The sequence below is a fragment of the Galeopterus variegatus genome, unplaced genomic scaffold (genome assembly GCF_000696425.1).
Source record: "Galeopterus variegatus unplaced genomic scaffold, G_variegatus-3.0.2 Scaffold76, whole genome shotgun sequence".
Classification (NCBI taxonomy): Eukaryota; Metazoa; Chordata; class Mammalia; order Dermoptera; family Cynocephalidae; genus Galeopterus; species Galeopterus variegatus.
Window position 1 is genome coordinate 651,396 of NW_007726187.1, and position 69,835 is coordinate 721,230.

At 57.5% G+C, this 69,835-nt stretch overlaps 2 protein-coding genes across 2 annotated transcripts in view; both read right to left on the bottom strand.

Moving 5' to 3' along the window:
* Positions 1-1,877, bottom strand: part of HTRA3 (HtrA serine peptidase 3) — a 42,588-nt gene extending 40,711 nt beyond the window's left edge. The window contains exon 1 of the mRNA XM_008578759.1: positions 1,769-1,877. Coding sequence (XP_008576981.1) covers positions 1,769-1,877 — 109 coding nt within the window. The remainder of the gene's footprint in view (positions 1-1,768) is intronic.
* Positions 1,878-19,975: 18,098 nt separating this feature from the next.
* Positions 19,976-54,839, bottom strand: SH3TC1 (SH3 domain and tetratricopeptide repeats 1). The gene is made up of 21 exons (XM_008578771.1): positions 54,770-54,839; positions 53,952-54,072; positions 52,864-53,065; positions 52,479-52,545; positions 48,690-48,896; positions 46,728-46,802; positions 44,565-44,692; positions 43,126-43,231; positions 41,887-42,033; positions 41,017-41,227; positions 39,828-39,904; positions 38,798-38,993; positions 35,927-36,060; positions 34,065-34,106; positions 31,147-32,823; positions 28,061-28,241; positions 26,674-26,824; positions 25,246-25,368; positions 24,491-24,641; positions 23,235-23,431; positions 19,976-20,386 (listed from the first exon to the last, which is right to left on the bottom strand). The coding sequence occupies exons 1-21, from the start codon at positions 54,837-54,839 to the stop codon at positions 20,129-20,131; spliced, it is 4,521 nt and encodes a 1,506-aa protein (XP_008576993.1). The 3' UTR covers positions 19,976-20,128.
* Positions 54,840-69,835: the final 14,996 nt, after the last annotated feature.

The following is a 69,835-nucleotide window of genomic DNA, read 5'->3' on the forward strand; positions in this document are numbered from 1 at the left end:
TCAGAGCCTCTCCCCCTCCCCCCGGGCTTCGCTGCTCTGTGGGGTGGGGCCAAGACCCCCGAGCTGAGGACTGAAGAGGAGCCAGGAAGGAGGTGCTTCCACACTGAGGAGCCAGAGGCCTCCTGGTGACACTCGGAGTCCCCTCAAAGCTTTCGTGCTGCTCATGGGACACAGGTGCTCCCCAGGCTGCCACTCGTGGGTGCGGAGGACGAGCCCATTCCCTGGTGCTCCATGCCCAGGCGAGGTTTGATCCTGCGGCTGTTCCCAGGTCATAGGGAAGAATGCCAGGTGAGACTCGGGGAGTTGAAGTGACTGGCCCAAGGTCACACAGCCGGAGGTGGCAGACCTGGACCCAGCCTCCAGAGCCCGGGTCTGACTCCTGGGCCACATGGCCTGAAGTCAGCCTGGTGGCCATAACCAAGGTGCCCACTTGGAGGCTGGGGTCAGACAGCCATAAAGATGAGATGCTCTGGGCCCCAAGGGACCTCAGAGCACAGTTAAGTCCATGCCCCACAAGATGAGGCCCCACAGAGCATCCTCCCAATGGCCTTGCCACCTTCAGGGATGGGAGCCCCTCCCACATGTCCATCTCTGTGTCTGTGGGAAGATTGCTCCACCCACACTGCCCTGCCAGGCTGGGGTCCCAGGACAGGCCCTCCCAGTATCCACCCTGCAGCAGTATCTAGCTCTGGAGGCAGGTCCTGGAGCCATTCCCCAGCCAACAGGACCTGGTTCAGGAAATCCTTGGCCATGAAGCCCAGGTGGGAGAGAACCCAGCTAATTCAAGGGTGGGTCCTGATTGGCCAAGCCATCAGCATATCCCGCCCTCCTTCCACAGTGATTGGTTCAGGGATAGGTCCTTTAGCTAATGAGAGCCAATCCCACATAAGGAGACATTTGCTGGTGCTGTGGGGAAAGAAGAGTTTCCTTCTCCTGCTCAGAGAGACTTTCCTTCCCTCAGTATGAGAAGCAGAAAAACTCAGGTTGACAGTCATCTGACGGCCTTGCGGGGAGAGTCTGCTTTGGAATGGAGCCTCCTGAGAAGTGGGATGGGGAGGAGAGAAAGCAGTCAGGCCTTGAGCCTGGATCGCACTGTTCCTGAAGCTGTCTTTCCTCAACTGTCAGTTGATGGAGCCCGTAAATCCCCTGTGAAGTCAGCATGAGTGGGGTTTCCTGTGGTTACCTGCAACTTAGATTGTCACACAGAGGGGCCATGCCCAGCCAGACCCTGACAATGAACATATTCACAGGGAGGACTCAGCTGTGAGTCGGGGGGGGGGGGCACCTGCCATTCGTAGGGCGCCAGCTCTCTGCTAGGCACTGTCTACTTTATGCCTGTGCAACAGGATCCCCATTATAAAAGTGAAGATACCAAGACTAAGACAAGTGAAGTGACTCACCCAAGGCCACATAGCCTGTTGATGGCAGATCTGGGATTTGAATGCGGGTCTGTCTGACTGCAGAGCCTGGGCAGCTCCCCCTGCCTGTCAGCTCCCCTGGGCACTGCAAGTGCTCTGGAGCCCAGAGCCTCACCACGTGACATCCAGACTGGGGAGGCCACAGGGCACGGCTTCGAGGGGAAGCTCCCCCAGGTGGACCCTACCCTGCTGGGAGCCACCCTCTCTGCCAGCCTGGCTAGCCCTGGCACTCTCTGGGCAGCACAAGTCAAGGAGAGTCTGGCTGGCACTGGGCATCCCCCCAGAGGCCCACCCGTGCTGACACCTGGGCTTTGGCGGGAGCACATGGTATACCGGGCCCTGCTGCTTACCAGGTCCTGGGCTGGGAGTCAGTGCTGCCAGCTCCAGGATGCAGCCAGCTCCTAACCCCGAGTACTCAGGCTCTGCCACGTCTAGCTGTGTGACCTTGCTGGTGCCCATTCTCCACTCTGACCCTCAGTTTCTTCCTCCTTAAAATGAGCACACGCAGCTCCTACCCTCTTGTGCACTGCATCTCTCTCAGCTGCAGCCAGGGGGTGAGCTGACCGAGAGATAAAGAACCAGGGGCCCACCCCACCACCTCTCAGCCCTGAATGCACCCACCCGTAAGACACCCACAGGGTGAAATGCACCCCATGGCTCGCATCCCCGTGGACGGTGGTTTCAATCTAAAACACACAGCCCTCCACCCCTCTGCCTTCTCTTTGATTTGCATCCACTCCCCTGACCTCCTCCCCCCACGCCCTGGAAGTTAGCCCCACCCCCATCTTAGGGTGGGGACACATCCGGCCTCCTTGTTCCCAGGACCCCTCACCGCAGGGACTTCCTCCTCCATACCTCCTCGGTTCCAACTCCCACGCTGCCCTTGCATAACCAGAAACTGCTCCACCTCCCGAAATCTCAGTTTCCAAAACAACCTCCCCATTTAAAAACTAAACAGCTTTATTGAGATATTATTCGCATACCACACTCATATATTCGGCCCTTTTGAAGTCTACAACTCTGTAGTTTTTAGTATAAATTTACAGATATATGCAATCATCGCTACAATTAATTTGAGAACACTTTCACCACTCCCAGAAGAAATCCCACATCCATTTGCCTGTCTGGGCATTGCATATCAATGGAGTCATACAGTATGTGACCTTTTGTGTCGGGCTTCTTTCACTTAGCCTAATGTCTTCGAGGTTCATCCAGGCTGCAGCATGAGGCAGTACCTCACTGCTTTCTCTGGTGGATGGTATTCCCTCGCATGGACAGACCACATTTGGTTTGTGCATTCATCAACCGATCGACTTTGGGGTTGTTCTCACTCGGGGGCTATTATGAATATCCCTGCTGTGAACACGCACGTGCAGGTGTTTGCGTGGATGCGTGTTTTCGGCTATCTTGAGTACGTACCTAGGAGTGGTGCTGCTGGGTCACATGGTCACGGTAGGTTTAACCATTTGAGGGACGGCCAGACTGTTACCCACAGTGGCTACTCCATTGTACATTTGACCGGCAGAACACGAGGGCCTGATCTCTCCACAACCTCCCTGAATCTTGCTATTCCCATTTTAAAAAGTTCCACTATCGCCTTCCTAGTAGGTGTGAAGAAATGTCTCATTGGGGTTTAGATTTGCATTTCCCAATGTTGAGCATCTTTTCATGTGCTTATTGGCCATTTGTATATCTGTCTTGGAGAAATGTCTGTTTAGATCCTTCACCCATTTTAAATTGGGTTATTTGTCTTTTTATCACTGAGTCGTAAGAATTCTTTATATGCCAGGGTACTTCAAAAAGTTCATGGAAATATTCATATTATGATTAATTCTATTCTTCCATGAACTTTTTGAAGGAACTTTGTATTCTAGATAAAAGCCCTGTATTAGTCCATTTCTGTTGCTTATAATAAAATACTTGGAACTCAGTAATTTGTAAGAAAACAAAATTAATTGCTCACAAGTTTCAGAGGCTGGGATGTTGAAAGTCCAGGGAATGCATCTGATGAGGGTCTTCTTTGGTGGTGGCTTTACAGCAATGCAGGGTTTCACATGGCAGACAGTGACAGAGCAGAGAGAGAGCTCCTGGTGCACTCTCCTTTTAAAGCCCTCAGAGTCATGCCCACAACTATCATTAAACCATCAACTTAATCACCTCTTCAAGACCCCACCTTTCAATTACCATAACAGGGTTTCCCACCCCCAACAGTCACAGCAGGGATTAAGCTTCCATGGGTTTGGGGGAGACATTCAATCCACTGCAAGCCCCTTATCAAATATACAAATTGCAATATTTTCTCACATTCTGTGGTGGTCTCTTTGCTTCCTCGGCTGTGTCCTTTGGAGCACAAAGGTTTACTTTTGGTGGAGTTCAGTTTATCTGTTGTTGCTTGTGCTTTTGGTGGCACATCTAAGAAGCCTTTGCCCAACCCAAGGTCACAAAGATTTAATCCCATTTTCTTCTAAGAGTTGTATAGTCTCGGCTCTCACACGTAGAGCCGTGACCCACTGTGAGTTCATGCTTGTGTGTGGCGTGAGGTAGGGGTCCAGCTTCATTCACGTGGGTGTGGAAATCCGATTGTCCCAGCAATGCTTGCTGAAAAGATGGTTCCTTCCCCCACTGCATTGTCCGGGCCACCTCCCTCCCGCTCGTCACTTCAGTGTGGAGTATTTCACCCATCCTTCTTTGTGTCCCTCTGTCACAATCCTGATTCCTTTGCTTCCTGGAGGTGCCAGGCCTGCCCTTCCACTCCCTGGTCATTGGTCCTCAGTGGGCGTCCCCTCTCCCTTCCGGGGCACCTCAGGTCCTAATGTTTACTCTTCAAGCAAGTTCTTGCAAATCTTCTTCTCCCCTCCTGCTCTCTCCTGGCACCTTTCTTCTCTGTCCCTCTTCCTCTCCCTGTTTCCCCTCTCTCTCCCTCTCCTCCCTGTCAGCTCCTCTGGTAAACTCGACCCTAAGGAGTCCTGAGCCACCCTGTTCTTCCTGTCTCATGCCAGCGACTGTGCTGCAAGAGTCACGTGGGGTTTCCGGCCTCAAGGGCCACCCTGCCCCATCTCGCCAGCATGCTGTCCTCCCCCTCTCTGCAGGGGTCATTGGGATCCCTTCCAGTCTCATAGCAGAAGCCATTTGGAGCCCCTTGGCCATCCCTACAGACCTCCCTGTCCCCTCCTATCATAAGCTTCCCACTGTGTGCTCCCGGCCCTCTGCGCCTTCTGAGGAACTCACACCAAAGGTGACCCCATGACCTTCCACCCCCCGCTCCAGCAGACCCTCGCCATCAGACCCAAACTTACTGGACACCCCATCCAGGTGCAGCCCCCTCTCCCTGACAGCTGCTGTGCACAGGACCTGCTGGCAGTGCTGCCAGCAGTGTCCCCAGAGCTGTCCCGCCCACCTCGTCCCACCCTCTTTATCACTCATTCCCTCCCGATCTTTAAGGGCGGCGTTCAGGGCTCCAGCCAAGCCCCCTCCCCCACTGCATTTCTCCTCAGTGACGCCACTATGTTCTTCCATGTGTTCTGAACTTTTTATTTCAAGATAATTACAGAGTTATAGTAAAGTTGGGAGAATAACCCCAAGAACGTCATACACCTTCCCCAGATTCCCCAAATGCCCACATTTTATTGCATGTGCCCTACCCTTCTCTGTGTCTGTCCCTCCCTCTCTTACACGCACACGCGCACTTTTTTTCTGAACTGCTTCAGGGTGGGTGGCAGGCATCGTGCCCCTCTGCCCACAAACCCTGTAGTGTGTGTCCTTACAACAGGGCATCCTCTCACCCACCCGCGCTGCAATGGTCATGGACTCAGGTCTGCTTCTGGGGCCCCTGACCTAAGCCAGGGGATGAGATGAGACGTCAGACGGGTTAGGCTGGGCGCCCAGCACAGGGAGGGACAGAGCTGATGCTCAAAACCAGGAACAATCCACAATTTCTCTGCAGTTGTGGCCACAGCAGAGGACGCTGCTTATTAGCGACTCTGCAGTCAGACCCACGGGGCTGGACAGAGCCGCTGCCCCTCACCCCAGCAGGGCCGGGAGAAGGCCTCCTCTCTGGAAGCCTCGGGTTGCTGTCTGTAGTCCGTCTGCCCCACCAGTGTGTCTGAGAAGCAGGAACCGCCCCCCGCACCTGCCTCCGTACCTGTGGTGCTTTGTCGTGCAGCCGCAAGACGCCTGACAAGTGGCCTGGTGGCCTGTGGGGGCTGTTGTAAGCACAGACCAGCAAGGGAGCCGAGGGTCAGCGAGATGGAGCCACCTGCGTAAGGTCACGGTGGGTCAGTGGAGCAGCTGCGCTACTCCCAGGACCCCGAACTCGTGCCAGAGAGCCCATGACCCTGGGCTGCACTGCCCGGACTAGACGCAGGTCTGGGTGGATTCTCTTCCAAAGCCCAGCTGAGGGCAGAGGTGATGGTGTTGACCACCCCACCCACCAGCACTTAGCCTGTACTGAACACCATACTCCTGGGAACAGGGGAGACAGGGACACACCAGGAGCCCTCCAATCTCCTGCAAATGGCTCTTTGTGTGGGCCGGGGACAGTGGTGAAAGGTGGGGCTGGACATGAGCCCAAGCGTGTCCTTAAAGGATTGCGATGGCCACTGTGTGGGTGGAGGAGCAAGGACAGACTAGGGAAGCAGCCAGAGCTGAGACCGTGGTGGCCTCCAGAGGGGCTGTGTCCCCAGAGGGACCCAGCCTTAGGCTCAGCACTTTTGTGGCACTGTGAGTTGCAGAGATGATATCCCCTGAACCTTCAACACATCCTCAGTGTGGATGTGTTTGATGACAAAGGCGTCAGGCTGCGGAGGAACGACAGGGTGCCCGCAGGAGGCTGGACGCTGCCCCTTCCTGTAGATGGCACTGGCGGCAGGGCTGCGTGGGCTCCCCTCCAGCTGCGGCGAGGCCCCTATAATCTTCCTGCATAGGAAGCCTCAGCCACCAGCTGCCCTGGCTTCCCTGCCCTGAGAGGGGCCTCCACCGCACCCCAGCCTGCCTGTGGGGCTCTGGCTGTGGTCACTGCAGCCCTCACAGTGGCTTTGTGCAGACGCAGCACTTCCACTCCAGCTACCGCCGCAGCTGGTGACTTCACCCCTGAGGCGTCTCCTTCCTTGCACCCCTTCCCGCAGGCCTGGCCCTCTAGGCATTGTGGACGGGCTCTGGAGCTCCCCAGGGGTGGGAGCTCAGGCCCGACTCTCCCTCTTCATCCCCAGTTCTCTGCGGCTTGGCCTCAGCAGGCTCCTGCAGTGGCACTGCTGTCTTTTTGGGCCACCAGGTCTTTGCTCCCTCCCTGAGGTGCCCTTTCCACTCCTCCTGGTGTGGAAAATTCTTCCTCATCTTCCAGTATTCAGTTTAGGCATCGCCTCTGGACTCATGCTGACCCACGCTTCCCTGAGCTCCCCACGGGGCACATGTCACGGGGCATGTGTCCTGGCCACCGCAGCCTGCACTCGAGCTCAGCCCACTGTCAGCAAGCCCTAGACCCACGCTTGCTGCCCCCACTTGCTAGTGCAACCCCCTCCAACCACACCTTCCCCGCTCCCGAGTGTCTCCAGAGTCTCCAGGGAACATCTCAGAGCCCAGGAAAACACTGCACGTTGTCACGTAGTCTGCCCCAGGCCGTGCACTGTCGTCGGGACTGAAGCCCAGTGTTGGGGGCTGTGTTTTGTCCACTCAGCACCCTTCCTGCAAGGCGGGCAGGGCTCGGCTCGGGAGTCGAGGGCACGCTCGCTGCCCATCTGAGCTCCCACACGCGGGGCTGCTTCCTTCCCCGCCCCACCGAGCTCTGCTGGGGAGGGGTCTTGGTTCCTGGGACAAGAGTGCTTCCCACAGGGACACAGAAACGGTTGCATCGAACTGGAAGATGACCTTCTGCCTGGCCTTTCAGGCTCTTCCTTCCACTGACCAAGTGGGTAGAAAGGGGGCTACTGTCCTGGCTCAGGTGACATGACGGCAGCTCCTGACTCCTGGGGAACATCAGGTTGCTGCCACCAGTGGGGCAGGAAGGGCTCTTTCTGAGGACCAGCAATTCCCTGTGGTGCCTCTCTGTACCTGCATGTCCAATAATAAAAGTTTAGACAATGTATAGCAACTAAAGAAGAGGTAGGACCACCGAAGACTCCGACCCTTCTGGAATAGGCGCTCAGGGCTGTGTTCCAGGAGCAGCGCCTCCAGCCATGGCATTTGGAGGAATTTTCCACGGAATCCACCGGAAGGATGCCACCCATGGGCCCCCTCCAGCTCTTTCCCCGGCAGAACAGCCCTTCACACCAGGCCCGGGGGCGAGGCAGGGTCACTCAGCGTGCACCTGCCTCATGGTCATGTCAGGGAGTTGTGGCCCCATGACAAGGAGGCGCATGGATGCGTGGGCAGTACTAAAAGCCCTGCCCCCATCCGGGCACCCTCGGACCCAGGGCTGGGCACCCATCAGAGTGAGGTGGGAGAGAGCTGGACGGAGGCAGAGAGGGTGGCAGAACCTCCAGGAACTGGGGGGCAGAACATGGCTTCCTGCCAGGCCTGCGGCTCCCAGGAATTTATCCGGAGGAAATATCCAAGGCTGCCCACAAATGTTTAGCGACAGGATGCTCCCGCAGCGCCGTGTGCAGCACTGAAGTGCTGGGAGTGGCTTAAATGCCTCTGGGGGCTGTTGGAGGAGGCTGTGTGTGACCTTTGTGCTCCGCGGGCAATTCAGAGTCTCGCTCCATGGTCCTCATGAGAAAGGACGTCACGGGGCATTGTCGGGTGAAGAAAGCAGGTTACAAACCCAGATGGGCCACATGATGCCATTTCTGTAAAAATTAAAAAGGATATATCCTTTTTGCATACTAGAAATAAAATCTGGAGGGAAATTCTCCAAAATGTGCACCATGGAGGTGGGAATCTGGGTGAATTTTTCCTTTACCAATTACCTTTTTCTACATGGACACGTATGGAGGGTAGAACTTCTCACAGTTATTTTAAAGCAGTGTGTGTGTGTGTGTGTGTGTGTGTGTGCCTGTGTGGTATGTGTGTGTAGGCATATGTGTGCTTGTGTATGAGTGCGTGAGTAGGCACATGTGTGTTGATTGCAAGTGCGTGTGCGGGCACGTGTGTGCTTGCATGTGGTGTGAGTGCATGTGTGGGCACGTGTGTGTTGGTCGTGTGTGCGTATGTGGGCCTGTGTGTGTTGGGTGCGAGTATGTATTCAGGCACATGTGTGTTGGTTGCAAGTGCGTGTGCGGGCACGTGTATTGGGTGTGAGTGTGTGTGCATGTGTGCCTATGTGACGTGTGTAATCATGTACATGTGTGGTACATGGGCATATGCCTGTGCGTATGTACATTCATGCCTCCATGGTGTGTGTATATTTGCACACATGGTGTGTGCACGGGCGTGTGTGTCGGTATTGCTCTAACTGGGAACGTGTCAGTAGCCATATGTATGTCACCGTTTCGCCCAGGCAGATGGTCCTGGTCCCTGAGGCCCATTCCCAGGACCGGGATGAGAGTTCTTCCCAGACTTGCCATCCTGGGATTCTTCCGGAGGGGAGAAGGGTGGAGAGTGGGAGGCGGGACCTGGGCTGCTGAGAGCTGGGAGCTGACCTCTGCCTCCTGGAAGGCCAGGCCACCGATGAGCCCAGGAAGGGAAAACGCTTTTCCGCTTATCACCACAGCTCAGAGGAGCAGCGCTTGGCAGGGCCTCAGAAAGTACCCTCCTCTGTTGCATGGGTGGGAAAACCAAGGCCCAGGGAGGGCACTAGCCTTGCCCCACATCACAGAGCAAGTGAGTGACGCTGTGGGGTCAGGGAGCTAGCCGTGCCCCAGGAGCACCCCCTGCCTGCCCCTTCAGTAATCACCCTGGGTCCCTTCATCTGGGGCTGGATGCTGGCAATTCAGAACAAATTAAATGTGAGCTCTGGCCTTGGGGAGACGGCGTCCAGGAATATTTACTGAGCACCACTGCATACATGCAGGACAGACAAAGGGACATGTTTCCAGTCTGTATTCTGCCAATTTGCAAAGTGCCCTGGACTTAAGCCCACATGCCCCTGTCCAAGCCACAGCCCTGCCACTCACTAGCTGGGGAGTCTTGAGAAAATGATTCAGCCGTCTAAGCTGCTGTGTCAGGTGGATTAATGATGCTGACCTCGCCAAGTGGGTCACGAGTGACTGGCGAGGTACTCTGCATGGTGCCACACAGACAGTGCTCAGTAAACAGTGTCCCCGCCTTCCACCCCCGCTGCCCTGTGTCCTGCATCACTCTGTCCCTGTCCCTGCAATCTCAGGAAATGCCTGTGTGATGAGGTCACCCAACTCAGTGTCTCTGCAATGGGTGGGGCTGTGGGGGAGGGGCGGCCCTGCCACCAGGGGGTTTGGGCCCTGGCTCACCAGCTCACTCTGTCCCCAGTCAGTGTCAACTGTCTCTCCCCTTGTGTCTGGCTCTCTCTCACTCTGGAAAAAATAACTATTACTTTTTCACAACTGGTTTATTATGAGCAGCATAATTACAGATTGCTTCTGATAATAAAAGCTATATATTCTCATTGTGGGTAATTTAGAAGATGGCAGATAGTATGCAGAAATTATTTAAAAGTCACCCCCTGTGGTAAGTCGAACGGTGGCCCTGAGAAAGATATGTTCACATCCCAGACAGCAGCCCCTGCGATGTCACCTTATTTGGAAAAGGGTCTTTTGCAGATGTGATGAAGTTGAGATCATGTGGGAGGGCCCGTATCTGTCGATGAGTGTCCTTAAGACAGACTCGCAGAGGAGAGGAGGAGGCCGTGTGAAGTCTGAGGCAGAGAGTGGGACGACACAGCCACACACCGAGAAGCTCCTGGAGTGCCAGGAGCTGGAGATGGCAGAGCCTGAGGAGGGATCTCTGACTTCTGGCCTCCAGAACTGGGAGAGAACTCATCTTTGTGGTTTTAACCCACCCAGTGTGGGGTACTTTGTTACAGAAGCCACAAGAAACTAACACTGACATATTGACCCTCATCCCAACAGTCCATGTGAGTCCTTTTGACACTGGGGTTACTTTCCCCCAGTCTAGAGTCTTGGTGTGTGCATATGAGTGTGTGCACACAAGAGTGTGTTGTACAGTTAAGATCACGCAGCAGAACTTGCAGTATCTTCATTTGTAAAAACACGATTTTGAGAATGTTCTATTTGATCAAATAATTTTCCAGAATTTTTTTCTAATTGCAAAATATATGTTGCAAAATTTAAAATTATTTCATAAAGTTTGGAAGATACATTCATATACACAAAGGAATAAAAATTACATTTAATTGGGCAAACAAAAATAGTGACGATTTATTTTCTAGGTCTGTGCCCTGGTCAGGTTTCTCTCAGGAAATGTAAAATGGTACAGCCGCTGTAGAAAATGGTTTGGTGTTTTGTTTTCTTAAAAAGTCTAAACATACACATACGATCCAGCTGTTGACTCCTGGGCTTTCATCCCAGAGAAATGAAGATTTATGTCCACACAAAAACCCATACGGAATTGTTCATAGCGGCTGTATGTGTAATAGCCAAAACCTGGCAACGACAGGTGTGCGAGGGGAACGGTAAACACACGCCGTGCACAGCAGCTGCTGCTCGGCCGCGAACGGGGCAAACTACGGACACTGCGGCAGCTCGGCAGGATGGCAAGGGCCATGCTGAATGTCTCAACATCACACACGGTATGATTGCACCAACAGCACCTTGAACTGGCAGACCCACAGAGGTGAGGCATGGCTGCCAGGGGCCAGCGATGGTGGAAGTGGGCGTGACGTCGGGGGTAGTGCACGGAGTTCTTGGTGGTGGTGAACGGTTCTGTGTCCTGACCACGGTGGTGGCCACATGACTCTGTTCATGTGATAAGAGGGCGTAGAGTTATAGACACACACCGTACCCGCGCCAGTGTTCGGGCTTCGAGATTGCACTGCTGTTAACATTAGACACGAGCCTTGGGGGAAACCAAGTGAAGGCTATGCAGGACCTTCCTGTACTATCTCTGCGGCTTCTTGTAAAGCTGTAATTACTTCAAAATAAAAAGCAAAAAAAGAGAGATGTCCTGCTTGGAAATCAGAAACCACGCTAGGCATTTCAAGCAGAGGTGATTAATTCAAGGTGTTGGCCATACAGGGGATGGGAGGACAGAAAAGCCACTCAGAGGACACTGAGGCACTGAGAAGGGAGCAGCCCTCAGTCCCAGAGCTGGAGGGCAGAAGGGGAAGGGTGGATTCCTGGAGCCCTGGAGCTGGGGTCCCCTGGCTGGAGCTGGGATCACAGCAGAGAGACGAGCAGAGAAATACCCTGGCACGTCCCCTCCCCTCACCCGCGGCTCTCTCAGGGGCTGAGCCCAGCAGGAAGCCAGTTGGAGAGGATTCTTGGAAAATGTCTTCTCTCCAAGACACAGAGCAGGCTGGGGAAGGGCAAAGAAAGGACCTGAGGACCGAGGGCAAGTGAGCGGCAGGGCGTGAATGTCAGGTGCCCCTGTGTTTCCACTGTGCTCACGTCATGGTTGAACGTGCTACTTACCTGACTTACATTGCATGGTGAACACTCCCCTCTTATTAAATGTTTGCGAAGCATACTTTGGGGCTGGCTCACTTGGGAGAGCGTGGTGCTGACAACACCAAGTCAAGGGTTAAGATACCCTTACCGGTCACCTTTAAAAAAAAAAACAAAAAACCCCCATACTTTGAACAGCTCCATACAATCTAGTGGGTGTGGATTCATGATCTATTCAATCCACCCATGTCGTTGAATGCTGTGCCGTTATTTATAACGCCGTGACAGGCATTCCCGGGCACAGACACATGGGGGTGCCTGCATGGTCGCTGCAGGGTGTGGATAAGAGCAGCTGCAGGTCCACGCATGCAAACTCTTTCACGACTCTTGACGTGGAGAGACAGCGTGCTTTCTAGAAAGGTCTTGCTGATTTACTCTTCCACCAGCAGGGGGGCCTATCTTGATGCACTTCGGCATCATTGAATATTATCTTTAAAAGGCATTAAATGCTTTAGAAGGTTTAAAACATTACCTCCCTGCATCAGGTTCATGGTGCTAGAGGAGGCTCCTGTGAATGTCACACTCAGAGGCCATGTGGAGGGGCTGAGGGCAGAAAGCCGGGGAGGGAGGGCTGGAGATGCTCTGTCCTCCCTGGGAGGACGCCTGGGGTCTGGCCAGCAGCTTGTGCTCTGACTGTGGAGTGCGTATTTCTTTGCAAGCGGCTGCTCACTCTCAGGCCAGCCTGCACTGTGTACTGAACTTTGAGTATGTGTTTCTTGCTTTTGTGTTAGACCTGATGTCTGCACTGAACGTACTTCTATGTTAGACTTGGTGTGGGCGCTGCCCAGTCTCTGGAGCTCTGCTGCACTCTCTCTGTGAAGCCTGCATCTCTTCGTTATATTAAACCTGTTCTCGTTTTCTACCATGACTCTGCTCTTGAATTCTTTCCTGTGGCAGAGTCAGGAACCTGGCATCAGGACAGGGTGGGTTGAGGCCGGCTACTGGGCCCCCTGGACTCTACCTCCGACATCAACATAATCCCCCCAGCAACCTCTGAAATCAGCACCATTATCCCCATTTTACAGATGAGGAAACCAAGACTCCAAGTGGGTGGACTTGCTCACGGCGTGTAACTTGAAGCAGGTGAGCCAGGGACACCTCCCAGCCCTGTGGCCTTGGATGTGTTCATTCATGGCTCATTGTCAAAAGTGCCCCACCAGGGGAAGCAGTGCAGGGATGGCTTTGTGGAAGGGCTGCCCCTCCGAACTGCTGCCATCTGTGTGCTCCTTGGAGTTGGCGTTTCTTAGGGGTACTAATTTCTGAACTAGAGATTAAAGTCAGTGCCCTCGGATGGGCAAGGGGGCCAGGCAGACCTGGGGGGGACACCTGCTCTGCCTGCCTCCTTCCCTGTTCCCTGCTTCTCTCTCTCTCTGTCTGTCTCTGTCTGTCTCTGTCTCTGTCTCTCTCTCTCTCGTTGGGCTGGGACATCGGAGCTCCTGGTTCCCAGCCTTCGGATTCAAACAGAATTATGCCACTGGCTGTCCCGGTTCTCCAGGTGTCTGCAGACTGTGGGATTTCTCGGCCTCCATAATCACATGAGCCAAGTCCTGTAATAAATCTCCTTATATCTGTGTCCTGTTGGCTCAGTTTCCCTGGAGAACCCTATCACACATGTTGCAAACATCTTCTTGCAAGCTCATGGCCTGTCCCTTCGCTGTGTGGTACCTTTTCACGCACAGTGGTTTACAATTTTAATGTAGCAAACTTACTGTCAGCCTAAACTAAGGCTTTTGCAGCAGAAATAATTTTATAAAGTTTATTGGGAGCCAAATGTGGGGATTGAGCTGGGAAACACCATCCGAGAGTCACAGAAATGACCTGAAGTCTGTTACAAACAGCAAAGGCTTTATAGGCAGAGAAGGTGAAGAAAGCAGAAACAAAGAACGAGACGGATTGGTCATTTCAAAGTCACTTTCGTCGTAAGGTGGGGACAGAGACAGAACAGGAAAACAGCTGGTGAGTTAGCATCGGGTGACTTCAGGCTGTCTCTTCTGCGTGAGGATTAGAGCAGAGGGAACGTTGTTATCACACCTGCAGAAGATGGAAACGGGCTTGTTCAGGAAATTGGCTGTTACCTCTTTCTGATGACTTCTCCGAAGGTCAGACCACAGCCCAAGTGACTAGGACTTAGCAGGGTGACTCCATGTTGGTTTTTAGTAGGGTCTGTTGGGGCCTAGTGCAGGAACTTGGTCCAAAACAATGGCCCGTGATCATTTTTATTTAACATCACCAGCCCTTTCCTTCTGTGTCCTGTGTGTCTTCTTTGAGAATTTCTTCCTACTCTGGCTCATGGAAATGTTCTCATCACTTTAGAAGTTAACGTCATGTTTGCTTTCCGTGTTGCGGGTTGTAATCCGACAGGAGTGGGTTCTGAGCAGGGCGTGAGGACGCCTGTTTGGCACTTTGGCAGCTACCCGTTCCCACGCTGGCACCGAGCACACAGCTCCTCACCACGACCTGCGGGCTGCATGGCCGGTGTCTGTGCATTGGGTGATCGATCCTAGGCTTCCCGTTTTCCATAGTTCTTTATTTATTTATCCCTGGGCTGCTACCACGCTGCATTAATGAACTAGTCCTCATAAATCATCGGGTGCGATAGGAGAGGGCTCCCTCCCCAGATGTTTTCTCTCCCTTAGGGGTGCTGTAGCTATTCCTGAACTTGTGGTCTTGCATATATATTTTGGAACCAGTTTGTAAAGTTTTACATAAACCCTTTTGGGATTTTTATTGGAATTTCCATGAAGCTACCTAGTAATTGGAGGAAAACTGACCTCTTTGTCGTATTGAGTTTTCCTACCCTGAACACATTAAATATCCATTTAGATTTATTCCTAGATACCTTGTATAGTTTCTTGATATTCTAAAGTACATGATTTTTTTTTTTTTAAGATAAGGGGATCTTTAAAGGTAAGGGGATCTTACCGCTTGGCTGGGTGTTGTCAGCACCAGGCTCCCCCAGTGAGCGAACCGGTCATCCCTATATAGGATCCGAACCCACGGCAGGAGCGCTGCTGCACTCCCAGCGCTGCACTCTCCCGAGTGCGCCACGGGCTCGGCCCAGAACGGAGCTGACTTCTGCTTGCTCTTGGGCAGCCTTCTGACTCCGACAGCCGTCTGAGCTTCTCCTGGGCTTTCTGTGTAAACAGCCGCATCTGTGAGTGACATCCACGTGTTTCTTCTTCAGCCATCCTTTGAATAGATCTTTCTTCCTTGTGCTGCGTTGTCTGGGACCTTCAATCTGTTGCCGAGACATGGAGGTGGAAAGCAGCCCGTCTCACCCTTGAACTTGGCGGGAATGCTCCCTGTGTCCACTGGCAGACGTGGGGACTCCCTGCTCAGGTTTAGGAGGGTCTACCCTCTTGCTGAGAGCGCATGGATGCTTTTCCTGGACTGCTGAGATGCTCTGGGGGTCTCCTTTGGTCTGCCCAGCAGAGTTGGCTGGAGTTGGCAAGGAGCTCACATGGACAGTCCCTGTTTCCTTCCAGCCAAGCTTCTTCCCGCACAGGGAGGGCTGTCCCCAGAGGAGCCAGGGCAGATGTGAGGAGGGGATGGCTGCTGCCCGTCAGTCCCACATGCCATCATCCTGGGCAGGCCCTCTGAGGTGCGTGCAGGAGACACAGCTGAGGTCAGGGCGGCCCCGCCTCGCGCTCACCCAGAATCCAGGCTGGGAACAGGCGTGTCGGCAAAGCGCTGCCGGGCGCCTGGCCGTGACTCACTGAGCGCAGTCCTCGGCCCGCTGGCCTGGAGGTGGCCGGTTCAGTGTGTGTCCCTGAGGCACCGTCACAGGCATCCTAGGAGCCGTGTCTCCCTTCCTCGGACTTCTCTGGAAAGCCAGCCTGCCCTCCCTGGCCTCACCACCTCCCAGATTGATGAGTCCCTGTGGAGTCCTCACCCTGCAGCCGGGCTCTCGAGAGCTGTCACAGACAGCAGGGAGCCCGCCCTGTTGTTCTGGGAGGGACGCTCCTGATTCCTGGAGACACCCTGGCCCTGAAATTCCCTCTTCCCGGGATGCCTTGCAAACCCAGCTCGAAGCCACAGAGGTTGTGAAATCCTGTTTTTGGCTCTGGCTGGGTGCTGAGGGCTGGCCTTATGAGGGGGACAAGGACCACGCATTTGTGCCTGGAGACCGCTGCCCTGGGGAGCAGTGCCCCCAGAGCCCCTCATGCCAGGGATCCAGGCCCGTCGGGGGGCAGGAAGTCTGTGGGCAGAATTCAGTTCCTCGCTGTTTGTAGGATTGAGGTCCTGTGTGCTCCAGGGCTGTGGGCCAGGATTGCTCAGCTCCTGGGGGGACCCTCTGCTGCTTGCCACACAGCCCCTCCACAGGAAGCTCACGGTGTGGGTTCTGGCTTCAAGGCAGCTGGAGAAGGCCTGCAAATCTAATCTCTCCCTGCAGGGAAGGCAGACCCTTTAAAAGGGCTCACCTGATTAGGCCAGGCCCACCGAGGGTAACCTCACCTTTGAATAGCTCAAAGTCAACTGGTTAGAGACCTGAATTATATCTGCAGACCTGTCACCTTTGCCACCTGATGCAACCTAATCACAGGAAAGAAATCCTGTCATGCTGACACACTCCCCTACACTCAAGGGGAGGGCACTGTATGGGGCTGTTTTAGAGTCCTGCTCGCACAGCCTTCCACCCTGCTTGTTTGCCCCGTATTTTCACATCAAGCCTGTGGGGCCTCAGGAGCCCTGGGAAACGTCCTAGTGCTCAGTGCACTGCTGTTAACCTTCTGAACAGGCCCGCGAGGCGCGTCTCAGTGCCCATTCTACAGATGAGAGCTGAGGCTCGCAGACGGCAAAACACATGGAGGGGCGCCCACTGCCGGCTCACGGAGAGGCAGAGCCTACGGTCAAACCCGCTTCCTGCCCCTGAACTCACGCCGGCCCCCACCTTCAGCCTGCGACTGACACCCCCTCCCCCAGGCCAGGCTCTGGATGCCGAGGAAGCATGAGCTGACCACTGCCAGGTTATTTCCAGGATCCGGATGGTGCAGACTAGAGTCCAAGGGCACCTCGATGCCCCCGGCAGGGTCACCTGGACTCCTTTCCATTCACGTGGGAGACTTCCTGCTGGAGCCCCTCTGCTGACAGGGAGCTCACTTCTCCCTAAGGTGACCTCACGTGTCTCCAGAGAGCGCTGTCCTGGAGAGAGTTTGGGTCACACCGAGCCACACCTTCCCGCAGCTCCTGCCCATATCCAGAGGCAGTGGGGCTGCTGCGGCTCCGTGACAAGGAGGATGACGGCAGCCCTGCTGTGCACCCTTGGGATGCTCACTAGCCCTCTCCGAGCCTTGGCTTCCTCATCCAAAGCGAAGGGTTAACCTGGGCTTGGGTCGGCATTTTCCCCTTGGATGAAGCTGGTACTGAGAGAGACATGGGCTCCAGGGAAATAGGAGGTAGCCATGCTGGGGCAGAGCTCCGTGGCCTCACCGTCAGGAGTGGGGCCGTGTGACCCTGGGCAAGTTGCTTTTCTTCTGTTCAGTCTCCAAGGACCCCCAGCAAAGAGTGTGATTTCATCCCCAGCCCCAGGAGCCCCTCTGGGAGGGTCATTCGGAAGACACCCCATGTTTCCCCACGGCTCAGCCTGCTCCTGGCCTGCAGCAGCTAACGGAACTTGCGCGTAGTAGGTGCACAGCAAGTGTGTGTGGGAGGGCGACTGAATGGACCCAGGGGGAGACACGGGTGCCCCCTTCTACAACCAGTGCAGTGGGCTTCTGGGCTGTGAGCCCACTCGCTGCGCAGTGCCTGGACGCCCGTGGGTCGCCGCTCCATCACACACCCACGCTGCTGGAAGACGCCGCAGGGGGCTGCTCCCGGGGCCCGGCCTCCACCCACCCGCTCCTCGCCTGGGCTGCACACGGGGGCAGCTGCCCGGCTCTGCGCACCCACCCCGTGGCCAGCACTCACCCTCTCGGAACCCTGAGGTACCGTTGTCTTTGGTCACAAAGAGACAGAGGGCCCCAGGGGTTAAGCGAGTTGACCAGAGTTCCCCACCTGCGGTTCGGGGCTCTGTAGCTGCGGTTGTTGGAGCTCTGCCTGTGGAAATAAGTAGCATTAATAGGAAGCAGGCGCTTAGCCCTGGGGATGGCCCCGTGCTCAGCTCTCTGCCTCTCGAAGCCTCACTGCAGTCCCCACCACGTTGGCCTCATTTTAGCGGTGACCAAATGGGGCTCAGAGAAATAAACTCTCTCTGCCCCAGACTCTCCGCCCTGGGTCTGAACCCAGGGCCTTGACGACCGAACCTCCCCTCTGGTCCTCCAGGCTCTGCTGCCCAAGAGGAACGGGGGACCTGGGGCCAGTACCCTCAGTGGGGCCCAGGCGGGCAGGACACAGACGGGCAGGGCAGGACTTGTGTGGGGACAGGGAAGGCACAGGTTCCCCAGGCCCCCCACCCTGTACTCTGAGGCAGGTGGCGGGCTGAGGATGACGGGTCTGCCGGTCCCACCCCACGTGGAGTGTCCGCAGGCAAGGGCGGGTGGCGGGCGGGCCCAGAGGGCGCTGAGGTCAGAGATTTGTGTCTCGGAGGCGCTGTGACAGGCGCTGCCTGCAGCAGCCAGTGTGGTCACCGCTCTTCATGCTCTCATCTGTGCCGCCTCCAGCCCCACGCCCCCGCTCCCCAAACCCAACCCACAGAGACAGCAGTTTGGGGTCAGGAGTAGGTTTGTCAGCAGTTCTGACAAACTGCTTCCTGCCCTGTGGGCGCGGCAGGTTCTGGAAAGCTCTCTGCTGCCCCTGGCGGGAGAGGCATGGGGCGGTCCCCACAGGCGGCCTCTGGGAGGAAGGACGGGGGCTCCATCCTGCTCCCCCAGGCCCTTCCTGCTCTGCAGCCTCTGCTGGGCGGAGAAGCAGCCCAGGCCTGCAGCAGCCCACAGTGCCCAGCTCCTGCCCCGGGCACTGCCCGCCGGCAAGTCCCTTCCCTGGCCTCGGTTCCCCTCCTGTTAAACCAGGTGCTTGGGGGAGGAGGGAATGGGGGGCAACTCTTCAGTGGGTACGGGAGGTTTCTTCCGGAGTGATGAAGTGCTTTGGAACTAGGCAGAGGCGGTGGCTGCATGACACTGGGAACCTACTAAATGCCCACTGAGCTGCTCACTTTAAGATGGTTAATTGTGCATAATGTGGATTTCACCTCACTTAAAACAATCTTTGAAAGAAGGGCCTAGAATAATGCAGTGTATGTGAGGATCAGCTGGGATACCCACAGCTCCCTGAGCCTCGGTTTCCCTGCCTGTAAACTGGTAAAGGGGCCATTTAAAACAGGTTTCCCTGGGGGTCAAAGATTACAACCGGGAATGCCTGGGATTCCTGGGGACGGGGATGAGGGCTGCTTGCAGGTAGGGAAGAGAGTAGGTGGAGAGGGCTGGGAAGGGGGCCCGGATGTGGCCTTTTAAAGACACTTGGCAGCAGACTCTGCTGTGCTTCCTGCAGGGCTAACCAGGGGCTGGAGATGGGACTGGCCAGGCTCTGTCCACGTCTGGGACCAAAGGACACTCAGTGGAGGGGCACTTGGGTCACCCTCCCTGTGGCCTGTCACTCTCCTGACAGACAGGGGTGGAGCGGCCCAGGAGCTGCCCTTGGGTCCTAGTGGGTGACACACCCCTTGCAGCAGGCTGGCAGGGTGGTGCAGTGGTTATTGCACTCAGCTCCAGGGCTCAGCCCCACCTGCTGTGTGGTGCTGGACAAGGCACCTAACCTCTCTGTGCTTCCATGGGGGCAGTAATAGTCCCAACCTCCTTGCATCTGGTTTGAGGGTTTTAGGCAAAGGGCAGTGCCAGACACATGGTGAGACAAGACAATGCCACTTCAGGACCCGCCCAGGGAATGCCGCCACCGTCTCCCCTTTGATAGGCAAGGAAAGTGAACAGGCTCAGGGTGAAGTGACTTGCCCACGGCCACACCATGAGTAGCTGGCAAGGGGGACCTGGGCTGGGCCTGTTGGACTCTCAGTCTTTCTCACCCAAGGTCAGGAGTAGCAACAGGCCAGCTCCCAGGGAAGCAGGCCAGGGAAGGATGCCCCGGAGATGTCAGTAAGTTATTGCCAAGAAACATTTATTGCTACATGACCCCTGCGTTTGTGCCTCCATTTCCCAGAAAATAAGCCACCCGGAGACACTGGGAGAGTCAGGGGACCCCCTTCCACAAGCCCGCTCCCATGGGGAACCGTCCTCAGGGAGGGTGCCCTCAGGGCGGGTAGCCGGGGGCCAGCCAGGGGGCTCGCCCGCAGAACCGCTGGGGCGCCAGGTTGATCCTGCGGACGTTGAGCTCGGTGGCAAAGGTCCTCGCCTTCTGGTAGAAGAAGAGGGACTTCTCGCGGTCCAGGAGGAAGTTGTGGTAGATGGTGGCCAGGCGCGTGTAGATCTTCAGCTGGGCCTTCTTGTTGCCCAGGTCCACGGCCGCTGCCAGAGCCAGCTGGTAGTACCCCGCCGCGTCAAATGGGTCCTGAGAGGGGAAATTCAGCATCTAAGTCAATGTATGGGAGCAGGAGGGGACCCAGAGCCTGTCTCCCCAAAGACTGCTCCTGTCCCCGGGGTCATTTCATTGTCTCCACCCAGTGTGCTCCGCCCCACAGCTCTGCCGAGGACGCCCCGTTGCACGGTGCTCAGATACCACGGGCTGAGTCCGCAGGACGCTGGATCTCAGCTGTGTCCCCGATGGGGCCAAAGTGTCTGCACTGTCATGACTGGACGTGATTCCTCAAAGCATCCCCAAGGAGGAGCTGCACAAGCTGCCCCGGGGATGGCTCAGAGCAGATTCTGGGCTCAGAGGTCCGGGTGGCCTGGACCGGCATTCTGCCAGCCTGGGTCTTTCCTGCACTTGCTGGCAGGAGAGGGGTTGCTCTGGACCCCGCTGGTGGCCGCCTGTTATTCCCGCCCTGGCTCTAGGGCCTCAAACCTTAAACCTCCACTCATAGCCCACTTCAGTGGCCCCTCCTTCAGGCTTCCTGACTGCGGATGTCCCCCACTCGCCCCCGAGCCCCCTGTCCCATGTCCACCCTCTCTGAGGACATCTGCTGCTTTTCCCTTAGGGCTGAGGTCGGGTCTGACCCAACTGCTCTGACAGCTCCATGTGGGACCTCCACCCCTCACGGGCTCAGTGGGCTCCCAGCCACGGAGGGGCAGGTGCTGTCGGGTGAGCCTGGGAGTGACCCGGCCTTCCATCCAGCCTGTGTCCACACTGAAGCCACCATTTACAGGCCCTTCCACGGGCCAGGCCCAGCACAAAGACCTCACGGGTGTCATCTCTGGAAATCTGCCCCACAACCCTGACGGGTGTGACTCCTCCGACATTCACTCCCATTTCAAAAACATCTTTGCTTCAAACCCGATGTCCCCAGGTCAGGATGCAGCCCCCTGCCCCGGCCCCTTATCTCCCACCCTAGACTCTCCCAATCCTCTCCTCCACACTGAGGTTACCCAAGGGACCTCGCTAAGACCCATACCTGGCCCGTCTCTGTCCTTAACGTCTCACAACAGCTCCCCAGGGCCACAAGGTCCAAGATTCACCAGCCCTCTTTCCTTATCCCCCCCCCCCACACACACACCGAGCAAGGACCCAAGAAGAAAATAAACGCAGGATCGTGTAGCGGTTCAGCAAACACCCCAGCTCCTCCCGAGCACTGGACTCTGTGCCGGGCTCATGGCTAATTCTGCCATGTCCCCACTCCCAGTCCTAGAGACCTGGGAGTGACCACACAGGGTGGCCAAGGCTGTGACAGAGGGAAGCGCCAGGGCCTGTGGGAGCTCCAGGTGGCACCTGATGAGCCTGCGGTGGGATGGGAGGGCTTCCGGGAGGAGGAGGAGGGGGCATCCAATTTAACAAGAAGGAGACAGCCAAACTGCGCTCATGTGAGAGCAGTTGCGTGGGGGTGTGCATGTGTGTGTAGCGGGTGCCAGACTGAGCCTGGAGTCACCCAAATCCGTCCCATTGCAAGCCTCCCTCTCTAGGCTGTGACACACCATGTGCAGACTAAAGGGGACCCCGCCTCCAGGGCAGCACCCCAGGCCCGCTTCGCCCCTCCCCCTCCTCCCCCCCTCCCTCACGCAGGGGTGACAGGTAATGCCAAGGACTCATGGTAGACAGGCCTGAGGCCACGGGCGATGAGGGCGGGATGTGCCCTGGGAAGGAAGAGGAGGGAGTTCTTTGCTCCTTGATCCCAACATGCCCGGCCCTGGTACCTTGACCTCTTGGAGGTGACAACCTGGCCGTATCCTTCCTCCCAGGTGGGTGGAGCAGGGGGTGGGTGTGACTCTGTGAGACAAAGGCCCCCTTCTCAGGGGCCCCCACGTGGAGTCTCAGGTGGGGTCCCAGGAGGGCAGGGGAGCCCTGTGGGCATTACCTGGCCAGGACTGGCATAAGGCCACAGGGATGGCTTCTGACCACCAGGTGTCACCAGTGCATGGCCGGGCCTCCCAGGCAGCCCCAGGCAGGGGTGTGGGATACTGGGTGGGGTCTTCCAGGGCCGCCCAGCTCCTCAGCACAGCCCCTGGACTGGTGCCCTTGCCCCTCAGCCAGCGTGGGGCACCAGCGCTGAGCAGATGCATGCTGCATCCCAGGGCTGGGGGTGGGGGATCCCACCTGAGCGGGGGACTCATGGAGGAGACAACTCCAGGTCCTCATCCGCAGGTGCTCAGCTCAGCAGCTACCACAGGGCTGGGAGACAGATGGAAAAGAGGTCCCAGCTCATGCTCCTGGGCACTGTCCTCACTGTGCCCCCTCCCCGAGCCTCCCTGACTGTGAAGCTGGAGGGTAATATACGCCCGTCCCCCAGCCCGGGTGATGTGAAGAAGAGTAAACGTGCCTCAGGATAAGAGGAAGGGATTGCTCAGTGCAGCCCTGGGCAGGCTTCCTGGAAGAGGTGTCGGCATTTGGGTTGGGTCTCTGAGGATAATGGTGACCCCTGCTCCCCGAATGTCCTCCTTCCTCCCTCTCACCCCCTTTTTTTGGTTACGTCTTACTTGACTGTCAAGACTTGTCCCTGGTGTCACCTCCTCTGGGAGGCCCCCCTGACTATAATCCCCCTTCTTGTCTGTCCTTTACCCAATAGCTGCCATTGTGTGTTTCCACGCCAGCCTCCCCCAGCCCACCCTGAGCTCTTGAGAGCAGGGCCGGGCCAGCCTGGGAGTCTGGATGGGCTGCTGACCTCACCAGCACCTCACAGCTGCAGGGAGACCACTGGGCCACTGCCGGGGGACGGTTTGAACCCAGGCTCTGGGTGCAGGTCCCACTCCGAGGGCGGGGTTCCCCACGCCCTGCACACGCTGAGCCCTGTCCTCGCCCCTCCGCCCACCTTCAGGTCATAGAAGATGATGTCACCAAGCACCAGGTACACCTTCACGTAGTATAGGGTCTCCTCGTCGAACTCCAGCGGCGAGTTGCAGAGCGACAGAGCCTTGAGGTAGAAGTGCTCGGCCAGCTCACCGTGGCCCAGCTGGTGGTGCAGTGTGGCCAGCCGGTGGCAGGCCACTCGCTCATTCAGCCGGTCCCCTGGGGATGGAGGCGGAGGGGGTGGGCGTGAGGACCCAGCCCCCTGGGGCAGGCAGGGCACAGGCCAATCAGGACAAGCATGCAGACCCCCGGCAGCACTGTTCCCTGTCTCCGAGCACACTTGCAGCTGTGACCTCATAGCTCCAGCCGGTCACTTTCCATCTCTGAGACTCACCTTCCCATTTGTAAGTGGGGCTAAGAATGCCTGCTTCCCGTCTGCCCCAGGGATTTGGCAAAGGCACCTAACTTTCGGATTTGGTGGCCCCAGCTCCATGCCACCTATGCATAGCGGCCTGGACAGGGTGCCATTGGCTACTGTTTTTAACCAGGAGACCCCAAGAGGCATGCAGTCTGTGCACTTCCTGCGTGTGTCATCAGCAGAGCCCCCAGCACACAACCTCGGGGAGTCAGTGCACATCTGAGGCCAGGCCCTCCTTGCAAATGCACAAGCCAGCCGGTGGTCTTCCAGGTTGTGGAGACCTGCACTAGGGACATTCAAAGGCTGCTGCACACCTGCTGTGCCACAGGCCCTGAGGCACAAGGCGCTGCCTAGCCCACTCAGGACTCCCTCTCTCTAGAAGAAGACTGACAGCCCCGGACTGCACAGTTAGGTGCCAGGACAGAGGGATGCCTGGCATTAGGGATGGGCTTCTGGAAAGGGGTCTGAGATTTCACCAGAGAACAGTGGTGGCTGGTGAGAACAGGGACAGGCACAAGGGGAAGGGACCACCATGTGCAGGCACAGGTGGCCCAGCCTGGCACCTTCAGGGACGAGTGAGAAGCCTGGAGTGCCCAGAATGTAGGGCACACTGGCCAACACGTGCAGTGTACCAGCGTTAGGCGGAGCCCAGCCAAACAGGGAGCTTTGCACCTGGTGAGAGCCCTGGCCCTCGCCCCAGTGCGGGGACTGGGCAGGACCGGACAGGGAATGAGCTGGTCAGACCTGCCACCGACCCCAGCCTGCCCAGATGGGAGGCCCGAGGGGCCCCAGCTGCCATTTCTGTCCTCCCCTCCAGACCCGGAGGCAGAGGCCCTGGAGGGGCAGGACGCGGGGCTTACCCAGGGTGATGCTGAGCGCCAGGGCTGCATGGGCGAACTCCAGACCCTCCTGGGGTGTCTCTAGCGCAGCCAGCAGCGCCACCAGCTTGTTGCAGAGCCGCAACTCCACCTCCTGGTTCCCCGTGGTCACTGCCAGGGGCAGTGCCCGGTCCTGCTCACAGGCGGGGTGGGGTCAGTCCTCCCTCAGTGCCCACCGCTGAGTCCCTGCACATGCTGGAAGCATCCCACCCCCCAACCATCCCACCGTGCAACCTCAGACCAGCTGCTCCATCCCAGGCAACAGGGGCCTGAGCCCAACACTCTGCTCTAGAAAACACCCCTCTGCTCGTTTATCTGTGCCTGGGGCACAGCCGCACCCATGAGCTGTGGGGATAGAGGATGGAAGAAGCCATCCTCCCCAGGAGGCGCACGCAGACCTGAGCCCGGGTCTCCCACTGTCATGCTGTGTGTCCTTTGACACATCCCTGTGTCTCTCTGAGGCTGTTTCGTCATCTGTAATAGGGGGACGGGACTTCCCACCCAGGGTGGCTTCAGATCCTCAGGTGAAAGGGTGAGACCAAGGCTTCACCTGGGCCACAAACATCCCACCCAGGCCAGGCGTGAGGTCAAGATTGCTCCAGGTGAAAACACCAGGAAAGTGAGCATGTGCGTGGGTGGTCCTGCCTCCAGGTGAGAGGCCTCTACCCCGCCTCACCTGTGCCTGCCCCTCCCCCACTCTGGCTGCCAACCAGCACTGACTCCCGGAGCCCACTCACCCGGTAGAAGGACACGGCTTTCTCCCGCTCCCAGGTCCCATTGAAGAAAATGTCTCCGGCCGCCTCGAACAGCTCCAGACCCAGGTTGGGGTCTCCTGTGTACAGGGCTGCATTCTGCGCCACCTGTGGGCATGTGGGAGTTTTTAGATCCACAGCTGAGTGGGGGCCACGCTCAGGCAGGTGAGACCCCATGCCAGCCCCTTCCTCCTCTCGCTCCACAGGAGCAACTGGCATGGTTCAGTCCCTGGGCATTTGGGGCTGTTGGCACCTGCTGGCATGAGGATGATAACCGTAAGCCCTGGTGTGCCACGAGGCATCTGTGCGGCCATGACCTGGAGCCCAGTGCGTCTGTTTGGTGAGGAACTCAGGGCAGAGTCAGCCCTGGCCTCCAGTCCCACCCACCATGCCCGGACCACGGCACCCTGCCTGGCATCACCTGAGGCTCCAGCCACACCCTGCCCCTCGACCCTACTACTCTGAGCCACAGCAGCACCTGACCTAGCCTTGCCCACATGTCTCTCCCACCACATAGTTCAGAACTATAAGGACAGGGACTGAGGCCATCTTCTGTATCAGTGCCTCCCACAGTGCTCGGCACATAGTAGGTGCTCAACAAAGACCAATTGAGTGAATGACTGAGCAGTCTAGCCCCTACCCACCATCCTGCTGAGCCCGACTGCTTGCAATTCCCAGAAGGTGCCACATTCCAGCACATCCTTGGGCCTTTGCACCTGCAGGTCCTGCTAGCAGGAACACCCCTGCTCCTCCAGGTGAGCCCTAGCCCCACTCACCCTGCAACTCGGACTAGCCTCCTTGACTGCAAGGTCAACGGGAGCCCACTCTCCCAGCTCCTGTCTGCATCCCATATCCCTACCACGGCCCAGGGTCCCGAATCAGGGTTTACTGACACGCCTGGCTCCCTCTGAACCATGAGCACCTGCCCCTGGATCCTGAGCCCTTGGCTCAGGGGAGCACACAGCGGGCGCTCGAGAGCAAAGGCCCCGAAAGGCTCACACTGGCCTCCCAATCTGTTCCAAGTCACATTGTGTTTGGAAAACATTTGCAGACAGAGCTTCTGCAATGAAGCCATCTCTGTAAGGAGACAGGCCGTGTGTCGCTGAAGTAGCTCTTCTGTGTGTCGGCTGCGTGGACACCTCATGTGCACATTTATTGAGCATCTGTTGTGTACCAGCATGGTGCTGGGCACTGCGAGGGGCTCACACCTCTGCCCCCAGGGGGCTCACATTGTTGTTGAAGATGCTGAGCCCTGGGGAGGACTGAGGGAACCCGGGGGAAGGGAGTACGGGCCTCCGGCACACAGTAGGTGCTCAACAGTGGCTCTGGGATGCATGGATGGATGGATGAGCAGGCACCCACACTGCCCTCCCGCAGGCACTCGCATGGTGCCTGCCTGCCCCGCATCCGCACCTGGATGTACAGGTCCACCAGCTCATTCTGTCGCAGGATGTAGTAAATCTTCCCCGCCTGCAGCCAGGCATGCGCCTCCTTCTCCTTCTTCTGGAGGTCGATGAATATCCCCAGGCTCCGCTTGGTGTAGTCCAGAGCGGATTTATAGGCCCTGGAATCAGACGCAGTCATCAGAACAAGCATTCCCAGGCCAGCAGGCAGGCGCGTGGGACCTGCCAGGCATATCCTGCTGCGTGTCTGGTGGCAGATAGACCTGGGATGTGGGTAGGGAATGGACCCTCTGATGTGTGTGGCATCCTGACCTTCCCAGGCTGCTGGGAGAGCCAGGATGAGCACATGGCACCACATGGAAAAGACGAAGGCATTCTTCAGAGGGGAGCAGGTGTTGTGCCAGCCACGTGGCTAGCAGGAATGTGTCCCCCCACCTCCCCAAACACAGCCCATGTCTCCAGACGCACCAGGAACCACTAGCATCAGGCAGAAGTCAGAGATTATCTAGGCCAGTGGTTCTCAAATGTGCATGGGCTTCAGAGTCATCCAGAGGACGGGTCGCCCGCAGACCACTGGGCCCAGCTCCCAGAGTCTCTGACTCCACAGGCCAGTGGGGAGGTCGAGAACATGCCCCTTCCAATAAGCTCCCAGGTGATGCGGACACCGCTCCACTGGTCCAGGGACCACAGTTTGAAAAGCACCTCTTTAGCACATAGGCCCATTGCTCTTGCCGTGAAACTGAGTCCCAGACTGGAGCCCATCCCCTGAGTCCTCGTGGAAATCTGGCTCCTGCTCACTCAGTGAGTCCCCACACTAGTGAGTGTTACTGCAGCACTTTCACCAGGCCCCAAATTCTGCATAGTCAGGATGCTTAGTGTGAGCCAGCTGTGGGACATGGCACCCTGAAACCTTACCCTGAAGAAGCAGGTGGGACAGCCAGCTCTGTCTTCTAGGTGAGAAGACTCCATGCACACATAACCTCTGTCATCTCATCCAAGGGGACGGGTGAGGGCTGACTGCTCTGGCCCAGAGTTGGGCCAGTGGCTGGGCCAGAGTTGGGCCAGAGCAGGCACCAGAGTTGGGCCAGTGGCTAAAGACTTGAGGCAGACAAGAGGTCAGCTAACAAAAGCCACCATGGCAAGAAGAATGGCCCTGAAATGCACACACCACCTCTGCTAGGGATGAGATGCCTGTCAGGCAGGTGTGCAAGTGGAGATAGCCACAGGGGAGGCTCGTGGGCCATGGGCAATGGTCAGGCTGACCCTGAGGCCCTCAAGCTCAGAGCTTGTCTGACACCAGGGAACCAATGGTCCCCAAGGAGAGGGGCTTCCCTGGGAACTGGGCCCAGCTCCCTTGCTGTCCCCTGCCCCCACCCCACTGCAGAGCCAGTCCTCACCGCTCGGTGCCCAGCGACAGGTAGAGTTGGCTGATGGTCTCGAGGAGCTGTCCTTCTAGCACTTTGTCAGCCACCCTTCGGGCCAGCGAGAGCTGGAACTCATGGTAGATGACGCACTGGGCCTCATTGGGCACAACGGTGCTGTAGAAATGGCACAGCTGCTGGACAGCTCGCAGCTGACCTGGGTGGGGGAGACAAGGGAGACATCACCCTCGTGGCATCGCAGTAGGTGATTGCAGTGTTCAAAGGCTCCTGCTGCATGCCTTCCTCTTCCACGCCTCCAGGAGCTAGGTCATCACAGATGGGGAAACTAAGCCCACCTAAGTGGCCCACTCACAGCCATGAGCACGCTGTGAAGAGCCCAGTGCCTGGCATGCTGTAGGTGTGCAAGAGCCAGAGCCAGACACTTTTCTAACCCTCAGAGCTGGGGGTCCTGGCCAGGTTCTCTCATCACCCTGGGCTACCCAATTCTGCTTCACACAGCTCCTCCTGGCCAAGACAGGGGCTGCCTTCACACAAGCTGATGAGGCAAGGGGCACAGGTATCCCTGCTGCAGATGGACACACCAGGAGTCCAAAGCCAAGTGTCAGGTCTTCAGCACATGGTGTGTGGTGGGAATAGGATTCAAATCCAGCTCTGGCATTCCAAAGCCTATGCTCCTTCCACAAGGCAGCCTCCAAATCCATAGGTTTACTGGCCTTTCCTAAAGCCAGGAGGCTGGAAACAGTGGAGAGCTTTTGAAAGTCAAAAAGAATCGAGAGATCAACAAGGAAATAGAAGACTTAGCACCACCATAAACCAGCTAGACCTAATAGACATCCGTACACCTCTCCACCCAGCAACAGCAGAACACAGAGGCTTCTCTATGCCCACGGAACATTCCCCCAGGTAGAGCACATCAGTCCACATGAATGTAAAAGGACTGAAATCATATGAAATATGTTCTTCAGCTGCATTGGAATGAAACTAGAAATCAATAACAGAAGAAAATTTGGGAAATTCTCAAATATGTGAAAATTCAACTGCACCTGAATGACCAGTGGGCCAAAGAGCAGGTCACAGGGAATGAGAAAGTAGTTTGAGATGAACAAAAACAAAAGCACAACATGTTGAAGCTTATAAGATGCAGCTAAAGCATCACCTAGAGGGAAATTCATAGCCATGCATGCCTACATTTAAAAAATTCAAATTAAAACCCTAAACTTCTACTTTAACAAACTAGAAAAACAAGCGTTAACCAAACCCAAAGAAGCAAAAGGAAGAAAATAATAAAGATTAGACAGAAACAATGAAATAGTAATACAGAGAAGAGAAAAACAATACAGAAAACCCGTGGTGCCAAAAGTTGGTTCTTTGAAGATTAACACAATTGACAGATCTTTCTCCAGACTGACCAAGGAAAAAAGACACAAGGTGCAAATTACTAAAACCAGAAACGAAAGAGGAAGCATTACAACTGACCTTACAGAAATAAAAGGGTTATAAGAGAACAGCAGGATCAATTGTATACCAGCACATTAGATAACTAGATAAAATGACCAAATTCCTAGAAAGACAGACTGCCAAAAGTGACAGAAAATAGGACCCAGAGTCTGCAGTGTCAGCCCAGCCCTCAGTCTCCTCCACTGTTAGCACATGATCCCCAGGACCCCTGCTCGCTTGGGGCTGTTCATAGGAGCAGGTGCCACTGGCCAGAGCTGCCAGGACCTACTTGAGGTCACAGGGGCTCTGGGGCCCTTGGTTCCTCCTGAAGACCCCGAGGGTCCCCTTTCCTCCTGAGGCTGTCCCTCTGTTAAGGCCCCTGCTGCTGGGAAAGAAGTTCTGGATTCTGACCCTCCACCCTTCCCTTCCTCAGGCAGACGTGTATGTCCAGGGCCCCTTCCCATGGTCATTTTCAAAAGCTCGGTCCCATCAAGGACTGTGAATGTGTGCCGGGCCTGTGCTAGGATCCAGGCAGGTTTGGCCACAGCCCTTGGGGCTCCGGGTGGGGTGACAGGAGGCTTCCCACTATGCCGTGATGAAGGCCATCCTGGGGGGATGGGCATAGGGGACAAACAATATTCCACATCCTGGCATCTCCCGGGACTCTCATCCCCTTCCCCTCAACCACTTCATCTGCTCCCTGTCACCCAGAATGCTGGCACCCCTGCCTGCCAACCACCCATTCACCACACCCAGTCACAGTGAGTGTTCTACAGCACTCAGGGGCTCACCAGCACTCTCAGGAAAAAGGCCAAGCCACAGCCCGAGGCCCCCAGGCCCTGCCTGGCTCCCCAACGAAGGTTTTCACCATCCACCATGCAACCCACCCCCTCCAAACTCTGTACCTCCCTGCACGGGCTCTGCTCACTCACCGCTGAACCCTTTATAGGTTAAAACCTCCTCAACCTTCTGTTCCAGAATAAAGAGACTTTCCTAACCCACAAATTAGAACCAGGACCTGGCCCACCATCACGCTAATCACCTGCTTTGGTGGTTTTTCTGACCTGTCTGTCTGTTTCCCGTGCTCTGGCCCTAGCCCCCAGTGAGGACCTCATGTGCCCTGTTTGTGGGTGGAGACTGGCATGCTCCCTGCACAGCAAGCTGCTTTTGCATGACCTTAAACTGCACTGTAGCACTGGGTAAACTCCCACTCAGTGTCCTCTGTGAAGTGGGGACATGTCAGCTATGCTGGGCTACTAAAAAGCCATGGAGATAACACGAGCTAACACACCCAGTGTTCCAGGCTTGGTGCACAGAGTGTGTGAGGCTCTTCATAACCCAGTAGGGCCCTGAACCTCCAGAGTTATGTCTGGGGTGACCCACCACCGTTTGCCCAGGACTTCAGGATTCCCAGGACACACTGGGGCTTCTGGGGCAAACCAGAATGGGCTGGTCCTGGGTTATGTCTGGCACAGCGTGGGAACAGCCTGCCTCACAGGTGCTTGCAAACATCTGCTGGTTTCCACGACTCAGCGTTCTTGATGGTAGAAAGGAAAACCACAACCAGCTTCTGAGTTGCAAACCCCAGGTGTGCTCTGAGCAGAGGGGTAAAAAGACATGCTCTCTTTCCAGGGAGCTAGCATGTCCCAGCCGGTGGCACTTACTTTCCAAGTGGTCCGTCTCCACGGCAACGAGAAAGGCCCACTCGTAGTAGCACTTGCCCTGCTGGGCAAGTGCCTGGCAGGTGTACAGGTGGCCCAGCTGCAGCAGCACCCGGCTGAAGTCCTGGCCGCACTCCCTGCTGGGCAGCTGCAAGAAGAGCTTGACCGCCTCCAGGAAGTAGTGCTGGGCCAGCCTGCTGGCACCTGCCTGCAGGCACAGGGCCCCAAAGTTGGCCAGGACCACCGCCTGGTTGTGTGGCTGGCCCAGGCCCCGGGCCACGCGCAGGGCACAATAGTAGCGCTCAGCTGCCTGCCGGGTCCTGCCCACTCTCTTCAGGGCCACGGCCTCCATGTTGGCGATCACGCCCTCCTGGGCCATGCTGGCCACAGCCGCATCCACGATGGCCTCCAGGATGTCCAGGGCCACCGGGCTCTGCCCATGGAGCACATGCAGCCAGGCAAGGGCCACCAGGTGGTCCACAACAGAGTGGACGCCAGTCACAGCATCGGCTTCTGCCGCCTGCATCATGAAGGCAATGGCTGGCCGGTGCTGCCCGTGGTGACTGTGCAGCTGGGCCAGACTGGCGTAGAGGGGCCCGTGTGGCACTCCTGAAGCGGGGGCAGCCAGAGCCTGCCTGAGGTAGGGGGCGATCTGGGAGGGGAGGCCGTGGGCCACACCACTCAGGCCATGCAGCTGCAGCACGTTCTGGAGGACCAGGTCCACACTCCTCAGCATGCTGGCCATTGAGCCCTGGGTCCGCAGTGAGGCTACCCGGGCACAGCTCAGTGCCAGGCGGGGCAGGCACTTCCGGCTGTAGATGTCCGCCAGGAGCAGGCAGCAGTCCATGGGCCATGAGGCATCCGGGGCCCCCGAGTCCCTGTGCAAGAGCAGCAGCCTCTCCAGGAAGGGCAGGGCCTCCTCCGGCTGCTTGAGGTGGGCATGGTGCCTGGCCAGCAGGAAGCAGGCCCGCGCCTCGGCCCGTGGGCTCCGGCCGCCGATGGCCCGCCGCAGAGCGTACCTGAGCAGCTCCGACTCTGCCTCGGTGCTGCACACGTGGCCGGGTGTCCCCAGCAGCAGGGCTGCGGCTTTGGGCACCACCTGCACGCACTTCTCCCTGTTCTTCTGTTTCAGGTAGATGGTGGCCAGGTTGGCATACACAGCCACCACCAGAAGGAGGTCCCCGAAGCTGCCCTCCAGTGCCCCCAGGGCTTCCTCAAAGTACACCCGGGCCTGGGACAGCTTGAGCCTCCTGGAGCACAGCCGCCCCAGGAGGAAGCAGAGTCTGGCGAGGGCCATGGGGAGGCCGGCTTTTTTGGCCACTCCCCTGGCCTGTGCCAGGCGCCCGGCCAGCTCCTCCTCGTCGGCGAAGCTGCAGAACACGCTGCTGAGCCACGGCAGGGAGACGTCATACAGGCCATGGAAGCAGGCCTGGTACTCAGGGGCGTTCAGGAACAGCAGCAGCGAGCCCACGGCCTCTGGGTCGGCCCAGTCGTCCGCTGTCTCCAGGCGGAAGGAGGGCTCCTCAGCGTCCGGCGAGCTCACCCCACTGGACACCGCGTGGAGACCCCAGGATGCTGGCTCCTCAGGGCGGTTCTGGCACATCTTACATTGTTCCAGAACATTCTTCACCTTCTGCAGGGTCTCATGTGGCTCCAGGTTCAGGCAAGGTGGAGGCTTTTCTGCAAGTCACAAACACACCCAGATGGATTAGAACCTGGAGGTGAGTCCTGGGCCCACGTGGGCAGGGCCCGCCCTTCCCAAGCCTGCATGTTCCTGGTGCAGACCCTTGCAGACAACAGCTCCCCACCCTGAGCATGTGAGCTGTGTGAATGCCAAGCACAGGGCCTGGGCACCGTGGGAACTCAATACTGTGATTACAGGGAGAATACGGATCCTTTCGGCTGACTGTCTCACCAGGTAACCCTCTTTTTCTCATTCTTTGCCCATTTGAAAGCATAATTTTAGGAGACTTTAGGTGTCATAGCCCAATGATCACTCAGAGATTCCTTTTCCCTTTAGAAAGAATCAATGCCACCCAATCAAACACATTCAATGCTGTGATGCAAAATGTGTGATTTTGCCCCTATATTGGGCTCTCTGATTGGGTGCAGGAATCCATAAAATCATCAACAGCCTATCAGAGCTATTGATCAGCATGAGTTCAAAAACTGCCACACAAAATTGATAAGCCCAACAGAGGAAAGGGACGTTGAGTTATCTTTTCAGCCCCATGGCAGGGAAATGGACCGTTTCCAACAGGAAAGATGGGAAAGGTTCCCAGACCCCAGGTCTCCACCTTCGCCTTTGGTGGTTTGAGAATCTGAGGGCTACGGTCACCAAAGGGTCAAAAAAGGGCACGCTGCCCACAGAGGCCTGCAGAGGGACTGTTGGCTTTGGATGGACACGGTGTCCGAGCCATGTCCCAGCTGAAGAGCGAACAGGCTACATTTCCTATAGGAAAAACATGGGCTTAAAGGGGAAATTATTGGGAAGGAAAGGATCAGAATTTAAAGTCTTCTATTTTGAGTTCTCATGTAAAAAATATTTTCAAAGCAAACTGTCTCTTGATTAGTCTGTAAAGCCTTGGAATAAGAAAGAAATTAAATATGATCTCGTGGCAAATGCCCGGCTTGACTATACTAGATTAGCTGAGAAATCCCCCGTGTCCCACAAGGTAAACACGTCCCTTCAGGCTGTGCTCCCAAACCCAGGGAATTTCAAAGGGGCCCTGGGGCGCTCACATGCCCAGGCTCCCTCCCATGAGAGGGTCTCCCTAAAGTAGCCCACGCCCCTACCTACTCCCATGGAGGAGTGACTTTGCACCCAGCACCGCTGCACCCATCTCTGCTGCCTCTGCCAGGGGTTACCCCCGACCCAGCCTCTGAGCAGAGGAAGCCCGAGCTACACAGGCAGAACCCACCTTGTCCATCTGGCTGCTCAAATTCAGCTTCTTCTAATCTGTCTGAAAAGAGAGGAGAGAAGCAATCACCACCTCCAGCCGGTGCCCTCTGGGTCCTGGCCGTATCTGGCGGGGATGGTGGCACCAGGACAAGAGCACTGGGGCTCCAACACCCCTGAGGGAGAAGTAAGGCTCAGGGAGTCCCGCCGGTTGAGGGGGCAGACAGTCCACATCTTCCAGCGTCTCCAGGCAGAGCACGATTGTCTGCCCCACCCCATCCTACCCTCATGGGGACAAGGGATGTGCTCTCTTACGAGCGGCGCCCCTTGGCTTCCACTGGCTCCACCAGAGAGCAGGGCAGTGGAGCGGGCAGCAGCTCTGAGTCCGGCAGGACAGACTGAATCCCACTCTGGCAGGGCCTCTTCCCTCCTTGTCCTGCGGGCAGGCACTTCTCTGAGCCTTGGTTTCCACCTCCCTAAAATGCTCGCTGGGTTGCCATAGGAATCAAATGAGAAAAGAGCTGGAAAAGATGCCTAAAGTGCTGTGAACTCTTCTAACACACGCGTGGCCCCTGGGATGGCACGCAGCAGCAGGCACAGAGAACAACGTCCCAATCCCACAGCACCCTGCCTATTAAAGCGTCCCCAAAAAGGGACTTCCTGAAAAAGACAGAAGACAGCATCCAGGCGGGTTTGAGCCTTGGCATGCTAAGGTCAAGTTTAAGTTTGTTCATTTAGGGAGAGAAAATGGTTGGTGGGATCTAAAAAGTTTAAATCTAATATTGGTGAGAAAAAAAGGTTTTGCAATGAATGTTACTGTGCGGCAAAAAAGTGCATGTAGAAATGCGAATGTTTGCACATGTGTGTACACACATGCGTGGCTGTGCATGCATGTGTGTGTGCATGCATACACACCTTCAGGTGTGCATGTGCATGTACGTATGTGTGTGTGCACGTATGCAGGAGTGTGTGCAGTGTGTGTATGTATGTCTACCCAGCAGCACGTAGGAAAGAGTCACAAAGCCCGCGCCCTGCGGGGCTGGCAGGCAAGCATGTCTTCTGTGGCTAGCAACATACTTCCTCCAGCTGGGCCTTGCTCGGCAGCCCTCGGAGAAATCCTCGCGCACACAGGGGCGTCGAGGTAAGAGGGGAGCAGCGTTGTCTTCAGGAAAAGGTAGCTCTGCGGCCGAACCACTGCTGAGGAGCCCGGTTCCCCATCTTGTCGTGAGGAGGAAAGGCGCCCTCACATGGGCCGTCGGAGCAAAAGCACAGTGGCCGGTGGCCGGGCTACGCAGGAGCCCCAGAGCCGGTGCTGTCGGACGCAGGCCTGCGTGCTTCCCTGCCCTGCAGAGGTGTCCAGGCTTCTTGGCCGGTCTGCAGGGAAAAGACCTTCCCCTGTCCTCAGGGCGCATCCCTGTGCCTGCTCCTTCCTCAGCTCCCCACTCTGTGCCACCCGCCTGGCTGTGCCCTGCACATTGGAGGCAGTCACGGCAGGCCTGGTCACCTTCCGTGCCCAGGGGCTGCGTTCTGCTTCGTCCATGACAGATGAAGGAAGCCGAGCGTCCAGGAGGGGAAGGAGGGCTGCTGGGAAAAGTGAAGGAAGCCAGATAAATCTGATGTTCTACGGACTAAAATGGTGAACACTGTAGACCTGGTGTCAATGAGGTAGAGTGAGCAGGTGGGTGGGATACACATGGCTCAACCCAATTGCAAAGCAGTTTATCTCCACCACCTCCGATCCAGTCCCTGTCCTTCCAGGAATCTGGCCAAGAAAACTCTCCTGAATAGTCAGCTGTGGGACGTGATCCTCTGCAGGTCCCGAGATGTCCCTGTGGCGGGGGTGGGGAGAAGCAGCACCTGTCACCCAGCACCGAGCACACTTACCCAGGCTGTACACGGTGCACACGTCCATGCCTGATGTTCTCTCCAGTAGCTGCCGGGCATCCTCCTCAGAAAAGTGCCCCTCGTTTCTGAAGAATGACCTTTCTTCCTCATTAAGAAAAATCACAGTTTCCAATCTGGAAAAAATAATGTGCTTTATTTACAATAATGTATTGCTAAAGTAAACTCTTGGCAATAAGACCCATTTCCACTCCCTCATCTGACACATGGTCCTCACACAACTACTCTGTAGCTCCTGCCTTCCAGGGGTGTCTTGTCTGGCCAGGGACAGAGGTCCAGGAGCAGGAAAGGCTGCAACAGAAGCAGGGGGTCACAGTGTCCTGGGAAGGCGAGCTCCTGGGCAGCCTTCAAAGCCCCACCTCAAATGTCCCCTCCCCTGTGAAGCCTGCTGCAACCGCTGGAGGGAGAACCTATCCCTGCACAATGCGAGTCACACTGATCCTCCTCGCGCAGAGTCTGCAGGAGCTTCCCACAGTGCCCAACACGTACACAGGACCCTGTGTGCCTGTGAGGCCAGGGAAAGAAAGAGCAGGAAGGAACAGACGGAGGGAGGGAGGCAGAAGGAGCGTTTGATGATAGGACTAAATGATCAGCATAACATAACCCCTGGAAATGTACCTTACTGAGAAATTAAAGAAAATCTGAGAGTAGCTGACAGAACATTCTACAAAATAACAGGCCTATATTCTTCAAAAACGTCAGTGTCATAAAAGACAAAGACTGAAAACTTGTTTTACAAACCACGTACCGCATTATTTAGGGGTAAGAGAACTTACTCTCAAAGGGATTAGAGAAAAATACAAGCACACTAGAAAAGATAAAGCAAAAGTTGTAACATGTTATCATTTATGCAATCTGGGTGCAGGGTGTATTGTAATTTTATAGTCTTCTTGCAACTTTTTTGTAAGTTTTAAATTATGTCAAAATGAAGTTAAAAGAAAAAAAGAATGACCAGGTTGTTCATTAGACAAAAGGATGAAAATCCAGGGTCTGGAGTAGGAAAGACATTTAATAAACACTTGTTGAGTGAAGGAGGGAAGTCGTGGGGCTCTCTCCAGCTGTACACAGGACCAGCAGCACGGCCCCGACAGCTCCTGGATGAAGGACGGGCACGGACTAGCTCCTGCCCACAGCTCTCCCAGCTCTGAGCCCTTGTAAGCTCACGTTCAAGTCACATGGACCCCACCGGTCTCCCTTGGAGATGGTGGGAATTAGCTAGAACAGGGGTCCCCAAAGAGTGATCCGTGTAACACCAGCTTGGTGAAAAGCTAACAGGTAGAGTGAGGAGAGGATTCTGGAGGTAAATAAGTGTGGGAAACACATTTCAACAGGAAAAAGAAAAGCTTCGGGCATCTCGACGCCTCCCTGTGCTGGAAAGCCTGGGGATCCGCCCAGGGGATGTGGACGGTGCAATTCCCGCTCATCTGAGCGTCATGAGGCTGGGACGGAGAGCTAGGAGGGTGCGTGCTTTGGGGACGCTGGTGCGGCTGCTGCTCTGCACGTGCAGGCCTTGCCGGCTTCTTTTTTTTTTTAAAGATGACCGGTAAGGGGATCTTAACCTTTGACTTGGTGTTGTCAGCACCACGCTCTTCCAAGTGAGCCACGGGCCATCCCTATGTGGGATCCGAACCCGGGGCCTTGGTGTTATCAGCACCGCACTCTACCGAGTGAGCCATGGGCCGGCCCGGCCTTGCCAGCTTCTGACAGCATCTGAGGATCAGGCACAGGAGGTGCTGACACAGACACTTTGTCTTAGGGGGTGCCGGACCAAAGTTATGCAACCCAGTAAAGGGCCCTTTCCACCCACCCACGTTCTCCAGGCTCCTTGGCCGAGGTCTTAACAAGGTCAAGTCCAGGGAAAAAGAACGCCATCAAAGGGTGGGCACAGCTACGCTGGCTGACCACTCTCCAGAGACCCCCTGCTATTGCCCAGGGCCAGGCAGTGGGGACATGGAGGTGACCAGGTGTCCTGCCTTCAGAGCTCCTTGGCTGGGGTGGGGGCCCCACAGTCAGAGGAGCATGACCAGGAATAGCATCCCTAGGGATGAGCCACCACAGATGGCAGCCTGTGAAACTGGGGTCTGCAGGGCCTGGGCCGTGGGGGCCTCGCAGGCCAGGCCCAGGAGCTCCGAAGAGATTTGTGAAAGGCAGTGACATGATTATTGGTTGAATTGTGTCCCTCAAACCCCAGAACCTCAGAAGGTAACTTTTTTTTGGATATAGGGTCTTTGCAGATATAATTCATTAAGATGAGGTCAGACTGGAGTAGGGTGGGGCCTAAGGCTGATAACATGTCCTTATAAGAAGAGAAAACAGAGTCACAGACACACAGAGGAGAAACCACGTGGAGACAGAGGCAGAGATGGGGGTTCTGTGGCCACAAGCCAAGGAGCGCCTGGGCCACCAGAAGCTGGAAGAGGTGGGAAGGAACCCTCCACCCCAGGGCCTCTGGAGGGAGTGCAGCCCCGCCTGAAATGTGATTTCAGACTTCTGGCCTCCAGAACTATGTATCAGTACATTTCTGCCTTCGTAAGCCCCCCAGCCTGTAGTGCTTTGTTACAGCGGCCACAGGAAACTAACACACACAGGCAAGTTTGCATGTCAGAGAACGCTCTCCTAGCAGTATTTCAGAGGAAGGACACAAGGGGTCCACATGGGAGGCTGAAGTCCAGTGCGGGGACAAGGGGGCAGCAGCCTGGGCTCAGGCCCAGCCTGAGGACAAAGGAAGGGAGAAAGAGTCATGCAGGAAAATGTCCAGGTTTGTCACCTGGGAAGCTGGGTGGATGGCGACAGGGTCACCAGCGGGAGCGGTGGGGGCAGGTGCAGGAAAGGGGCGGGGCCTCAGCCACTCACTCGGATGCTGGGCCCTGTGCGCTGATGAGACTGGTCCGCACAAACCCGACCTGGCCCGAGGCCACATGCCGGCCCACACACCAGGACAGGCTGGGCACCAGGGCACTGAGGATCTCGATGAGGTCACCACCTCGGAAGGTCATCTCTTCGGGCCCCAAGCCCTGGCAGTCTGCCACTGCCGAGGCCAGTCCGGCAGCTGCAGGAAGGAGGCTGCACAGTCAGTGCTGGGGGCTGGGGTGGGGGCTGAGGCAAGCAGGCAGGGTGGCCCTCAGCCACGCAGCCCGTGTTCCTGGCCAGGGGATTCATCTTTCACCTGTCAGAGGGTTTGCAGTGAAGCTCGTCCCTGCAACATGGGACCTAGACATCTACACTGTCCTCCAAGGGGATGTTTTTATCCCTGCGCTGAATGAGAAACTGAGGCTTAGTGACATTAATTAACTAGGCCCTCAGCCATCAGCCTCCAAGGACAGGACTCCATAGAGCAATAAACATGAGCCTCTCAAGTCCTCAGCCCTCACCTCCCCCAACGGGTTTATGTCCGTTTAGCAGCTACACAGGGCCGTCCAAGCACCGGCCAGCTTGGTGCAGAGGAAAAAGCACTGGACCTGGAGTCCAAGCCGAGGGCTCCCAGCAGGGCTGGCTTTTCAAAAAAGACCCACAACAGGGCGAGGCCCATGCCTCACGGTCCCTCATGGTGCATGTGCAAATTGAGCCGGAGCACAGCCTGCCTGGTCCCAGGGTCTTCCAAGGTGTTTAATGTGGATTGCCTGTGAACACGTTTGGGAGCTCTGGGGAGGCAGTGGCTGGGGCCCCGGCCCGGCTTTGATGAGTGCTGGGTGTGTGTGGATAGGCCTGTGGAGGTCTCTCCTTGCAAACTGGAGAGGACTCGAGCTATTCTTCTTGCTTGTGTGTGTGTGTGTGTTGGGGTTGGGGGGGATCCAAGGCAAGCACAGAGACGTCCCAAACCTTGGGGCCTACATTTTGCTGCCCACCTCTTCCCCAGGGAAGAAAGGCCAATAGAAACTCTTACCCATCAGTGGGATGTCGGGAGTCACAGGTTCACCCATGGAGTCATCGATGGGGTCCCAGGGGACCCTAAGAACCCACCTGGAGTGGGGAGAAGGTCTTTGCTGCAGGATTTCAGATTTGGGGCAGATTCATTCTATGCAGAGACTGGACAGGTCAGCAGCCCTCAGTGTCCTGAGCAGATCCCTCCACCTCCACACACCTGCCCAGGTGTGCAGCCTCTGAGCAGCCCACACCCCAGCCTAAGTGCCTAGTCCTAGAGGACACTGTCCCCCCTCCATAAATCTGGAGCTCGCAGATTTCCCAAAGCACCTGCCCCTGCTGCTTGCCTCGCAGCACCTCAGCACAGGGGGGCTGGCAGAGGGTCTCCAGCCTGGGGCTCCTGGATCCAAATCCTGGTTCTACCGTCACCTTGCCATGTGACCTACACAGACTGCTCCTCTCTCTGGGCTTCAGTTCCTTCAGCCACAGAAAAAGGAAGCTGGACTAGTTGACAGACAGTCCCTCCTTCTTGGTCTAACATTCCAGAACCTTACACTGAAAGATGACATTAGAACATGCTCTGTGTCCCCTATCAGGACACCACTGGCCACAGCACACAAGGAGGATTCTTGGGAGAAGCTCCTCTCAGGTCTCAGTGATCAGGGAAGCTGCGCCTGTCAGCTCACAGACACTGCAAATCAGGAGACTGAGTTTCTCTCTTTGCTTTGGCTGCCAGGAAACTCCAAGCCAAGTTTGTGCCCCAAATCCAGCAGGTGAACAGAAGCTCACATGTTACCTGTCCTCACATCCCCTGGCTTCACATGCCCTTGGTTTCCACTTGTGCAGATCACCTCCTTACTATAGGTACAAACGTTACACAGCTTCCCCTGAAGTTTTTCAGAACACATCTGGTGAGAGCTCCACGCTGCACACTCCTGTGCCACCTGAACCCAGGACAGTGCTGCACCAGGTAGACGTCACTGCCAGTCATGCAGGTGGCAGCCCTGAGTCCCAGAGAGGTGGATGGGCTTGCCAAGGCCACACAGCTGGGAGGCAGCCGAAGGGACCACAGCCAGGTGTGTCTGGGGCTCACTCACGCCATTCTCTGTCCACCCCCCTGGCATAGGGATGTCCAGGGCCTGGGGAGTCTCCGCAGGGCCTGACAACATGTGGAGCCAGCAAGAAACAGAGCAGCAAAGGTCGGTACCTACTGATGAAACGGGATCAAAGGTTCCGGGGCAGTTGCCGCTGCCACCTCCTCAGAGGCCATGCTGGGGCCGGGGGGTGAAGGGTCTGCTTCTGGGGCCACCTCTCCCTGGGGGCCCCCTGAAGCCCGCCTAAAGGGCTGGGGTCCCTTCCCTGCACGCAGGGGGCCAGTCGTCGCTCTCACGTGGTGGTCAGGACACAGGACAAAGAAGGGCCCTTCAAAGGGACAGAGGTGTTCATTTGGGTGGCTGGACATGGGGGCCCCCACCACTGCCCTGCCCACCTGCCTCTTTGCACAAGTGAAGGCATCACCTGTGGGGGCCCCCCACTCCAATTCCACACCCACAGAAACCCAAAGTAGCCCAGGCTGGCAGGCTGGAACAGGGCTGAGGTCCCAGCTCTGCCCCAACTTGCCCTCTGAACCTGTCTCAGCCTCAGACTCTCTCTCTGGGCCTCAGTTTCCTCATCTGTGCTGGGGGGAGGGGCACACGTGTGCTCCTGCCTGGACTGCCACTGGTGAGCCCAGCCACAGCTGGGTGCCCACCCCCTCCGTGGCCGGGCAGGAGAGGCTCAGTGCTCCTTTCCTGCAGACGCAGGGCCGCCCCACACAGGCAGCGCTCAGCCAAGCAGTAGGAACGGATGTGTGCGACAAAACCCCTTCTGTCATCTCCCAGATGCCCCTCTCCCTATGGGGCTGGCCAGGGTCTTTCAGCTAAGTGTCAGTGCCCGGGGCAAGTCACTGTGAGGCCACACCAGGGGCACCTCCCCGCCTGAAACATCTCTTCAGCCTCCAGAGCTGCCCGCCACCCACAGCCACTGGGTGGCCCCAGGACAGTGTGATGCAGTTGAGACACGGCCACCTGCACAGAGCTTACCTTCCTGGACGAGGAGGGTCTCATGGGCCAGCTTCAAGGCGGCTTCCTCCACGTGGACCCGGATGGCTGTCTCCTCCTCCTCGTCGGGCGACAGCAGCCAGAAGGCCTGGTCCACGAGTAGGTTTTCCAGGCAGTGATGTGTGAGGCCTGCGGAGGCCAGGCCTGGTCACCAGTGGGCTCCAGAAGCCCGGGAGGGTAACCCACGTGGCCCCGGTGCTGTCTGAGCCCTGCACTGACCAAACCTGGGGCGACCCCAGCGACCCCCACCTGCTCTTGGTGCCACCCACGGCACGGCGGCCGGCTGTCTGACCGACCAGGCTGCGAGCGGTCAAGCCCAGCCCCCACCACCCGCCAGCTGCGACCGTGGTCAAGGCTCTCTGCGCTCTGAACTCTCGTCTGTAAGTGGAGGTTCCGAGGTCGCAGGGCCGTGTGGGCCGTCAGTAGGATGGATGTCAGACAGGCTGGGACAGGCCTTGGCCGCACCGTCAGCTGACACCGTCTGCTCCCCGCCTGCCGAGTGGACACTTCGTCTCTGGCGTGTGCCATCTCCTCCCGCCCCGCTCAGGGTAGGAACCTCTGCTGACCACAGCCTGACTAGCAGGCAGCCCCAGCTTGCTCTGTTTTTAAGGCAAGGGCACATGATGGGAGAATCCTTCACTTAAACTAAATGTGGTGTGGACGTTTGAGGATGGGGACAGGAAAGGCTGCTGCCTTCTGGATGGACACCCTCCCCCGTGGCCGGCGCCGTGGGAGGCTGAGCCAGGACAGATTACTTCCTCCAGGAACCTGTGTCCTTGCTTGAGATGCGGGGTGGTGCGTCTACAAGACCAGGTCCACACGGGGAGGATGCCAGACCCGCTCAAAGGTGCTCAGGAAGTTGTCACGACAACCTTGTCCTTTTCCTTCCTCGGTCCTCACACTGAGGGCAGCAGGAGTCCGGGGAGATGCGGTTCTACTCTGTAAATGCCTCCAAACGACAGGCCGCCTGGTCTACCCTCAGCCCTGGGGCCCAGCTTCCCTCTGAGTTCTGCTTAAGTGAAATCACACAGGGAGCGCTGGAGGGACACTGTCCATCCGCAGCTGCACCTGCCACCGTGTTTCTTCCTGAGAACAAGGCGAAGGCGCCAATTTTTGCATTTTGCTGGAGGGGCTGCTATGGACTAACCTAATCTAGAGCAACGATTTGTAACATAAAGCACATGGTGTGTGATGAGTGTCCTCCAAGGGTCCCCGCTTTACCAAGCGCATGGTAGGTGGAAAACTTCCAGATTTCTTCACAAGTCTTAAACGTCACCACAATCCGATCCTGGTCACTGTGGATAGACAACAGCCTGGCTGATAATTCCTTAAGGGAAAGAAATAGAAATTAGAGACATTCCCAGTGGTTCTGGGGCATCTGACCCTTGGGGGGACAGGAGCAACATGGATGAAACGTTTTGCAAAAGTGGCCCTGGCAGGGGATGGCGAGTAGAGAGCAGAGGCCTTCGTAGCCCAAGTCTGCTCCTCTGCTGCTCACAAGCCAGCTGTGGCTCCCCAGTGCCGGTGGATAAAGCCCGTCCTCCTTCCCAGAGCTGGTACGGCCTCATGCCTCAGCCCGTCACCCTCCACGTCTCCCGCTGACCGTTCCACCTGCCTTCATCCCTGCACACTGGTGACACCCGGTTCTCCCTGCCCCATTCGGTCCCTGCTCAGGTGTGCTCTGACGCCTGAGCGACCCCAACCACACCTCCCCACTCCCCCGCAGCATCGACTCGGGCTTCAGTTCTAAATCCAGTGGCCCCTCTTCTCTGATTTCCATTAACAGGTGGTGACAGGGACATGAAATAGCACCAGCTGATGTGGGAGCGCTCACAGCTAAGGACGTGTGTGTGTGGCGGGGGGTACTATAATCATCTCCATTTGACAGATGAAAAAGAAGGCCCGTTTCTCCTCCGAGGTCTGACCCTCCGTGCGTGCTCAGCAGGGACTTGGAGCCGGAGCAGCACACTCAGCCACGACTTGCCCGGCCTCCTGCGCCGCCGTCTGTTTGTAGAGCAGCTACTATGTGCCGGGCCCCATGCTGGGGGCTTGTGTGCATTATCACATAATCCCCACACCAGCTGTGCGGGGACGTGGGCCTAAGCATCCCCAGCATGCGGCCGAGGAAGCTGAGTTCATGGAGGCTAAGGGCATAGGCCAACGTCAGGTCAGCCTGACCTCAAGTCAGGGGTGGTAATGCCCTGTCCTGCCCCTAAACCACGGGAACTCTGCCATGGGGGTCCGCTGGGCTCAGCCCACCCTCCACCACCCTCCGCCAGACCGCTGGTCCGTGCACAGGTAACAGGGGGCTGGCTCCATCAAAACAGAAAAAATAGTAAGATGGCCTTCTTCACACCAGTCCTTCTGAGCCCCGTGAAAGAGACTGAAAATCCTAGCAATGGGAGGGTGCGTGGAGAAAGGGACAGGGGCACCGGGAAGGTGTTCGGTGTGCCTGGCTTTGGGCGAAAGGCTCCTCCCGCCGCCTTGGCCCCCCTGGACGGCTGGACCTCACGGGGTCCTCCCCTCCGCGGCCCCTGCTCTTCCCTGAGCAGCTCCCTGCCTCTCCAGCCTTCCTCCTCTGTCTGTCCTCAAGCGCTGCACTCTGGCCCTCTCCCCAGCCCCTGCCACCACCTCCCCAGGCCCCCAGGAGACAGGCTCACCCCGAGCGTGCGAGCCACCTCCCGGCTGTCGTTCTCCAGGAGGCGGAGCCGGCCTCGTAGGGCCTGCTGCAGGCCAGGGTCCGGCAGCCCGCTCTTCCTCTGCACGGCCAGCAGCTGCAGGGTCACGTCTGGAAGGGGCAGGTCAAGGTTGGACAGTTTGCCGGGCCCAGGCTGAGAGTTCTGTGGGTGGGTCCCCCACCAGCCTCCCACCCACAATCCTAATGCCCTAAGCCTGGCGAAGGGTCCATGGGGAGCCTGAGAGACATGGGTTTAAATCTCAACAATGCCCCCGCACCTCCCGTAAAGACCTGGGATGGCTGTTTATCCCCCAGCCTCAATTTCCTTGGCTGTGAGTGCCTGTCCTATGGAGGATGGAGAAGTGGGCTCGTGTCGGCCAGTGACACCTCCCGCCAGCACGCACCATGTCAGCCCACCTGCGTATCCCGCTGGATCTACCCTCAGACCCACTGCTGCCCACTCCTCCTTACGCCCTGGGCCCTGTCAGTGGCTGTCTGTGCCTGGCCCTGCTCCGGTCTACATGGACACGGGGACCCTGTCACAACCGTCCACGGGCACTTTCTGCAGAAATGAACATGTTCTCTATCTTCCAGTCTCGTGCGGTGGCCACCAGCCACGTGGGACCACTGAGTTCTTGAGAGGGGGCCAGCGCAACCCAGGAGCTGGGCGTTAGTGTCATTCAAGTTCAGTTTAAATGCAGACCACCACGTGTGGCTAGTGGCTGCCCTACTGGACAGGGCAGCAGCCGAGGGTTCCCATCCCAGGTAGAATAAAACGGGAGCTCCTCCCGCGGCCTCCACGGCTGAGCTCCGGCCCTGCCTCCCCTCCTGGCCTCTCCTCTCCCTGCCTTCTCTCTGCTGCCCGAGTCTCCGAGGCACCCACAGCGCACCCACCACGGCTCTCACCACACCCTTTGTGTGCCCAGGGTGCCTCTCCCAGACCAGATCCGCCTGGCTGCTGCCCTTCTCAGGCTACAGGAGGCCTCCCCTCCCCACCAGCCTGCGGGGATCCTGAAGCCACATCTCCTATCACTCTCTGAGGCTGTTAATTTCCCACCAGAATCCGGGCTCCTGAAGCTGGGACCGTGTCTGTCCTGAGTCCTATCCAGCCCCAGTGCCTGGAGATGTGGAGAAGTGTTGAACCTGCCATTTCCTCAAGGTAGAGACTCAGTGGCATTCTCCAGGGCTGCCAGCCCTCCACAGAGTGGGGGCTGCTCCCAGGCAGAGGGAAGGGGGTAGGGGAGGGAGACAAAGTAAGCCTGGAGCACCTGCCTGAGAACTTTCTGGCTAGGGGACCCTGGAGCAAACATGCCCACCCCCCTGTGGGGGAAGGGCCAGGGCTGAGCAGCTTGGAGGCTTCTGGAATCTGGAAGCCGGCACACCCCAACAGGAAGCACGGCCCAGCATTTCACAACCGACTGAGCGGGGAGGCTCTGGGGCTGGCAGCTCCTACTCCCACGAGAGGGTGGGCACTGCTGAGTTTCCAGCCCAGAGCAGCCTGCTGTGTTGCCCAGCATGTCCTGCTCAGCCCGAGTGGCCACAGGCAGCACTAACCACCCAAAAGGAACTCTGGGGACTGGCAGGCATCTCAGGAAAGGTGAAAGACCAATGAGGGATGCTTGTGTCTCCAGGGGCGGGTCTCCAGGGTAAGTGGCTTCCTGTGCACTGGCTGCCTCACCCAGGGCCGTCCTCGGAGCCCCACCCTGGGAAGACTGTCCCCGGACGCCTCTCTTGGGGGTCCTTCCTTTCCCTCTGTGTCCCCACAATACAGGCACTTTTGTCTAGTCCTTAACACGTCCCACCAGTGAAGCCCCTTCCCAGAGTGTCACCGATGAGCCTCCAGGGGTCATTTCCCCTATCCGAGAAAATGCAGAGAGGCCCACACACAAGCACAGGCCTACTGTGGCCTTCCAGGCCTAGGTGGAAAGGTGGAGTCCCTGCCCAATTGCCTCAGCCCTGCCAAGACACAACCTCTGGACAGGGACCTGGACAGCTGCATTTAACAAGCTCCTCCCCCACCCCACATGATTTTAAGGCTGACAGTGTGGGGCCCCACTTCAAGAAGCCTGGGTTAGACATTCCCAGGTGCCCAGGGAGCCCCACACTCCAGGTCTGACCCGGAACACAGTGCAGGGCCAGGTATTACCTGTAGGACACGCTCCCATCTGGCCAGGAGGGGTCCCCGCAGCAGGCCCAGTGACTCCAGGGGGTGGAGCCACATCTGCAACATACTGGGTACCTAGAATGCAGGGAGAGCAGCTGCACTGGGCTGCACAGCACCCAATGCCCAGGCCCCTCTGGAAGAGGAGAGGTGACCGTGCCGCACAAGCCACCTGTCCGTCAGCTGCCTTCCTCCCACCCCTCAGAAGCCCGGCGAGGAGGGAGCTACGAGAGTAGGGCTCCTGCCATGCTGCGACAAACTGCCCAAACTCAGAGGCCTATAACACACATTCTGGAGTTCCCGTGGGTCTCACGGGCTAGGACCCAGGTATCGGCAGGGCAGTGTTCCCTCTGCAGGCTCTAGGGGACTCTTCCTGCCTTTCCAGCTTCTGGAGGAGCCTGCCCACCTTGGCCTCACGTCTCCAATTCTGACTCCCCTTTGGTCATTGCATCTCCTTTTCTGGCTCTCTCCTGCCTCCCTCCTGTGAAGACCCCTGTTTAGGGCCCACCTGGATAATCCAGGACACTCCCATCTCGACATCCTTAAACATAATATCAGCAGAGTCCCCTCTGCCTTATGGGATAACACGTGGGTTCCAGGGGTGAGATGTTCCACTGTGAACATCTTAGGGGCCATTATTCTGCCGACCACGGGAGGGAGGAGATGGCCCAGGAAGAACTCGGGGTCTGGGGCACACTGCTCTGTATCCAAGTGTGTCCCAGTCCCGCTGCAGCACGTATGTCACTCCGCTTCTCCAAGACCACAGCCCCTCCTGGGTTGGGCAGCTCGGCAGGAGGCTGGTCCTGTCTGTTAGGTCTGGATTTCCCAGCCGCTCCGTGGGCCTGGGCAGGACCAGCGCCTTCCTCCCACCCTCCCTTCCTGGCCAGGCGGCCATGTGGCTGCAGGACCACTTCCCCTGGTGAGTCACCCCAGCCTCTCCCCGTCTCCGCCCAGGCGGGGGAGCACCGCAGTGACGGTGCGGAAAGACACCGAGCGCCCAGCATCTGCCTGGCAGGCTCTGGTTCCGATTTCATCCTCACAATGCGTCACCCACTCACTGATCGCTCAAACGGTCATCGAGCGTCCACTACGTGCCAAGCCCTGGAGACCCAGGAGGGGACGAGGTTAGACCTTGTGATCAGGAAGCCTCGAGGGGGCCGGGACCAGGGCTGACTCGGCGGGGAGGGGCCTGGGCCGACCCTGGTCTTCCAGATCTTCTTCCCTCCTCCTCCAGCGTCCAAGGATGATGGCGAGAGGGGGTCCTGACGGTCACCTCAACACCCCTCGGGTTTACGAGTGGGGAAACTGAGGCCCAATTCAAGCAGTGGCCCAGCGATAATCAGGAATAGAACCAGGGCTGGTCGGGCAGGTGTCCCCGCCTGGGCCTCAGGAGACTGGGCGCTAGTCCTCAGTCAGCCACTGGAAACCACGTGGCCTGAGCCAGCCCCTTCCCCTCTCTGGGTCTGCCTCCCGAAGAACGAGGAACATTCCATCCTGAGTAATCCCAGGGGTGATATGAGGACAAAGCACGACTGGAATACAAAGGCTAACACGTCCAGGGGTATTTCTAGAACAATCTTGAACAAATGTTTGGCCTGCAGGCCCTCTCCCTGCTCTCTGTACCAGTTTTATTGTCACTGAGGTGGCCTGGAAAACACGAGCTGGGCCCTCATCTTGCAAATGACTCACCGGGCTCAGCTGTTCCCTCTGAACACACACAGCGGAAGGAAAAGAGGAGCGGGCAGAGGGAACGGAGCGGGCAGGGGGCACAGAGCGGGCAGGGGGACGGAGTGGGCAGGGGGCACAGAGCGGGCAGGGGGATGGAGTGGGCAGGGGGCACAGAGCGGGCAGGGGGATGGAGCAGTCACAGGGGGATGGAGCGGGCAGGGGGACGGAGCGGGCAGGGGGGACGGAGTGGGCATGGTGGGCCTGGATTGCTGCACTCACCGCCTCTGGCCTCCTCGGGACTTGCTCGCTGCTGGACAACAGATGAGGCCATGGCTACATTATGGACCTCGTCTTTACTGCCACCGCCTCCCGAGGGTCCCGCAGAGCCCCTCCCCATCAGGGTACGCTCCTCCACGGTCACCTTGGTGGGGCCCTCCATGACCCGTGGTGGCCTCAGCGCCAAGGGCTGGGCATGCCTGATGGCCTCTGCAGAGAGAGGAGAGTGCTGGTCAGCAGAAATGGCCCCTCCATGGAGACAGGCTGCTGGGACCAACACAGACGTTGCTGCCCGAGTCAGAGGTCAAGAGGAGGAAGCGCTGACGTGCAGAGTGCTGACACCTTTGAGCCCCAGCAGAGGCCCTGGTCACAGCTGGTGCCCACGCATGTTGGGGAGGTGTGCACAACCCGTCTCCTGCTCCGTGCCTCCTGTCGCCCCTCAGGCCGCCTCCCAGCCTCCCAGTGGCTCATGCCTGCTGTGCTGTCTTCTACCACAGGGCCTTTGCATGTGCCATTGCTGCTGCCAGGAGAGACCCTCCTCTTCGAGGTGGAACTGGGTGCACTCAGGCCTCTCCCCAGTGGCCAGTCACTGTGCTGCGCTCTCTCTTGGGACCGTCATGACCTGGCAGGCCTTGCTCCCAGGATCAGTGGCTTTGTTACCCAGCAGAGGCGATTGAGGACACAGAGACCCCTTTCAGGCATCAAACATAGGCACAGGGGCCACAGGGCCAGTGGGTACTGCAGCCTGGGCCAGTGCTGTGGCCGTAGGACCAGGAATCAGCCACATCCCCCCAGCATCTGCCTCTGGGGCAGAAGGGAAAAGGAAAGGCCCTGCTCACGGCTGGCAGGAGCATGGTTAGGAACACCCCAGCCAGGAAAGCCCCTCATTTTGAGCCTTACCATTCGCTGATCATGGGCTGGGAATGCTCAACCTTGCCTACCCAGAACAGCCGCAGGAACCCCCTCCTGCCCACCTGCCCACCTGCACACCTGTGCACCATGCACCTGCTCCAACCATAATGTGATTGGCCAGTTTGTGGCCAAATCCCAAATCCTTCCCATCCCCAAGCACTTCTGAGGGGCAAGGACAGGGGCTGGGGGTGGGCAGATCAGAAGGGGCATCTGACACCAAGGGGTACCCTAGGGGACCCCAGCCCCCTGGAGGTGGCCCCTTCCCCCTCCCAGGAAGGGGGTTCAGGCCCAATGATGTTCACTTTTCCAAAGGAGGAAGCAAACAGCATTGTAGACACCAGGATGGCAGCCCTGCTGCAGAATTCTCAGTGCGGGATCTGTTAATGACCACACAGCACACCCAGCCTGGTGCTTTTGCTTTCTCTCTTCCCTCGTCCCCTGATGCCGTGTCCGCCTGGCACATGCCTGAAGAACCTGCAGCATCCGCCCGGGAGAGGCTTGGGATGTCCAAGCCCAGCCGAGCCACGGACTCTGCTTTCTTCCCCTCCCCGCTTTGCCAAACCGCGCCCCAGCTCCTGCGTCAGGACCAGGAGGCCCATGGCCTGTGAGGCCAGCTGCCCCTGTTTCTCCTCTGAAGCTCACCACTGAGTCCATCTTGTTGACATGTGAGGTTCCTGGTTCACGGGGTCTTCAGCTCCAACCCCTGCCCTACCCTGGGGGCCTGGCCCTCTGCTCTCTGCCACTTTATCCTTCAAGAGCAGGTGGAGCAGGTGTCCACCCCCCGGCTGGTGCCCGGGGTACCTGCCTCCCTCCCACCCGCCTCCCCTGGTCAGGAACCGGCCCACTCGCGGGGGCATCCCAGGGCCCCGGGGGAAGGGTGCAGAGCAGGTGCTCAGAGCCTGCTTTCTGAGAAAAGGGAAGGCTCCCGGCGCAGGGAGTTTCCCACCCTCTCGGGGAGGACGCGTGGCTACAAACACACACGTGGGCCTCCTGCTCAGAGCCCGGCCGTGGGGAAGTGGCTCGGTCCCTGCAGAAGGCTCTCCTCCCTGCTGCTTTACAAATGGCCTCGCTGCGCCTGCAGGCCGGCTCACTGCCACAGGAGAGGCGGCTGCCCAGACTGCAGCCCCCACGGGTGCCCGGCGCTCCCGAGGGTCAGCTCGCCGAGTGAAGGTGACCACCAAGCAGCCTGCAGACACTTGTTTTCCATCTGGCCTTTGTCCTCCACCCAGCTGATCATCGGGACAAACCATTGGGGGGCCCCTGGGTGGTCAGCCACAGGCTCTGGCCACAGTCCAACACCCAAGCCCAGGGGACGGGGGTTGGCACCATAACATGGAGACCTCTCTGTGCCTCAGTTTACTCACCCAGAAAATGGGAACAGAAACACCCACCTCACAAGGAGGTTGGACAGCCGCAAACAGCTTTGGGGAGTTCTGGCTGCAGTTTTCACCACGCTGTGCTGAGCAAATACTTTGAGGGACCATGGGGACTTTGTGCACTTCATCAAGAAGCAACTCTGGAGGGTTGTCTTGTCACCCCAGACACTGGGGTGAACATTGTCCCCCCAAAATTCATGTCTACTAGGAACCTCGGCATGGGAACTTGTTTGCAAATAGAGTCTTTGCAGATAAAGTTAACTTTGGTTAAGTATGAGGTGATACAGGGCCGGCCCGTGGCTCACCCGGGAGAGTGCGGTGCTGATAACTCCAAAGCCACGGGTTCGGATCCTATATAGGGATGGCCGGTTAGCTCACTGGCTGAGCGTGGTGCTGACAACACCAAGTCAAGGGTTAAGATCCCCTTACTGGTCATCTTTAAAAAAAAAAAAGTATCAGGTGATACTGGATTCGGTGGGTCCTAAACCCAGAGACTGGTGTCCTTTTAAGGGAATCTGGAAGAGCCCTGTGACTGCAGAGGCAGAGAGTGGAGCACCATAGTCATGATCCAAGGAGCACCCGGAGCCTCCAGGAGCTGGAGAGGCAGGAGGACACTCTAGGGCTCTGGATAGAGAAGGGCCCTGCGACACCTTGACCTGGGGCTTCTGGCCTCCAGAGCTGTGAGAGGATAAATCTCTGTTGTTGTAAGCCACCAGTTTGTCATAACTCATCACGGAAGCTGCAAGAAACCACCACACCCAGCAACCTCCTCGATTCTCTCTTCTGTCTTGTGGGGTCTATGTTACCCAGGTCGTGGCAGTTTTGTGAGGAGGATTAAATAACTTCGCATGTGTAAAATGCTGGCACAATGCCGACACGGGACACCACCATGTCCACGGGGTACTGACGGTCCCCAAACAATAGTCCCCGCTCTGCAGTGCTAACACAGCATCCTCACTTAACCCCACGGCGACCCCACGGCTGGTGTGGCCACCGTGTCCACTTAACAGGCATGCACTCCGAGGCTCGGCCTACCTAGGGTCACACATCGAGGCGCACAGGTGGGATCAGGTGGGATCCTTTCCAGGCATGTCCAAGCCCGGCAGTTACGCTCTCACCCCTAACCTGGATGCACCCATCTCTTGCCCCGGCCTGGGCCAGCCACGAGCTCAGCACAGCTGCTGTGGCCAGAAGCCACACCCCAGTGGCTGGCACATGCTGGCTGCTCCTGCCCTGGCACCACGAACACTCACTGAGCCCAGACAGGCCCGGAGAGAGCCTCAGTGGTGAGCAGGGACCCTGCGTCCTGGGCAGGAACTGGAGTTGGAGGACTGGGCCCAGGCTCTGCCCTGGAACTTTCCAGGTGTGCCCCTGATCGAGTGTCTCGTCCCATTTAGTTGATGGGAAAGAGATCCAGGGTGGTGACCTCAGAGTGGTCAGGTCACAGTGCAGTGGCACTGTGGGTCTGCCGACGAGGCCTGAGCTGATCCAGAGTGGGTCACACCTGGGACTTGGAAGGCCTCACGGCTGGCCAGGTTCCCATGGCTCATCCAGACCCTCAGGTGCACTCGCTGGGGGTTAGCATGAGGTCAGCGTGGTCGCAGGAGCGACAGCAACTTGTCCAACCTGAAATCATGGTTGGCGCCACCTCTATGGCACATGGGCACTGGCAGCTCCCTGAAGTTCCGGGGAGGGGGCGGCACTAATGGTACTGACAGCCTCCCCCCGGATCCCCAGATTGCGGTTTTACTCTACCCCGACCCAAACAGGTCAGAAAAGTCTCCAGGAAGGTGGAAAGTGGGAGACTGCTCCAACTGTGGGAAGACCTGGCTCTGCAGATGACAGCCTCCCAGCCAGTCCATACCCACCTGCCCCACAGCCCCCCGTACCTGCACTCCACTCTTCAGAGGCAGCTCCTGGGCCCACAGGGCCGTAGGATGTGGGCACCAGGTCGCTGCTGCCGGCTCAGTGTTGGCTGGCCCCACGGGGCCCTCTCTCGCTGCCCGGGGCAGGCAGGGGCCGCCCAGAGCCGGGCTGTCTGCGCAGCAGCTGCCACCGCCCCCTGCTTCCTGCCCCACTTCCTCCCTGCGCCTGGGGGCCGGGACGAGAGGCAGGCCCAGCGTGGCCACACTGGGACAGCTGGCTGATCATTAGCTCCCTCCTGGACCGGCTCTAGGCCCTGTCCTGGCCTGCCGGCTGTCCAGCCTCCAGGCTCTGTGGTAAAGGCCAGGGGTACCCGGGCTGCCACCTGCCCCTGGGATTGGGGAAGTCCCCCAGCTGCTGGCCCTCCAGCCTCACCAACCTCAGCCCTGCTCTCTGTTCCCCTTCCATGTAGTGCGCGCACATCTGCACGTGCGCGCGCACACACACACACACACACACACACTATGGGTGGGGGCTTTACATGTATGGTCTGGTTTAATAAACTAGTAATGTGCCCATTTTACAGACAGGGTAACTGAAGCTCAGTGAGGTCATGTGACAGGCCTGAGGCTGGTGACCAACCAGAAGATGAGCTGGGAACCTGTGTGACTAATGCCGAAGGCCTCAGGCCTGAGATTCTCGCTGTGGTTCCACTGGCAGTGGGGCCAGGTCATTCTTTGTCCCGGGTGGGGTGGGGGCTGCCCTGTGCATTGGGGAAGGTTCAGCAGCTCCTTGGCCTCTCCCCACTCCAGTAGCCCTCCTCCAATCCTGACAACCCAGCATCTCCAGATGTTTGTCCCTGGGGGTGAAGTTGGCCCTGCTGAGACCCCTGCTGAGACCCACCACCCTGGGTGGGCTCCTCCATCAGTCCCACTCCCGACCCGGCCTGTGCGTCCTCCACCCCCTCCCTGTCCGTCCTGTCTCTCATCACAGGCTCTGCTCCCCGGCATTCGGCATTCAGCACAGACCCCCCTAAAGTCACAAACCCCACTCCGCTCCACGGAGCCCAGGGCGCAGGAGCCAGGAGACGCGAAGGGCAGTCCCCACCCTGCACCGCTGTCCTTCCATGCCATGTGCATGCTCAGTGCCCACGCGGGGGAACAGAGGCACCACATGGACATTTTCAGAGTCCCCGATGACAGGAGTCTGAATGTCAAAGGTGCATCTTGTCTCCCCTGTGGGACCCCAGGGACCAGAGGGCTGCCCAGCAAAGGGGCCGTAGCTCCCACTGCAGCTCCTCCTTCCACCGGGTGACGTGGCCTCTCCAAACCCTGGCTGCCCCTCCACAGAGTGGGAACAAGGGTCTGTCTGTTCTCTCTGAAGGGTAGCTGGGACGGTCACTGTATCAGTGTCCCGGGCTGCCTTAATAAAGTGCCACAAGCTGGGGACTTCAAACAACAGAAATTTCTTCTCTCGCAGTTCTGGAGGCTGCCACGTCGCGCTCCACCCTGTTCTCGTAGACACCTGCCAGCTGCCTGCCCCCACCTTCTCCTTCCTCCGTCCGTGAGAGTTTAGCCTCCAACCTGCCCAGCCCCACGGGCAGGGGCCTCTGTTCAGCTCCCTCTGCCTCCCCCTCCTCAGCCCCTGGAGCTGGCGGTGCCCCCACCCTTCTCAAAGGTCCCACCACCATTGCCACAGCATCTCGGCAGCTGGACTCTCCTAGTACCTTCTCCAAGGGACAGGTGCAACTCAGGGCACCAGCCTCCCCTCTGCTTGGGCTGCTCTCCTGGAGAACCACCACCCCAGGGTGTCAGCTGTCATGAGAGGCAAATGCCCCAAGCCCTGCCTTGCATGGGCTCCCCAGGACCTGTGGATGCCCAGATCTGCACCCAACATGACCCCTTGCACCCCCACGGGTCCTTCTCTCCCCACCCGCCTGCACCGCCTCTGGCCTCTGTGACTGCCCTTCCTGGCGAAGCTTCTCCACAGGCTGGAGGGCCATGCTCCTGCTCCGGGGGCGATTCGTCTCCAGCCCAGCAGCCACGCGGGGTAGGAGCTGGGCAAGCGGAGGGCACCGCGTCCCCCAACACAGCCTCACAAGAAGCTCCGGGTGGGTGGGGATTCTACAGTCTTGCCCTGGGTCCTCACGAGGATTCAATTAGATGTGAGAACTTTTCTAACAGGCTGAGCACAGAGAGCACAGCACAGTCGTACTGGAATATCTGTTCGTTTAATGAATGCCAGTGTGGGGTCCTCTGCACAGGGGACGGCTCTCAACGGGCACATGGACAAGGACGAACATCTCAGGGGCCGGCACCTCGTCCAGCCCCCTGGCACTGTCGCCCACCCCGCAGGCACTGCCCCCTTGGGAAGGGGCTGTCCTGTTCCGCTGCTCAGGTAACAGCTGAGGGGCCGTGGAGAGATGTGGCAGCAGCACCCGAGACCACCCCCCACTCGCCGTGTGCCTGGGGCACATCCCCCTCCTCCTCTCGGCCTCAGTCTCCCATCTGTGAGGTGGGGCCCGAGGGGTAGCTGCTGCTGTCCTCTGCCCACTCTCCAGAGTGTGCGGGACACCAGAGATGCTTGGCTCTGCCTCCACCTATGTCTCTGGAAGCTGTGTTGAAAGCGGTCCAGACAGGCTCCATGTCCATACAAGGGTCTGGAGACATTTCCTCTCCTGGCCATTGTCCCTGCTGCGGCCCGAGACCCCATATCCTGTTTGTGTCTGCAGCTGTGCTTCTGGTCCAAGGCCAGAGGGATTTTCCAACTGTGCACAGGACACCCCAGCTCCACACAGCACATACCCTGATGGCCTCCCCCAGGAAGAAACACAAGCTTCCAGCCTGGGTCTTTCTGAGTGGTGTCCCTCTCGGAGGCTGCAGACCCAGGGACAGAACCACACAGCCCTGCCTGCCAGAGGGCAGGTCTAAAGCCCAGCTCAGGCTCGGATTCCCTCTGGGACAATCTGTCAATTTCCTGGGCCTCAGTGTCCCCCTCTCGCAAAAGGTAGAGTTGAGCTTGGAGATCTCTAAGCGCCCCCAGTTCTGATCCCTGACATGGTCATAATAAATTCAAATTGTCATTTGCTAAGCAGATGCTAAGTTCCTGACACAGACTGTCACCTTCAGAGTTTTCTCAGTAGCCCTAGCAGTGTGAGGGTTCTCATGACCCTGCTGGACAGATTAGCGGACCGGCTCAGAGGAGACAGCGCCCGCCCAAGGTCGTGCAGCTCCCAAGCAGCAGAACCAGCCCGGACCCGGGGTCCGCCCAGCGCCCAAGCCCGTGCTCTTCACCCCTCCCTCGATGGGGGACTCTCAAATGTGTGAGGCAGTCACGTCCCCATTTCCCAGGAGCCTGGGAAGTAAGTCCTATCCAAGGAGCCTGGGGTTTTCCAGGCAACCAAACACCCGTTCCTTCAAGCTCCAGACGTTGAAGTTAACCTTCCAGAAGCCGATCAAAAAAGACAGGTCTCTCCTGTGTCCCTTTTACAGATCACCAGGACCAGCTGGAGTTTTATTGAACTGTAAGGCACGGGCAGGATTGGGGATGTTCTGAGAGTGTCCCATCTCCTCACCCGCCTCTCCCACCAGCCCCTCCCCTCTTCTAAGTGCTCCAGGCCTGGAAGCCACACGGACAGCTATGCCAGAGTTGGACAGAGTGCAAGATAAACCATCCCAAGGGAGGGCTGTCCCTGAGAGCATATTTTAGGTAAGCGCCTCCCATCCTACATTTTGGCCACTTGGGGTTGTGGGCTGACAAGGTGCAAGGGACACAGTTTCTAGCCAAGGTGGAAGCCACGTCACTGCCACCATCGCCTAGCAAAGCACCTGTGCCTGCCGGGCTTTGCTTGTGACTGTAAAGTACAGGGGCAGGGCCACCAGTTCAAGGACAAAGAGGTCACACCCTGGGGGAGGCTGGCGTTGCCCGTCAGGCAAGGAGGCTGAGGCGCAGGTTCTTGGGCACAGCCTCCTCAAGGGGTCGCGGGGACTGTGGATGCCTGTCTCATCTGAGTCTCCTTAAACACACACTGCTACTCGGATCCTGTCTCCCCAGGGGTTTCACCTGGGACACACTCAAAGGCTTCCTTTGAGATGAATGTCTCATCCCAGGTGGCACTCAGAAGTGGCCTTTGGGAAAGTCCATATCCCACCCACCCATCTGTGGCCACAAAGTCCCCAGCCAAGCCCTTCAGCTGCAGCTTCTCAGGGAGCTCTTGTCTCAGGAGGTCCTCTGTAGCCCCTTTCCCACCTTAAGTCAACTTGGGGTCTATCCTGTCATTTGGGTGTGGTTCCCCTTCCTCCGTGGTGGAGCCTCAGTGAGCCCCCGGATGGCCCCCACCAGATGCTGGACCACAGGCACCAAGTGCTGACTGGCCTCAGTGGGGAACGGAGCCCCAGGCTGCCCCAGGCCGCCAAGACCCAGGGTTGCAGCAATGGGTGAGGGGTGGCACCCTCCCACCTTCTGCTTAGCTGATGGTTCTTATTTTTGTATTTTTTTACCCTCGTGGGGCAAGTGGTAAAATCTGCCATTTTGTAAAGACAAAAAGCAGCTTCTAATTTCGTCATGTCATTCAGAGGACATTAGGTTCTCTGGGACAGTCGTGAGCTACATCAGCATGGAATTTCAGGCCTTGAAAGAGGATCCAGACTTACCCCCCACCCAACTGGGATCCTGGACAGCATGCCTCATACGTGGTCCCACCTCTACTTTGGACCCCGCACTGTACCTCCAGATAACTCGGCTCTACAGTGTGGAACTGCGCCTGCCTCCCACGACAGCAGCCCCACTATCCCAGCTCCCCCTTCTGGGTCCCCGTCCACAAAGGTTCACAGAATAGTGGGGGAGATGGACTAGGAAACAGATCAGGGTGATATAGCATGATCGGTGCAGTGACAGAGGGAAGACTGGGAGGGAAGGGAGAGGAGGGCAAAATCCAGGAGTGCTTCCTGGAAGTGGAGGTTCCTGGACTAAATCTTGGAGAGTGAGGAACCAGGCAAAGAGGGGATGTAAAGGGCTTCCCAGGGTGCCCAGCTCAGAAGGGTGCTTTAGCCCAGCTGTAGCTCAGACAGCTGTGCTTCAGCACACAGAGTGCTAAAGTCTCCCATGGCCACTTCAGGTGACCGGGGACACTGAAAGCCAGGAATAAGCCCTGTCGCACTGCCCCCGAGGGTTAATCTATAATAGGTCACAACTGGTGACTCCCAGGAATGCGGAGACCCCAGGGGGTGCATGCCTACCCACACCCTCCCAGGCCAGCAGCTCTGTCCGGGAGAACATGGCATCCCAGGGACTCAAGTCATTCCAGAACAGAGTCGGCAAACACTTTCTCTGAAGGGCCAGAGAGGAACCCAGCTTGGTGGCCATCAGTCTGTCACAACTCTGCCATGAAAGCAGACTGATATAGTAAAAGGATGGGCATGGCTGTGAGCCAATAAAACTCTATTCACAAAACAGAGGTCGGATTTGGCCCATGGGTGTGGTTTGCAGACCCCTGCTCTAGAGAATGGGGTGGGGTGGAGGCGACTAGAGACGGCTCAGGATCACACCAGCAGCGACACAGGAATGATCAGTGCAGGGATGTCCCCTGTGATGTTGGCACTGGGCACGGAAAGGTTCGAGTAATGAGAATGTCTGAGCAGGGGGCGGGTGAGGCCGGTGAGGCCGGCACGGCCGCCGGGGGGCTGGATGGGCATTAGTGACCAAAGAGCTGTGGCCACTGGTGCCGTGACACAGGCCCTGCCCCGCTCTGGCTATGACTGCAGTTATGCAAACACGTGCACAGATAATTAGGTGATCAAGTATTGTTATGAGCTAAACTTAGAACATAAGAGATAAACATCATGTAAGGACAGGAAGTTGGATAACAAGGTTGCAATTTCCATCCTTTGAGCTTACAAATGGGGAAACTGAGGCTCAGGAACCGAGAGACCTTCACCCGAATTCACAGGGAGGGTTCCTAGGGTTTACATGGTCCTTTCTAAAGGTGACTCTAAGCGATTGGTCCCCAGCCCAGGTCCTGCATGAGTCAGGCACAGCCTGGTGAATGCACCCTCTCCCACCCCAGCTCCATGCTGAACAGCGCCCGTCACTGGGTCCTCATCCGTAAAACACAGACCGGCTTCGGCTGCCTGCAGTGTTTCCCAGAAAAACAGACACCACTGCACACCTTCCACGGCACAGACCTAAGAGGTGAGGGCAGGGCAGGGCAGAAACCTGCCCTGGGGTTCCTTTCTGGGTTGATTCCTCTGGGCACCCCAGTTTGAGAACAAATGTATCCTGGGACACCATAATAAGCCACCAGCCCGGAGCCAGCACTGGCTGGTGCTGAGTCTGTGCACAAAGGCCACCATGCCCGATGGGCTAGGAGGCGGCCCGCATTCCACAACCGCGGATCTGTGTGTTATTTCTGGCCTCGGCTGCTGAAACTGCCCTGATCAAAGATGTGCAGAGCTCCAGACCCCATGATTTCAGGAACTGCTCTTTGCAAAACAAGGACAGGGGGACCAAACAGCCTTTCCAGATGACGGATGGCCTCCCCGGGCCGGATGGGGGGCTGGGCCACCGGGTTGGAGGCCTACAGGAAGCGGTCAGCAATTTCTGAGCCTTGGCTGCACTGAAGACGTCTGTTCCAGCCTGGCTGGAAAGGGCTCGCTCCAAAATCTGCCCCAACCTCGGGTGGCGACATGCGGCTGACGATGCCACGTCCGGCTCTGCGGGGCAGACGTCACCAGGAAGCGCTGACTCTGCGGACCAGCAGGTCCACAGTCACTCCTCCTCCCCTGGGTGCACCCGGCCACAGACCAGTCCCTGGGACTCCTGGGAACCGTGCTCCTCAGCTGGGGAGTTTTCAGAAGAGGGACGCTGCCTGCTCAACACCCCAAATCATGAGACTTCGGCCACTTGGAGCAAGTTGGCCAGAAAGGCCTCTTTTTGCTGCCCACAGAGGGGCAGGGCAGGCCTTACACACCCCCAGAGCAGCCCTGCAGGTCCTGCACCAACACAGTGAGGAGCGGAGGTCCTGAAAGGTTAAGGTCATGGTGTTGGGAGGGGCCCCATCTCAGGAGCACCCCGGTGGACCGTCTGGCTAGTGGGTCGTGGGGTGACCAGGAGATGCACAGAGGGGATGGGGGCGGGTGCTTCGTGGCTGCTGTTCTCCCCAGGAGCCTGGGGGAGCCAGGTCCTAGCTCATAGCTAAGCCCCAGGGACACCCCAATCCCTGAGCCCTCACTCCCCTGATCCCCAGCATTCCTGAATCAGAGTGTGGAACTCTGGCTGGAATTCCCAACGTCCTCCAGAGCCCGGTCATCCAGGGGGTTGATCTGGACCTTGGCTTACACAAACATTAACCAGTGTGGGCACACATTTTCCAGACACCTCCTTGGGGAGCGAAGTCCTCCCAGCTAAGCACGATCTCCCTGGAAACCAAGGCCTGAGGCCCAGGCCACTGCCCACCAGGGGGGCGGGAGGACTCGGGGGGACTTCGGCAGGCCTCCCTGCTGCCCACCCGGCTGTGAGACGTCCGGTGGGGGTGCTGGCCACCCGTGGGCAACGGAGGCCCGTGCGGAGTGGGGACTCCATTTTACTTGTCCCGCCACTCCTCATCTCTCTGCTGTCTTCCCTGAAAAGCCTCAAGTGCTATCTGCTCTGGCCGGCTCTGCATGCCCCTCCCGGCCTCCCCTCGACGCACCCATGCCTCAACCCACCCATGCCTCATCCCACCTTGCTACACTCCCCAAATTGCCCTTGCCACAGTCACCAGCACTTTCCACGTTGCCAAAACCACTGGTCCCTTCTCCGCCCTCACCTTCCCCGCCTCTTAGGAGTCACTGTCCTACCTGCTGACCAACCCTCCTTGTGGACACCTCTCCTGCCTCCCGGCTTCCTCCCCCCAGCTCACACTCACACCTGGCCTGGGGTCGCACTCCCCAGGTGTGAGCTCCCGCAGCCCATCTGCCACGCTGACCACACCTCCAGGCTCCAGCTGAGACCCAGGGCCTGGCCACACTGCCGGGGCTTCCTCTCAGGTGGCCAGTAGCCAGCTAGACATCACGCAGCCAGAACTGGACACCTGCTCCCCCCAGTTACCTGCCCCCCCCAGACTTTCCCTGAATCTTAGTGGACAGACCCATGGGGCCCCCAGCACAGGATCCTTCATGTCCCCGCCTGTTACACTCAAGCCACCTTTGCCAACCATGCCCCTCTTCCCCCTGCCCTCCAGGCCAGGTCCTGACCACGCTATGTCTCCCGCACCATGTCCCCCCATGCTGGAACCAGGACACGTGTCTACTGAGAGAGGCCTCTGCTGACCATCCAACCTGCCAGTCCTCCCCAGAACTCCGTAGGACCCTGACACATTTGTGTCATAACTGGGGTCTTTGTCATCAGTGCACTTGCTTGTCATATGAGGGTCCCTAAACTGTGGCTCCTCCGGGAGGGGCACCGGAGGTCGCTGAGTGACTAACAGACAGAGCGCCCGCAGGGGGGGTGGGCACATCTGTGCACAAAGGCCGCCATGCCCGGCGGGAACTGTCGCCCCTTATGTTCTGAACAGGGTTTGCCTGTCCCTGATCTGTCCACGCCTCTGATTAAACAGAGCTGTGCGGGCCACTGACCCCTTCCTTTGCCCCATTTTCCAGCCGCACGCAGTCTTCCTGGCTCTCCATTCACAGAGGGCAGCTGTGGGCTCCAGGCACCTCTTGTACCCGGACCTGTTGTCCCCACACTGACCCGCACAGTTCATGCTAAGCTGTAACACCGGGATGGAGAGCAAAGATTCTGGAACCGGCTACCCAGTTTGAGTGCCCTGGATGAGCCACTTCACTGTCGTGCCTTGGCTGTCTGCCCAGGCCCAGCACCTGCCCAGCGTGGAGAAGGCGTCCCACAAAGGAAAGCAATTGTCATTACTGCTCAATAGGGGCAGGGTTGGCAGGTGACATTGCCCAGCCCCAGCCCTGGCAGCCCTACTGTGGGCCTGGCCCAGTGCTGAGCACCCTGGATGTAGATGAACCAGACAGCCCTGCCCTCCAGAGCCTCAGCCTACTGGAAACGGCAGATGACAGCTCAGCCAGAGCGGCTGTGACGGAGGGCGGGCAGAGGCTGGGCCACCAAAGAGCCCCTAATCCTGCCTGGAGACAGCCAGGGAGGCTGCCTGCAGGAGGGACTCTGAGTGGCCCTTGGCATGTGAAATATATTCCCTGGCAGGAAATAACACGTGATGGGCCTGGAGCGTCTTGCAGTGCCAGGAAGTAACGAAGCTCTCTAGATAGATAGATAGATATGCGGGTACTCCAAAAAGTTCATGGAAAAGTAGAAATTCTCCCCATGAACTCTTTGAAGACCTCTTGTAGACAGATAGATAAACGATCGATAAATGATGGACGGATCAATAGATCCCCAAACTGATAATGATGAGACTGTGTCAAAGGGACACGGGAGCCAACTGAAAGACGTCCCAATGGCCAAGTCTAGAACAACTTGTACAACAAACTAAGGTGATATTAGATTATAACCCAAAACATAAAATAAATCTCCATAAGTCCACACTGACCTAAACTAATGATCAGAAATCTAAGGAAATGCGAGAGAAGAGGCAAACCTCCTGCGCAGAAGGATTCCTACCAGTTTCTGTGGCTGCGCCTTGGGGGTGGGCTGCAGCCAGCGACTCCCCCCAGAGAGGACTGTGTGACGGGAGGAAGCCCTGACAGCAGAGAGTCCTGACGAGCACAGCCTCAGCCGGGCGACCGAGTCGGCATCGACGGTGGCCAGCCGCGTGGACAGCACGTGTCCTTGACACGCGATAAACACGTTCCCTACTTTCGTGGTCCTCCTCCCCCAAACCCGTGAGAGCAGTCTAGTCACGAGGAGAACATCAGACAAATCCAAATGAGTGGGTGGAACCGGGGCGGGTTAGGGTGGCAGGGGAGACAGGTGAGGACATTAACTCTGCTTGGCAGTCAGGGAAGTCTTCCTGGAGGCAGTGACATTTTATCAGGGCCTCGAAGGACAGGCTGATGTCAGAGCAGGCAAGGAAGGTGCAGGCAGAAGTCCTGGGATGGGCAAAGGTGCAGACAGTAGGGTGGACAGGGAAGGGGAGGAGGTGGCAGAAGCCACTGTGAGAAGGGCCTGTGCCACCAGCCCCCAACCCTCCTCTACCACGAAGGGGAAGGAACATGGCCCACAGGAAGGGCCAGCAAGAGGATGGGGTGGTGGCCCTCACCAGACACCAACGTTTGGCCAACAGGGGCCACAAGAGGACAGAAGCACTCCAGGCCACGGGTCCTGGTGACCAGAGCTCAGGGACTGCACCCAGGCCGTGGGTGGTGGGCTCTGTGGGAGGCTGACTGTGCTCCTGCCAAGGTGACCCCTACCCCCAGGGTTAAGGGTCTGAACACCAAGTAGCTGCTGAACACAACTTTTGTTCCCTTCGCTTTTTAAAGTGGCTCTTTTCCTTTTATTTTTCTTTTAACTAAATGTCTTATTTTAAAAGTTATAGATTGACAGAGAAGTTGGGACAAGGGTACAGAGTTCCCAGGTCCCCACGCCCGGTTCCCTCTTGTTAGCATATTACATTAATGTGGCACTTTGTTGCAACTCACTAACCAACATCGATACATTGTTACTCACTGAAATTCACACTTCATTCAAGTTCCCTCGTTTTTGCCTAGTGTCCCTTTTCTGCCCCAGAATCCCCCTGAGGACACCACGGCATGTATTTTTCTTTTCTTTCATATATTGTAACAGTCCCCCCCCCCCGCCCCAAGTCAAAGTTCATCATGTGTCTTCTGGCTCTTGGCTATAACTGTTTTCAGATTTTCCTTGTCTTTCATGATCTTTTCATGGAATATACTTCAACTGGGATTTGCCTGGTGTTTTCCTCAGTCTGTTTACTTTTAATTTCCAGCAAACAAAATTCACTGCTGGTTTTGGCTAAGAGTCAGGCTGGACCGAGCCCTCTTCCAGCAGCTGCCTTTAATGAAACTGCACCTGAGAAGCAGATTCCCACTGAACGTCCAAGGGAAAGACCAGCGACGCCACAGGAAACAGCACGGGAAGGTGCGGACAGTTCCTAGCTGCCTATTGCCTTCAGGTATACGGAGTGATGCATCCTTCTCCCCTAACACAAAGTGCAAAACGACCCCACGAGACCCTTTGCCACCCCCCAGATGGGTGACACCCAGTATCCATCGGCGCATATGTCAGCACACCTGCACAGGCTGCAGAGGGCACCGTGCCTGTGGGGTCAATCTGAGGTCAGGTTTCCGACACCTGCAAAGCCACAGTTGTGTCTACCCTTTGACCAGCAGACCCACTCTGGGAGTTCACTCTGCAGGTCACTGCTTACTTCTGAATGTCAGGGCACGAGGTTGCAATACAGCTCTGTTTATTGCAGGACACCTTGGAAATAACTTAGGTGTCAGATCATGTCCCATCCACACACCAAATCGCAAGCAGCTGTCATAAAGAATGAGGACTTTCATGCCTACAAGGAAAGATCTCTGAGACAAATCAAGCAGAAAAAAGCAAGACGCTGAGCGATGCACGTGTCATACCGCCCTTCGTGTGCTAGAGCGGGGGTGGGGTGCACCCAGATTTCTGCAAAAGGAAAGCGCAGGGGGTGCAGGGGGTTTAGGGTGGCGAAGCTGTTCTGTATGATGACCTCACGGTGGACACATGACAACAATGCACTTCTCAAAAGACGTTGAACTTTGGAGCACAAAGAGCAAACATTAAAACCCAATTTTAGGAAGACGGGGGATCTGAGGATGGATGCGGAGTGTGACAGAACAGTGAAGTGGATCACAAGTCATGGAACAATCTCGTGGAAGGCGGCGGGGTAAAGGCACCTGCCTCTGGAAATGAGCGGCGTCTGCACCTGCGCATCCGCGCTGCGCTCCAGCTGGTGAAGGTGTTTCCCTGCAGGCGCACGGGTCAACTATTCTGCTACCTTTATAAACACAGACTGGAACTGAACAATTAAGTACGCGGATGGTGATGGAGAAGACAGGTTTCTCAGTGTTGGACTGACAGGTTATGGATGGGGATGGGGTGGAATAATCTACCTGGTGATGGGTTAGAGTTGGAGGCATCAGCACGAACTCATGTTTGACTTTATAAAGACACAGACATTGAATGTGGGAATGCTTACACATACGTATGCATGCGTGGGTTAGTATGCACATATAAGTATACACATGTCAGCTGAGAGGGCCTAAAAGAAAGGACACCTATGCAGCAACAAGCACACCTCGCACCCAGGTAGGTCTTGGTTTTTAATCCCATCCTCCAAAAAAAGCAATCAGGACTCTTGGAGAAATGGCTGATTCTAGGACCAGGCCAGGATTATCCAGATGAGCCTGGCTTGTCATGCCAGAAAAGCAAGGACACGCACGCGCACATGAATGAGTGAATGAATGAAATCCCACGCTGATGGAAGCATGTCGAAGGGACACGGGAGTCCCCTGAAAGAGCTGTAACAATGTGAGCAACAAAATGAGGTGGCAGTAGCTTATAACCCAAATCATGGAACACATGTCCACGAGTCCTCCCTCATGTAAATGAGTGATTGAGTAACTAAGTAGACGGGGGAGAAGAGACAAATCTCTGTGCAGAAGAATTCTCAATAATTTATGGAGCTGCTCTGCCCTGAAGGAGGGGGAACGTGACCCCCCACTCCTTAAGTGGGGGCTGCACACAGCGGCTCTTTCCAAACAGGCCCGTGTGGAAGGGGGAAGAAGAGTGACCCCACGGTGAGGAAGCACTGCCTCGGCCAGGCCATCACGTCAGCCCCAACGCGGTAAGTCCCGGTGATGGCGCGGACCCTGGTGCAATGTGCGGAGGCCGCCCGTTCCCCTCTGGGGTCTTCCTCCCAAACACCGACGACCCCAGTCGAACCATGAGGAACACATAGACAAGTCCCAGTCGAGGGACTTTCTACAAAATATTTGACCAGGACTCCTCGAAAAGTCGTCAAACACGAGGAAAGTCTGAGGAACTGTCACAGCCAAGAGGAGCCCAAGGAGACATGAGGACTAAATGTCATGCGGTCCCCTGGGTGGATCCTGGGATGGCAGAAGGAAATTAGGTAAAAACTGAGGAATCTGCATGAAGTGTGGACTTCAGCCAGTAACGATGTGTGCACACGGGCTCACTAGTTGTGAGATGTGCACCACGCTCATATAAGATGCCAGTAACAGGGAAAGCTGGGTGGGGAATTCACAAGCATTCTCTGTACTCTCCCTAATTGCTTTGTGAATCTACAACTTTTCCAAAAGATCAAGTCTATTTTTCAAAAAGGCCCAGTAAGTTTGAACAAGCCTGATGTTTGAAGAGTGAACTATTAAGGCCCAAAGACCCCAGAGGTGTGCCCACTGCACGGGTGACGTGTCAGGTCCACTTGCTGTAGGTTGAGACCAGCCCGGGAGCCCCCCTGTGCCACACCTCCCTCAGCCATACACGGAAGATGTGCGTTAGTCACAGGGACACTTGGGGCACAGCCTGCCTCTCATTACTGTCCCTGCAGCACAGGGAAACCGAGGCAGGCCTCTGGAATACCATCCCAGCTCCAGCTGCCACCTGCCCGTGCCACCCCGAGCCTGGGCCCCTCCTCTGTGAATGGAGGGTAAGCACAGGCTGCACAGTCCACAGGGGCTCAAGTCAATTCCCTCAGCCCTGTAGGGGAGGCGGGTGGGGTCTCCAGGCTCACTGCATGCATGGAGAGACCGAGGCTCGGAGCACCTCCTCACGCCCAGGGCAGCCTGTGCCACGCCCATGTGCCTTCCCCTGCCAGGGCAGCCTTCAAACCCCAGGGGCTGGAAAGGTGCGGTGCAGAGTTCTCCTCCACCCCCAGGTCAGGCCCCGTCTCCTCACCGCCCCACCAGACTCCGCCCCCTGGCCCCTGCCCCCTTCACGACCCACTCTCAGGCCCACCCTGAGGGAAGGCGGGGTCGTCCTCAGGGGCTGGCAGGGACTATGGTCCCAGGGGAGGGGCCATGAGGCTTCAGAGAAGCAGGGGAAGGGTTGTGATGGGGGTGGGGGAAGGAGGGGAATGGCTGGAATCCCCCCAAGACCCTTGGTGCTGGTGTCCGGGTAGAGCAAGGGGCAGCGTTAGAGGCAGCGGGGAGCCCCCAGCCCAGGCTCCTGCTCCTCTCCAGTGTCACCAGCGCTGGGCTGTTTCTGTCAACTACAGCTGCTGACCATCTGTGGACACTGCACTGGGCACCCAACACAAATGCTCTCGTCTTACAGACTGGGAAACTGAGGCTCAGAGGGGTGGAGCCAGTTCTCTAAGGCACTCAGCCAGGAAGCAGTGAGCTGGGATCAGAAGCCCCGGCTGCGGCCCTGGGCTCTCCACTTTCCACGAGGCACCCCACCCTACCCCGTCCACGGGATCACGGGGAGACAGCACCCCCATCTCACACCTTCCACCCCGACAGCGCCCAGCTCCACCCTTTTCTCAGATGTTGGACACGGGCTAGCCCTCCCTCTGCCATCTGAACCCTGCCTGAGCGGCACCCGCCCTGTGGCTCGCAGCCAGGCAGGTTTCAGGACACCGCCCTGTGCACACCTCCCCGCCCTCCGCAGCTCGCAGGTGCCCCTGAGAGTGGGGCTTCTGGGGCAGACGCTGCCCAGGTCTAGAACTTACCCCGCCAGGAGGGCAGACGCTGCTGAGGAGGGAGGGAGAGAGCGAGGGAGGGGCAGCTGGAGGCTCCTGGGCCCCTCACCTGGTGCTGCTGTCACGGCCTCTCAGGATGTCCCCGCAGCACAGTGCCCTGCCCGGGCAGGAAGGCGCACATTTTCAGTGAGGCTGGCCCTGCAGGCTCCAATCAGATGGCCTGAGCAGTCAGCCCGGGTCATTGGCTGTGCTACGACCGGCCCGCCCCACCCACCAGGAAGGGCCAAGTCTCCTCGATGACCTTCTGCCTCCTTACCCGCCTTATCAGCCATCTGAGTGTCAACTCTCCCAGCTGGCATTCCCGAGCAGGGCGGGGAGAAGCAGAGCAGGGAGCTTGGGACTGGAGCTCCCAGGCCCGGTTTGGTCTGCCCAGGGCTTTAGGGCGCTGGGCACCACCTACCTGGTCCCCACACCTCAGAGAGGAAGAGACCAGGCCTGGGACAGCTGAGAGGCCAGGCCTGGGACAGCTGCCAGGCCACCACTTAGCTGGAGGAGGGGAGCCTGGCTTCTGCAGCGGAGCCCAATTCCTGTAGCTGGAAGTCATGGCAGCTGGCCGGGAAGTTCAACAAACATTTTCCGCACCCCTATTGTGTGCCGCTGGGCCCCGTGTAAGGCCAGCTCTTAGTCAACAAAGACGGGCAGGGTCTCCCATGTGGTATCCAGAGACACTGGTCGCCAAACTTGCTCAAGGCAGGAGTCACCTGGGCTGTCCTCAAAGTTACAGAACACTGACTCCGGACCCACTATGTCAGGATTTCCTGGGGCAAGGCTCAGAAATCTGGATTTTTAACTAGTTCCCCAAGTGACACATCTTGTCAGGCAAGCCTGGGAACCTCCGTTTCAAACGGGATTCTACCTTCAGATATTCAACAGGTGGGCAGGTACCTGGGCCTGTGAAAGACGCCACCTCCCCCACCCCTCCTCAGACCCCCTGAACCACCAGGGGCCCGGCCACTGCCTCCAGAACTAGCTGTGGGACATGTAGTTGGTTTCTTAACCTCTCTGTGCCTTCCTTTCCTCATTTTTGAAATGGAAGAACAGCAGGTAGTTGGCCTGCCTCATCAAGTGCTTATGGGAATAAACGAGTTTATAAATGCTGAGGGCTTAAAACGATGCCCTATACACGCACACGTGCACGCTCGCACACGCACACGCTCGCACACGCACGCCCCCGGACGTGTGTTTCCATCAGGCATCCTGGGATTCTGGCTCTCAACAATACAGGTGATTTGGGTTGTCATGGGGAAGGGTCGCTCAGCCAGGAGGTGGGAAATGCTGGGGCGTGGGGCCTGAGTGGGGCCTCAGGGCCAGGCAGGAGCGCACTCCGTTCCCCTTACCCATGTGAATGAATGAATGAATGAATGAATGAATGCACCACTGTTGGACACTGTTCTTTAACTATGAGAACACTACGTTTGCTTCTGTGGAGCCTGCCTGTTGATGTCTGATGGTGATAGTCACAGTCCTACTGTCCCTCCAGCCCAGAGGCCCCGGCTTCCTTTCCACAACACTCGTGTGCCTGTGCCCCTATGTCTGGTGCTGTCCCAGGACCAGGGTTTCTGGACAAGCTCTGGCCTTTGGAGCTCACGGTCCTGCCAACAGCCCTCTGGTGTGGTGTTGAAAGACTTCTGAATCCATTCTCAACAATTAAGAGCGGGAAGATTTCACAATGAAACCGGATATCTGGCTATTCTTGAAAATCCAGGAGGCCCGGCCACATGGGGGGAGTGTTCCCACCCCCCCACTCAGTGGGAGCTGAGGGTCTGTGGAGCGGTGTGAGCTCCCCAACCCCACACACAGCTCCACTGGTTGACACCCTGCAGGGACTGAGTTGTGTCTGAGTCCAGAGCCCTGCAATCCCTGGAGGACCCCCAAGCTCTCAGGCAGGGCTTGCCTCGGACCTAGGCAGACTTGCAGGACCCCACCTGGTGGCTCTGGGAATGCGCTCTGGTCACTAGACCAGGGGAGGCCGGGCCCCGGGGCTTAGACATGATCAGTCCTGGGTCTCCCTTTGCTTTGGACACTCCCCAGGTCAAGGGCCTGCGGGGGCCATGCACCTCACTGGGGGCTTCTCCTCATGTCTTTGATTTGGGTGTCACCCACACAATGTGGTCTACAGAGCTGTCCCCGTTTCCAGGTACACAGACCAGGGCCCGAGCAGCTCAGCAACTTGGACTGAATCTTACCCTGGAAGTCCCCAAGCTGGATTCCCCACCCAGACCACCTCCCTCTCAGGATTTCCCACTGCTAAAGTCACAGAGACTGGAAGCCTTTTAGTGCTGGAGATTCAGCCCTCTGCCCTCCCCTATCCTGGCAGGTCCTCTCAT

Bases quoted from the DNA above. Each gene is read 5' to 3' on its own strand.
- SH3TC1 (XM_008578771.1), bottom strand. From the start codon at position 54,839: ATGGCCCTCCAGCCTGTGGAGAAGCTTCGCCAGGAAGGGCAGTCACAG. The intron at 43,232-44,564 runs GTGAGCCTGTCT...CTTTCCCTTAAG, and splicing joins AGGTGGCTCGCACGCTCGGG to GAATTATCAGCCAGGCTGTT. The intron at 41,228-41,886 runs GTAAGCTCTGTG...GTCCCTTTGAAG, and splicing joins GACCCTCCTCGTCCAGGAAG to GGCCCTTCTTTGTCCTGTGT.